Source organism: Cannabis sativa, chromosome X, assembly GCF_029168945.1.
Source record: "Cannabis sativa cultivar Pink pepper isolate KNU-18-1 chromosome X, ASM2916894v1, whole genome shotgun sequence".
NCBI lineage: Eukaryota > Viridiplantae > Streptophyta > Magnoliopsida > Rosales > Cannabaceae > Cannabis > Cannabis sativa.
The window spans coordinates 7,399,696-7,471,784 of NC_083610.1; the positions used below are offsets into that span (position 1 = coordinate 7,399,696).

At 34.5% G+C, this 72,089-nt stretch overlaps 3 protein-coding genes across 4 annotated transcripts; 2 read left to right on the forward strand and 1 right to left on the reverse strand.

The window, feature by feature from the left end:
• The first annotated feature begins 8,686 nt into the window (after positions 1 to 8,686).
• Positions 8,687 to 32,409, forward strand: LOC115703160 (exocyst complex component SEC5A). Its single transcript, XM_030630666.2, has 21 exons — positions 8,687 to 9,236; positions 9,767 to 9,918; positions 10,089 to 10,183; positions 10,417 to 10,611; positions 11,301 to 11,428; positions 11,512 to 11,670; positions 11,786 to 11,890; positions 12,748 to 12,822; positions 13,168 to 13,305; positions 16,412 to 16,594; positions 17,121 to 17,255; positions 18,110 to 18,236; positions 18,326 to 18,536; positions 19,419 to 19,534; positions 19,624 to 19,858; positions 26,447 to 26,540; positions 30,615 to 30,692; positions 30,827 to 30,883; positions 31,502 to 31,651; positions 31,735 to 31,950; positions 32,071 to 32,409. Exons 1-21 carry the CDS (start codon positions 8,808 to 8,810, stop codon positions 32,290 to 32,292), a joined length of 3,300 nt encoding a protein of 1,099 aa, XP_030486526.2. The 5' UTR covers positions 8,687 to 8,807; the 3' UTR covers positions 32,293 to 32,409.
• A 13,630-nt stretch (positions 32,410 to 46,039) lies between these two features.
• Positions 46,040 to 54,020, forward strand: LOC115703161 (cytochrome c biogenesis protein CCS1, chloroplastic). The gene is made up of 8 exons (XM_030630668.2): positions 46,040 to 46,559; positions 46,782 to 47,001; positions 47,082 to 47,193; positions 47,637 to 47,909; positions 48,156 to 48,421; positions 48,761 to 48,917; positions 49,006 to 49,089; positions 53,571 to 54,020. Exons 1-8 carry the CDS (start codon positions 46,145 to 46,147, stop codon positions 53,703 to 53,705), a joined length of 1,662 nt encoding a protein of 553 aa, XP_030486528.1. The 5' UTR covers positions 46,040 to 46,144; the 3' UTR covers positions 53,706 to 54,020.
• A 45-nt stretch (positions 54,021 to 54,065) lies between these two features.
• LOC115703163 (4-hydroxy-3-methylbut-2-enyl diphosphate reductase, chloroplastic) lies at positions 54,066 to 56,986 on the reverse strand. Of its 2 annotated transcripts, XM_030630669.2 has the most exons (10): positions 56,354 to 56,986; positions 56,059 to 56,255; positions 55,789 to 55,968; positions 55,560 to 55,691; positions 55,411 to 55,485; positions 55,206 to 55,311; positions 55,019 to 55,113; positions 54,639 to 54,824; positions 54,404 to 54,490; positions 54,066 to 54,309 (listed from the first exon to the last, which is right to left on the reverse strand). In XM_030630669.2, the coding sequence occupies exons 1-10, from the start codon at positions 56,610 to 56,612 to the stop codon at positions 54,244 to 54,246; spliced, it is 1,383 nt and encodes a 460-aa protein (XP_030486529.1). In that variant the 5' UTR covers positions 56,613 to 56,986; the 3' UTR covers positions 54,066 to 54,243. The 2 variants fall into 2 exon arrangements, with proteins under 2 accessions (XP_030486529.1, XP_060962701.1); XM_061106718.1 differs by having other exon boundaries at positions 54,066 to 54,490; positions 56,354 to 56,795.
• Between the last annotated feature and the right edge of the window lie 15,103 nt (positions 56,987 to 72,089).

The following is a 72,089-nucleotide window of genomic DNA, read 5'->3' on the forward strand; positions in this document are numbered from 1 at the left end:
AACTTGGAGACCAACAGACAAATAAAAAACATGACCTTGAGTACTATTGCCGCTATTTTTGGAGGTTGGGGACTTATCTGTATCAAACTGAACTTTTTGGGGACTTTGGCCGTAATTTCCTTAAATAAAATAAGAGAGAAAAAAAAAAGGGGGCAAGTTTAAGGCTAAGTTTGGAGTGTACCACCCCTAATCAAAGAAAAACGTTGTTATTTCTCTCTCTCTCTCTCTCTCTCTCTCTCTCTTTATCTAGTTGATTTGAAAAAAAATAATACATATATATAGTACATACATATAGCAAGAGAGTGGGAACTAGATTGAGTGAACATTGTGGGTTGAGAATGAAATTTTGGGTGAGCGCTTGAGGAAAAAAAAAGTCCTTGATAAATTGAGGTAATTAGGTCATGAGCCTAAGAAATGTCATCCTTTACCAAACCCGAACCGAAGGCTCACATTTCAAGCCTAATAAAGTCCTTTTGATCTGAGTTGTAAAGCTAAGTTACATTAGTGGAGAGGATTGCACTAGTTCAACTTATGGAAGCAAACTTTTTAAACTTGAGGATCGAGAGTAGTTGTTATAGAAATTCAAGTTGTTGGTGGGAAGTATTTGCACACTTTATTGATTGAATTACTCTTGATAAGTATTAAGGACATAGATAGCATGTAAAACTCGATTGAAACACACAAGTTCAAGGCATATTCACTGCCACCAATTACACTTCCATTCCATCTAATTCTGAGAGCATTTTCGTCGCTAAACCAAGTGTGAAAAAGCAATATTTTCTCTGCTTCAAGCATGTTAGTGTCGTTGTCATTTTCTGTTTTTATTGTTTAGTTCATTTTGTTTTTCATTACTCGAGGACGGGCAATACTCTAAGTTTGGGGTGTGATAACTCTATGGTATACAATTATTTTTTATGCTTTTAAACTAAAAGTATTGTGAGAAGAGTAGTGAAAATGTGTTTGTTTGCTTAACTTTAGTTTTAGTTTCATTTTCTATTTAGTAAGCTAATTTTTAAGTCTTGTAAAAATTGATATTGTTAGGTGTGTTTTTCTAATTAATTGTGCTTGTTTGTTGTTGAAAAAGGAAGAATTAAATTGATAGGAAAAAGAAAAGGAAGGAAGGAAGAAGTGGGAACAAAAGTTAAAATTGGGGCAGATTGCTGAAGCAATGCTGAAGCAATACTGAAGCGAATTCAATATTCTGGCAGTGACGTGGAAACACGAGATTCAGCTGTCTACATCAGCAGGAGTGTATTTGTCACTAAAAATGAGACTAGCTGGAAGCTTTGTAAAGGGGGAACTAAACCTAGTGGGCCAACGTGCAAAAAGGATTGAGCTTCTAATTTTAGGGTGAGATTTTGTACCCTTGGGACCCAACAACTAAAAAAAGAAAATAGCTAAGTACACCATCATCACCTCTATCATGTAAGGAAGGAGTTGCAATTTTTGGAAGGGAATTAAGTCCAGAAAAAGTACAGCAGAGGAGGAAGAAAAGGGGACCAAGCTTTAGTGTTTGATTTTTCTTCTACCATCTCTTAATAGTTTTCTTTCTCTTTCTCTTTTCTTGTTTCTTTTACTTAAATATTAAAACTTGTTGAATTGTAAACAAAGGGCAACAACCATGAATGAATGTTTTTTACTTTGGATTTACTTTCTTACTTGAATATGAGCTAGACTTTTGAGGCTTGAATGGATATGAATTTCTATGTGGGTATGATTAATTTTTAAGCTTACTTTAGCATTTTTTTTTTTTGCCTTTGTTCATTCAAGTGAGTTTCATTTTTATTTGATTGTTGTTCCTTGGCCATGAATAACAATTTACTAAGCTAGATCTTGTGCCGGGAGGCTAGATCTTGTAGTTTAACTTGATTGGAGCAAGTGAAAACCTAGATTTGGATTTTTCTTTGTAAGTGGAATAGGAATATTTCATTTACCTTGCATAACTTAAAAAATTGATGTTTGAATAGTGTTCTGCTTGCTCGTTTGATATAGGAATATATTGAGCTAAGTGGTAGACTTAAATTTGTGAGTGTTGGAAAATTCTCACAAGCCTAGAGGAATTTTTGTTATCTCTGTGCAGAATGCTGGAGTAATGCTTAACTGATGCTGTAACACCTGGGAAAAAACATGACTAGAAGGAATTAGCTATTCAAGCCACTTTTACCATATTACATTTTTTTTGCAAGTACGTCCACAAGCTAACTTTCATCGACCAAATGTCAGGACATTGGAAGGGCCACTTTCCTGCTGTGGTTTCTGCATATGGTGAAGATTTATTCAAAGTTTCATTTGGTTGTGCTGGTGATGAATTTAGATTGATAAACAAAGAACCATGGCACTTTCAAAACCATCTTGTTGTGATGTACACTCCAAGTGCTCTGCAGAATGTCTCAACGAACGATTTGTTATCCACACCATTTTGGGTTCAAATTTATCGATTGCCTTTTTTAAGCAAATCAAAGGCTCTTGCAAGAGCATTGGGTAATCTCATTGGTGAGTTTTTGGATGTTTATGAGGATTCACTTGATGAAGGATGGGATCCTTTTCTTTGGATTCGTGTCAAATTACCGATCAACAAACCCCTTCCTCGTGGCCGAATGACCAGCCTTCTAAAAGTTAGAGACGAGTTTTGGATCGATTTTAGATATGAGCGTCTACCGGAGTTTTGTTTCGAGTGTGGTTTACTCGGACACCCCTTTGAAAAATGTATCAAGTTTATGGAGTGAATGGATAATGGTAATGATGATGATCTCTTATACGAACCTTGGATGAAAGGTGCCAAGCTTCCTTCTACGGGCTATGACAAATAGATTTTTCAAAAGGAAATGCCTGGCCATTATTAACTCGCCTTGCCCGTACCACACTTACTTCAACCATTCCCCGCCTAAACACTACAGCCAGCCCTCAACCGTGTATGTTAGTTGGATCAAAATCTCCATCAACTTTGCCTTTTTCTCAACAAACTACCAGCCTTCCTACTGCTGCCATTTCTGTTCCTAGTACCCAACAAACACCACAAACATCCACCTTTTATTCATCTTTACCACCCACAACAACCAATCTCTCCAACACGGCTAGCCCAACAACCTCTCTATCACATGACAACAACTCCCTCACTGTCACAAACTTATCTGGCATTTTCACACCAGATGTTGGTTCTGCAGCAAGACCATCCTTTCCCATGGCCACTCACCTACCAACATTAACACCAACTAACATGTTTCCTACCCCTCCTAACCACCTTATGTCTCCTTTATCTCAGCCCATATATTCTCCCACACCCTCTGCTACTGCTACTGCCAGTGTCTTCCAACCTTTGTTTGTTGCTGCTGCAACTAACAAAGAGAACATCCCACCTGCTTCTGTCCCAAAGAGACATAGTGATACACTTACCATGAGACAATTCCTTAAACAGTGTTGTAATCAAAGAACAGTTGTTGACCCCTCCCCCTTGTCATTGGGAGAATGTTCAGGCCAAAATGTTTCCTATGATGATATGGAATCGGATGGCTTCATTGACAATTCCGGAGAGATTGCAATTCATTATGAAAATCTTGAGTTGGAATGCACGGGGATTGGGGAACCCGAATGCATTCAGGCATCTTCGATTGCTTGTCAAACAACAATCGCCCCAAATTTTGTTTCTCATGAAAACAAAACTTCCACCGAACTCTATTTCGCGTTTTCGATAGACTTTAAACTTTAATAATGGTTTGGAATCACCACGATCTGGTCTTAATGGTGGTTTGATGCTTCTTTGGCAACAAATTATTGATGTTACTCTACTTAATTTTGGATGTACTTTTTTTGACTGTCATGTCAAGGCTGAGGATGAAGCTAGTTTCCACTTTACTGCTTTTTATGGTGCTCCGGACGCTCAAAACAAGGCTGATTCTTGGGTTCTTTTACAAAGACTGGCTGATGTCTCTCCCACATTATCATGGCTCGCCATTAGTGACTTTAATGAAATCCTCTCCAATGAAAATAAATCTGGTGGTTGTCTCAGAAATGAAAAACAAATGGAAGACTTCCACAAGTCCTTAGATCATTGCAAGTTACATGATACTCCTTTCGAAGGTGACCCTTATACATGGATCAAAAACCGGGCAGGTGTAGACATAATCAAAGAGCGCCTTAATTTGTGAATCAACATTGGGAAAACACTTTCAACACACCTCAAGTTCACCATCTTGACTATTTTAGCTCGGATCACAGAGCTATTTCTGCTGTCTTTATACCAGTAGATACACGGCTTCAGGAGGATAAAAGAAAGAGTAGATTCCGATTTGAAAAAATCTGGCTTTCGGACTCACAAAGCAAAGACATTATCACGGCAAGCTGGAACTCTTCCTCAACCAATGATCCCATAAAGGCTGTGCTTGACAATTTTGAAGATTGTGCTACTAATTTACAAAGATGGCATATTGGTAAGTATGGTCACATGAAGAAAAAAATTTCTGATGCTCAATTACAAGTGGAAAATCTGAATAACGCTCCCCTCAGTACTGCTGAAGCGATGCAAAATCTGAAGCAATCCTGGAGGAATTGTTAGAACAAGAAGAAATCTATTGGTAACAACGTTCACGGATTGATTGGTTAAATTCGGGAGATCGCAACACTAATTTTTTCCATGCCAAAGCTTCGGCAAGGAAATCAAATAACACTATCAAATTTCTACATAATGCAGCGGGCATTCGGGTTACTTCCAAATCTAATATGACAGGTGCAATTCACGATTATTTTACAGCCATTTTCACTGCTTTAGATTTAGATGAGGATGCTCTTGCTGCTACCTTAAATGTCATTCCTACAACGGTCACACCAGAGATGAACTCGGACCTCCTAAAGCCTTTTGTAGCAGCTGAAATTGAATTTGCTTTACACTCTATGGCTCCTGACAAAAGTCCCGGTATTAATGGTATGTCTCCAATGTTCTACCAAGAAAACTAGGCTATTGTTGGCGACTTGGTAACTAAGGCTATTTTAAGTGTTTTAAACGAAGGTGCTGATCCTACTGGTTTAAATAAAACACTTATAACCCTCATTCCCAAGATCAAAAAACCACAACGGCTATAAGACTTTTGCCCAATCAGCCTTTGTAATGTTGTCTCAAAGCTTGTCGCCAAAGTGCTTGTTAACTGTTTTAAACATGTTCTCCCTTATGTTATCTTTGAGACGCAAAGTGCCTTCTTGCCTAACCGTTTAATCACTGACAACATTCTTGTGGCCTTTGAGTTGGTCAATGCTATCAAGAACAAAACTACAGGTCGCATAGGTATTGCATCTCTGAAATTGGACATGAGCAAAGCTTTTGACCGTGTTGAATAGAAATTCCTTGAAGAAGTCATGAGTAAAATGGGGTTTGCTAGTGAATGGATTACTCTCATTATGAACTGCTTGCGTACTAACAATTTCTCCTTTCTCTTAAATGGGGAAGTGTTGGTTTCGCTTATTCCAACAAGGGATCTTCGACAGGGTTGTTCGCTTTCACCATACTTATTCCTAATTTGTTCTAAGGGGCTATCAAGACTGCTTCAACACGAAGAAACCAGTGGTCATCTCAATGGGTTTAAATTAACTCGGCATGCTCCTTCAGTCTCTCACTTGTTTTTTGCTGATGACAGCCTCCTTTTTTGTCAAGCGAATGAGTCTTCCTGCCTTGCAATAAAGAGATCTTTGGATATATACAAAAGGGCCTCGGGACAGGTTCTAAATTCAGATAAATATATTATGTCTTTCTCGCCCAACATAACGCTAGCTGCCCAAGTTTTCTTCCACCGACAACTGTAAATGCCAATCTGTGAGTGTCATGAACGATATCTGGGTTTGCCATCCTACTCTGGAAGAGATAAAAAAAGAATGTTCAGTGACATTAAGGAGAAAATTTGGCGACTAATGCACACTTGGAGTGAAAAAAATTTCTCAGCAGGAGGGCGCGAAGTTCTTCTCAAAGCCGTGATCCAATCCATCCCAACTTATGCAATGAGTTGCTTCCGTTTACTTGTTTATTTCTGCAATCAACTTGAGTCTATGATGGCCAACTTCTGGTGGGGTTTAAATGAGAGTGGCAACAAGATTCATTGGCGCTCTTAGAAACTTTTGTGTTAAAGGAAGGATAGTGGTGGTATGGGATTTCGTTCTTTTGTACATTTTAACCAAGCAATGCTCGCTAATTAAGCTTGGAGACTTCTGCTACAACCCGACTCTTTACTTGCAAAGCTATTAAAAAGTCGATACTATCCAAACTCCTTCCTTGAAGCTAATCTAGGACACTCCCCTTCTTTAACATGGCAAGGAATCCATTGGGGTAAAGGTTTACTCACTGCTGGTCTACAGTGGAAAATTGGTGAACGATGCAGAGTTAATTGTGCTAGGGACCCTTGGATTCCAGGACATTCAAGCTTCAGTCCATATTATTTTTTTGGACCTCCTGATGTAGTTGTTTCGAATCTGATCACAGATGAGAGACAATGGGACATGGCTCTGCTCAATCAATGGTTTTCTCCACCTGATAATGATCGAATCTTAACTATTCCACTGAGTTTTTTTTTGCAAAGATGACACCCTTATTTGGCATCCCAACTCCTTAGGTATCTACACTGTCCAAATAGGTTACCATTTGGCAGCTTTTCTTGAGGATACTGATAGCAGTTCATGTTCATCATCAACTGCCTCATGGTGGAAGTTCCTTTGGTCGCTGAAATTGCCTCAAAAACTTAAGATCTTTTTTTGGCGTGTCTATAATGATGCTCTCCCTGTTGCAACAACTCTTGTTAAGAGAAAAGTAATCACAGACTCCACTTGTTCCATATGTCATCAAGCTTGGGAAACCATAAGACATGCCCTTTTTGTTTGCAAGTATGCTCGATCAGTTTGGAGACACTCTAACTTTGTGCTTGACTGGAACAACTCTATGACGATGCGCAAAGGCGACTACTTGGTACATTTGGCTGCAATATACACGAAACTAAAGATGGAACAAATCTTTCATATTATGTGGACAATTTGGACTGAGAGAAACAAAGTTGTTCATGGTAATAGAGCTAAGACAGCCAAGGAGCTTGCTTTTTTTGCTATGAATTACTGGCACAATTTCAACCACGCACAATAGAAATACTGCCCAGATCTATCACACTTGAATCATGTGCCTGAAACACCAACTCCTGCATTGCTATCTCCTGCTGCAAATACACTAATTCTGTGGACTCCTCGAGCACCTGGATCACTCAAGCTGAACGTCGATGCTGCAGTTGACAACACCAAAAAAGTTACAGGAATTGGTGCTCTAAATCGGGACTCCAATGGCACTGTTGCAGCAGCCTTCTCCAAACCACTTGTAAGTTGCTTTGAATCCCATGAAATGGAGGCAATTACACTGTTTCATAGTTTAAATTGGACACTACAACTCCAAATGCCGATTTCTCAAATTGAAACAGATGCTCTTCGACTTTCTAATGCTTTATACAAACCTTCATCTGTAATCTCATCTTTTCAAGATTTGATTGTTGATATTTCTAGTTTTTTTTGTCCTTTTTCTCTAATGTAAATGTTTCTCACGTCAAACGTTCCGCTAATATGGCGGCTGATAGCTTGGCTAAGTTTACTTTAGGGATAAATGAAACTTGTTTTTGGTTGGATTGTTTACCTCCGCCTATAAAACGTGTTTTTGGTTGGATTGTTTACCTCCGCCTATAAGCTCTGTTATTGTAAATAACCTTCCCATTTAATTTAGGGAAATTTGGAAAACTATACTTTAAAAACTCTAATATTTTATACCTAAACCAATACATTTCAAAATAAAAAAAATATGACACTTTTATGAAAAACCCAGAAATAACCCTCACATAACTAACACCCCAACTCTCTCTCTTCCTCTATCTCTCTAGCTTTTCTCTCAACCTAACACCCCAACACACCACCGCGCCGTCACCCCCTCGCCACCGCCTACGACCCGACCCAACCCCCCTCTCCACCTCGTAGGACCCTCTTCCGTCACCCCCTCACCATCGTGTATCGGACCAAAACCCAAAAAAAAATCCCAGCCGAATGAGCATCGAACCCAGAGCCAAAAATTAAAAGAAAAAAAGCATCCACCCAAGACCATCGGACCCAGAGCCAAAAATTAAAAAAAAAAAAAAAGCATCCAGCCAAGACCATCGGACCCCATAGCATCGGACCATCGGACTGGACCCATCGGACCAAACCCATCGGGACCATCGGACCGACCCCATCGGACTGTCTTCTTCTCCAAAAAAATTTGCAGATTCGAATCCACCCATTCCACCCAAAATTTCTTAGATCTAACAAATAATAGGTTTCACAAACAATCCCAAACAAAATCACAAACACAATAAATCTAAACTTTTTAAAAAAACAAAAAAATAAAAAATAAAGAACATGGTTTCGGTTCGGCGTGGGTGGGCTCATCGTCGATTGGCTGGGTCACCATGGGTGGACGAAGTTGCCTGCGCCGTGCACCGTCACCATGAGCACAACTTCGAGTTTTTGTGGGTTGAGGAGGCTCACCGAGAGAGAGGAAGAGAGAGGCTGAGATTAAGATTTGAAATGTGAGGAGTAGTTTTGAGAAATTAGTAAAGTGATCATATATGACCAATTTTAATAATTATGCATTTAAAGAAAAAATTATAAAGTATTGTACGTATCAAATTTCCCTTTAATTTATAATAACAAGTTTGTTTTCTAAAAAAAAAAAAGAAAGTAGTCAAGAGTCAGACTGTCAGAGTCAATCTACGGAAGAAGGGCTTTCCAGCAACTCAGACCACCATTAACGACGTATACGAGAGAGAATGTCGAGCGACGGTGAGGAGCTGGACGAGGATGAGCTTCTCCAAATGGCGCTGAAAGAGCAATCTCAGCGAGATCTCGTTTACCGGAGACCATTCTCCGGCAACAACAGTAAGCCCGTCGCCAATTACGTTCAACCACCACCTCAGCCTCACCCGAAGAAAGCCTCCGTCCCTCAGATACCCAAGGCCGGTGGCGGGGGAGGAGGAGGAGCAAAGGCGAGACGTATGGTGGACGACGATGAAGATTCCGAGGTCGAAATGCTCAGCATTTCCAGCGGCGATGATGAATCCACTGACAGAGATAGTCTCCGACCTGGTGCTCTGGGCTCCAGGTCTCGACCTGTGGCTGGCAGAGCTTCTGGGAAGGACGACGATGGCGGCTGGGATGGAGATGAGCCCGATCGTTGGAAGCGCGTTGACGAGACTGAGGTACTCTTTGCTAATTGAATAAATATTTAATTATTTCAAATATAATTTTGTTTTTTGTTCTATTTGTTTAGTTAGAATTGTCACTGGTGAGAATCTGTATTTCTTTGAATGAAGAAAATAAATGAACTTGAGCTAGTGATTGAGTATAAAATTGTGAGGGAGTGTAAATATCATCTATGTAGAATACTGAATACCAATTTAAGAAAGTAGCGGATTTTCATATCTCGTTTGGATGAAAGAATGTCAGAAGAGCGTAAGCTAGTTGAACCAGTACCAGAAATATCACTTTCTTGTACTGGACTATTAGCATTAGAAGAATCCTTATTATAAGTCATTAGTAAAAAATGTATGTGTTTTTGGTTATGGTGCATTTGTTGATTTTTGTTGCGTGTTGATTCTTTTATTTATGTGAATGGGTTTCTGTATTAATAGCATATGATGCTTCCCAATACTGATATGACATTTTATTTTGTTGTATAAAAGGTTTGGTGGGGATATTTAGATCTAATGTTATGATGCTTCTCTTACAGCTTACTCGCAGGGTTCGAGGTATGCGAGAGACAAGAACAGCACCCGTAGCTCAAAAATTCGAGAAGAAAGTATCAGCAGTGGGGCGAAAGGGACTTACTACTTTACAATCTTTCCCTCGTGGCATGGAATGTGTTGATCCACTTGGGTTGGGGTAAGCCATAATTAAATTCCAGATTTTATTCTTCCTTATCATGATAAGACTATTTTACATCATGCTCCATAGCTGGCTATGGAAGCACAATTAATATGTTTTCAGTTCATTGTTCTAATTTTTCTTTAAAAATTTTTTCGTACTTACTTGTGCTCATATTGTTCTTGTAGTATAATAGACAACAAGTCACTCAGGCTGATAACTGAGACATCAGAAAGTTCTCCATCTAAGCATGAAAGAGAGCATGTAGATCACGTCCTTCGTGGTAATGCATTTATGTATCAGATTTTGAACTAATTGCTTGCAATCTTGTCCCTCAAATACTTTTAGACATACTGAAACATTAAGCACTTCTTTTTGATACTAGTTTCCATGACATATTAGATTGTAGACATATGAGCCCTAAAGTTTGTAGACAAATTTGTTAGTGCATCGTGTAAATTGAATATTTGTTTAATTGTCTGTGGCTAACATCTCCCTTTATGTTAATGGCTGCAGAAAAGTTGTTGTATTTTTCTGAGAAATTTGATGCAAAACTGTTTCTATCTCGGATACATCAAGATACTAGTGCAGCTGACCTAGAGGGTGGTGCTGTGGCTTTAAAGAGTGATCTTAAGGGGCGTACTCAGCAAAGGAAACAGTTGGTTAAAGACAACTTTGATTGTTTTGTCTCATGCAAAACCACAATTGATGGTAAGAAGTCTTGGTATATCACATAAGATAAGACCTTTCATAGATGGGCTAGTGTCAAGGACTTTGTTTTAAACTCTGGTTTCAAAGAAGCTGCTCCTAATTGTGAAATCGTAAGAAATTAGCGTTTTATATTTGAAAGAAGATAAATTAGAGTTATATATGTGGGTTTTCTAGTCAATTAGATACATTCATGGCTATAAGAATATTGATGAATTTGTTCCCTTAGAAAGCCGATATATGTGGGAAAAAGAACTAAAAATCAATTTTGTCGGTGCCAATAATTTAATTGTGCATCCTCATCCTCAATTGTTATTATTTATTGTTTTAGAGACTTGTATAATCAAATTTTAGGGAGAGAAAAAACATAAGCCAAATTTTGGAGACTATTTATTTTCTAAATAAGTAGCTTCTAGCTTTTCTACAAGTTTTACTAAATTGAGCTTTAGTCCCAAAGTGACGTAGGCAGTAAGGAGGTTGATTGTGGTGCACAATTTCTTGGAATGTTATAATCGATTGGATTTATAAGAAAGAATAGGAGAAAATGAGAAGAGAGGGAAAAATTGAAAAAAGAAAGTAGGAAGATTAATTTTCTCTAATTTTCCGATGTGACAAAAAAAACATTAGATTTTCTGCAGACTTTCTGGGTTGTTTCTTAATTAATGATGTGGGTAATATCTCCATTGAAATAGATATTGAATCAAAGCTAAGACGGATTGAAGAAGACCCTGAAGGATCAGGGACTTCACATTTGTTTAGTTGTATTGAAGGAGTGAGTTCCTTGGCTAATCGTGCTTTTCAGCCTTTGTTTGAGAGGCAGGTTTGTGATACCTATTTCTTGTTTGGTTTGGAAGTTCTTCTCAGCTTGTTTATAAACATATATTTCATGAATGACTGCTGTAGGCTCAAGCTGAGAAAATCAGGTCAGTTCAAGGAATGTTGCAGAGGTTCCGGACATTATTCAATCTGCCAAGTACAATACGTGGGAGCATTAGTAAGGGAGAATTTGACTTAGCAGTTAGGGAATACAAGAAGGCGAAATCCATTGCTCTGCCATCTCATGTAGGACAATATATTTCTATTGTTTGCAGTTAACTGTCTGAAAATTGTTACTATAATAAAAAAACTCCAGAAAACTTTCTAGAGAGGAAATTAGAGAGACTGTTATTTTATGCAGGTGGGAATACTGAAACGTGTTCTTGAAGAGGTTGAGAAAGTGATGCATGAATTCAAAGGCATGCTGTATAAGTCTATGGAAGATCCACAAATAGATTTAACAAATGTAAGCCTATAATACACCTGCTGATTTTTTGTTTTTCTTTTCTTGACACTTGAGCAAGAGTAATTTAATTGGTACCTTTATCCCTTATGGGGTTATGTGCTGAGTGCTGACTAGAGTTTCATCTCATATAAGTATGACAAATGTTTACTCGTCTTTCTTTTTGGTTTTATAAAACTTGTAATCAACTGCTCTGGGGATAGTAGGTTGCATTGAACATCCTTCAAATACGAGAGAACAATACAATGGGCCAGAATATTATGATTATGTAGTTAGTTTTATTATTATTATTTAAATTTGATTTAGCTTCCTGAATGGTTTTGTAGTGACATGTTTTTCTTGGTTTACAAGAAGAAAAATTGTATAATTGTGTATATGCTTAAGATTTGGGCTAGGTTTCTTGATTTATGTTAAAAGAAGTTTACAGATGGGAGGTAAGGACTAGGTTTTATCGAAACATGACGGCACAAACGTTTTCCCTTTATTCTAGGATTTTTTGTGTAAAAGCTAGACATTGGATCTGCAGTTCAGTGATATGAATGAGAATTATTTTTTATTCCTTTTAGGATTCAGTGCATTTCCTAAACAACTTTACTTGGTTTGAGGCTCTAATGGGGTGTTACTGTCTGGCATGTTTTGGACAATACAAAAGACCTTAGAGTCCTGCATGGAAGACTCTTTCAATTCTCGCATTCAAAAATAAATAAATAAATAAATAATAACCAAATCTTTGTTCAAAAAAATATAGTCAACACCTTTTCTTTTTAGCCTTGCAGTTGCAGTATGTATCCCAGGTTTCCATTATGTTGCTGTCTTACCTTCTTCGTTTGCTATTCCTGCTCTCTTTTTGCTTCATGTAGCTCGAAAACACTGTGAGGCTGTTGATAGAGCTGGAACCTGATTCAGATCCTGTTTGGCACCACTTAAATATACAGGCAAGGCAAAGTTTCCTATCATTTCACGTTGCTAAATTGCATTGCAAACTAACTTTTATACTTTGCACTAAATTCTTTAGGAATTCTTCATCAATGTTGCTAGGTTATGTAGATGAAGTTGGTTAGCTGGTGCACACAATCAATCATGAACCTTTTGAATTTGAATTTAAATTTATTTTCTAGTAGATCTGTTTATACATTCCAAATTTGTAAATTAACATCAGCTACATGGTCACCAGGGAACACAATGTCGGCATACATTAGATGATTTTGTGTCCTTTAGTTTTCTTTAATGCAATACAGTAAATTGTTAGATTACTTAAATTGTAGTATGTTTCGTTGCAGAACCAAAGAATTCGTGGTTTGCTAGAGAAGTGCACCTTGGATCATGAAAGTAGAATGGAAAATTTGCACAATGAGATACGAGAGAAAGCCCTATCTGATGCAAAATGGAAGCAGATTCAACAAGAACCAAACCAATCTGTAAGTCTAGCCATTAACTTTTAAACTACAAAACATATATGAGAATTATATTCACAACAATCAAACAATAAACAATAATGCTCATGAAAAAAAATCCAAAATCCAAACATTTATTTAGAGCATTAATTATTGAGAAAACATACCTCCTAAAGGGATATTGTCCATGTGAGCCATTTGACATTAAGAGTCTCTAATGTGACCATCACAAACACAAGATTAGTGGTAAATCTAAGAGAGAAGCAAATGTGAAGCTATCCCCTTCTCCTACCCACATTACCATTAATTAAACCATCTTACACTTTATATATATCACACCCTCCTAACCCTTATGGTTTAATTAATGTTAGACTATAATTTAATAGGTCAATTATAGTCATAAGGGTGTTCTCACGTGCCTCTAATATATTTAGTAGCTATTAACCATCCCATTATGGTTATTCACATTATTAGACACATAGTTAATGGTTGTGTTTATGGAATTATGTCTATGATTATATCAGTCCTCAATAATAATTCTAACATTCTCCCACTTGGATACTATTATCAACCACCATACCATTGTCCAACTCATAAAGCTATCAACTAAATCATACACAATATCATATCAATAGGATAAATATTACATATGACTTGGCTTTGAAGACTTTCAATACAATAACAATCATTAATAATCAAACCAAATATGCATGTGGTACAACAAATTGAGACATGTGCATTCATTTCCTTTTGTACCCGTCACTTCAGTAAACAACACACACATATAAATATGACAGTTGCAACAAGAAGTGACTACAACATCATTATGCATGTTCAAGAACACAAGTTATAAGCATTCCATACAAAATACTAGCATGTTTAATACATAATAACAAAACTCCCACTGAGCTCAACAATTTAGGCTCCTAACAATCCCATTCGAGCAACATGCTCTAAAAATATACATATGGGTAAGCCTTTCGTTAGTGGGTTCACCAACATGCCAGTGGTAGGTGTGTACTCATTGGAAATGAAAGACTCGACAACTTTCTCTTTAACAAAATAGTACTTTATGTCAATGTGTTTGGAGCGGGAAGTACTTCTAGCATTCTTAGAGAAAGCTACTGTTGCGGAATTGTCACAATACAATTTCAACGGCCTCTAGATAGAGTCTTTAACACCCAATGCTGAAATGAAGTTTCGCAACCATATAGCTTGACATGTAGCCTCATAACACGTCATATACAAATTTTGAAGATAGATAAATTGTGATTCATAATATTTAATAAATTTTCTTTACCATATTAAGCATCCTTAGCAAGCTATTATTATCGATAGGATAATTAATTATTTGTATGGATCTTAATAATGCAAATTTTGAAAAAGATACAAAATTTAAATAAATTAATATTTAAATATTTCTCATTACCAAACAATTTTCCATACTTAATCTTACGACAAGTAAGAAATATAAGCACTAATTGTTGAAATAAATTCACAAATAAACATGAAATTATGCCACAATAAAATTAGTTTACCAAAATTATGAATAAAATTCATAAAATTAATATTGTGCATAAGAGAAAATACATAGAAATGGTAGAAAATTAAAAATGAAATAAAATGGTGAAAAATGGCCTAAAAAAGAGCCATGAATGCGCCCCCACGTGCCTTAATCTTTTTCTCAGATTTTTTTTTTGTGTTTGTACGACATGTCGTTTTTGGGAATTGACATGTTCGGGGAGAACGACGCGTAGCAAGGGTTTGAAAATGACATGTCGTTTGGTGTTGCTAAGGAGCTGGCCTTGGAGCAAAGACGACATGTTGTTTTTGCCGTCCTTGTCACCCAAAATTCACCCCGCAGGTCTGCAACTCGAATCGGCGCGACCCGCTTCGGGACCCGGTCGGATAGGCCATCTCCGACCACCAAATCTGACACCATTTGGGGGGTTTTGTTCATTTTTCAATTTTCTATCAATTTCCAATATCCATTTAATTTAACTCAAAAATACAAAATAATAGCCAAAATATTATGAACCCAAAATGGGTTTTCCTCCGTTGATGAACTTCAAGAAAACTCAGTGTTTAACAATAACAATCATCCCAAAACAGAGATAAACCCATCCAAAAAACTATAAATCTCATATTATCCTTTATAAACACATTAATTCGAAAATTACAAAAAAAAAAAAAAGAATCAGATTTGAAAAATGGGTTTAGTTCAAAGAAATTAAGCTCTAAAATTAATAACTTTGGCTCTAAATACTAATTATTAAATACAAAACATATATAAGTATTATAATCACAACAATCAAACAATCGAACAATAACAACAATAATGATCATAAAAAACAATCCAAGATCCAAGCATTTATTTTTCCTTATCAAAAAAAAAAAAAAGATCCAAGCATTTATTTAGAGCATTAATGATTGAGAAAACATACCTCCTAAAGAAATATTGTCCATCTTAGCCATTTGACACTAAGAATCTCTAATGTGAACAACACAAACACAAGATTAGTGGTAAATCTAAGAGAGAAGCAAATGTGGAGCTATCCCCTTATACTACCCACATTACTATTAATTAAACCCTCTTGCACTTTATATATATCACACCTTGATAAACCCTGAGGGGTTATGGGCCGATTGGGTTAATGTGGTTTAGTTAATGGTAGACTATAATTTAATGGGTAATTATAGTTATATGGGTGCTCTTATGTTCCTCTAATATATTTAGTAGTTATTAACCATCCCATTATGGATATTCACATTATTAATGATTGTGTTTATGGAATTATGTCTATGATTTTATTAGTCTACAATAATAATTTTAACATTAACGTGATAATCTTATATTACTTGTATAGGAGTTTTATATAATTTTCCAGTGGTTATGGCTATGTCTATAATTATTTTAGTCTACAATAATAATTCTAACATCAACATGATAATCTTGTGATAATCTTATATTACTTGTATAGGAGTTACTTAGTTTATATAATTTTCCAGTGGTTGTGGTCAGGACATGGCTATTGCTGCTTGACAAGGAATTTATACTTGTGGTGTTCTGTTTTAATAGTCATTTTGTATTAAAAATAAATCACATGTTCTTTTGTTCTACCTTTGCCAGACAGATGTCAACAATTCATTGGACAATCACCTTCCATTGGACTATCAGCCAGTAGACTTGACATGCGAAGAAGTTGATAAATTTAGAGGGAGATATATCCGAAGATTAACTGCTGTACTTATTCATCATATACCAGCCTTCTGGAAAATAGCACTTTCTGTTTTCAGTGGAAAATTTGCTAAGGTATTTTGAGTTATTCATATTGAAGCTTTCACATTAATTATATACTTTAGTCAACACAGTTCCTAGACAGGCTACAAGTAATCAAATTTGAGGGGCAATGGTATGGACAATAATGAGAGGAACAGGGGTATTAGCAATTAAGGCCAAATAGCATCAAAGAGAAAGAGTTTAGTTGTCTCTCAGACCATGTGAACAGAAACAGTTGATGGATTTAATTGAAATTTAGGTTACAAATTTTGTGCAGTAAATTGTAGACATTCAAAGGACAGAAATAAATCTCTATATTTGTTTCCATTACTAAATTAAAAATTGAGTATTTTGCATAAACAGAAAAGAATGTAACTAAAAAAAAAAGAACTGTGCTAAATCTATTCATATAATCACTTAAATGGGCATGTTAATGAAATCTTTCAACAATCGTCTTTATATTGTTCCTTCCAACTTGTAGGTGAATCTTTTTAATAGTTGGTTTTTCCTTCATTTTTTTGTTCTTTTTTTTTTTATCTCATTATGTCAGTTGTCTCAGGTTTCCTTGGAATCAATTGCTAATACTTCTGCAAATAAAATCGAGGATAAATTTGGGGATGGAAAGTACTCATCGCATTCTCTCGATGAAGTTGCTGGAATGATTCGCAGTACTATATCTGCTTATGAGGCGAAAGTAAGTATGCTGGCTGTGTCATTCTGTCGTCCATTAAATAAACAAAGTACTCTGGTTGTCGTTATTGGTTTCTAACTCAATCTATTAATGCCATTTTGATCTTTATAGTCAAATCTACTTCCAATCTACTATTTGTGTGCAAGTAATCAAAGTGACCATCTAATTTCTTATCTTGTTAATATATTACTATTGCTTTTTTTTTTCCTTTTCCTTTTTCTGTGTGTTTTTTTTTTTTTCTTTGAAAGAATGTGTGTTTTCTATTATTATATTTTATCCAGCATATAACGCTGTTTACTTCAAAATTAGAGAAAATTATAAGGTACGTGTAAGTTTTCACATTTATTTATTTGGCTTGAGTTGGCATTTAAGGGAACTTTAAGTTGATCTTAAATACTTATGTATAAGATTTGTGTAGCCAGACAAGACAGTCAAGATATTGGTTCACTGATAAGGTTCCATTTCTTGATGTGTTATTGTTATGAAATCTGACATGCATTTTTATTCTTGCATAAGAGAATATAGTATAGAACTGATTTTATTTTATTTATTTATTTTGAAAAAAAAGAAAAAAAGGGTAGGAGATTTACTAGTTTCTGACAGTGGTAGTTTCAAAATAATTATGCTAGTAATGTATGTAAGCTTTGACATTATATATTTCTATTGGGTCTATATTTTTCAAACGAAAAACAATGTTGCGTCCCTGTTTTCACTGTTCATCTTCTCTAGTTCTCTTTCCCTGTACATATTTTACGGCTATTGTTATACCTGCTTCAGATTTGAGTTAAGCATTCTTCTATGTCAAACTGAATTACCTGCATCCATGTGGTTGATGATAAATTTATGCTGCTGCCCAGGTACATAGCACATTTCGTGATCTGGAAGAGTCAAATATTCTCCATTCATTTATGAGTGATGCTATAAAGGAAATTACTAAAGCCTGCCAGGCTTTTGAAGTGAAGGAATCAGCTCCCCTAGTTGCTGGTATATAAGCTATCACCAAGTAGCTGCAAGCATGCAAGTTATTCATTTACAGACAGTAATCTAAATTGTTTGAGTTTCTTATGCCACAGTTACTGCTCTGCAGACACTTCGATCAGAGATAACAAAGATTTACATTTTGAAGCTTTGCTCATGGATGCGTGCATCAACTGAGGAAATTTCAAAAGAAGAAATATGGGTTCCAGTATCAATTATTGAGAGGAACAAATCTCCTTACACAATATCCTTTCTGCCTCTAGCTTTCCGTTCTCTTATGGCCTCAGTGATGGATCAGATCAGTTTGTAAGTCCCTTGAGATTATGATATGAGGTTCTTAGAGAATAAAGTATCTATCCAAATTGGTACAAAGAATTATAAAATCCCTCAAAGAAAATCTCTTTATTAATGATGAATTAAAAAAATATTCTAACTTTCGAGATGCTAGTATCTCCAATTACAACCTTTCGAGAGGGCTGCTCTCTCCTAGAGTCTAATCTCTTCTATTTCCCACCTGCTTTACACAATGAATCAGCCCCCTATTTATATGTATTGGACAGAATAATTTAATTGCCAGCTAAGATCTAAAAAGAATTAATAAAACACAACCCTCTAAGACAAAATAGCCAGCTAGATAAAATAATTGCCAACTAGATAAAAAACAAAACAATTATAGCTGGAATAGAAAATAACAGCCCTATCTTTAAATGTCTCGTGGCCTCCTAGCGTATACTAACTTGACTGGAGGCTTATCAGATTATTGTTACCTTTGATGGAGTTACTGATAGTTAGACAAACTTGAATTTTGTGGGTGTCCTACTGTACATTTCGTACCATGGGAATGCAAGTTCAACGCACATCCTAAGCAGAAGGTTATCATATTAATTTCACGGGAGTTGGGTTGGAAAAGGAATGGGAGAACCCTCTGAAAGTTAAATCACTTGGAAATATGAAGGTTTCATGCCCTTAACCTGGAACGAAGAAAATTGACTTTAAGTTCAAGAATAAACTGATTTTCCTTCCTTGACCAGATTAAATGGAAACATATATGGATTTTATCCTTCTGTTTTGTGCTCTTTTGACAGATATTCAGCATGCCTGGATAAAGTTTTGATTGGTGAAATGAAATTGTCTCTATTTTTGTGCTATTTGTTTGTAGCCATTAAGTTATTGTTTCTTATTTTTCAGGATGGTTCAGTCTCTTAGGAATGAAGCCGCAAAATCGGAAGATATGTTTTCTCAATTTCAAGATATTCAGGAATCTGTTAGACTAGCATTTTTGAACTGTTACCTGGATTTCGCTGGTATGATATTGATAAGATTCCAACCTAAGTAATACTTGGAAGTATTCAATGTATCCAGCATTTTTACTTGTCTTCCTTACATTAATTAGGTCATCTGGAGCGAATTGGGAATGAGCTTTCACAATATAAAACAAGGAAAGACGTTTCACATTTTCACGATGGACATTCTCATGAATCAGAAGACAAGTCATTGACTGATCTCCCAGGAAGTGTACAGGATCCACATCAAAGACTCTTGATAGTTTTGAGTAATATTGGCTATTGCAAAGACGGACTTTTGTTTGAGCTGTACAACAAATACAAGCACATCTGGCTGCAGTCTAGGTATATAACCCAAACTCCATTGCTTCACCTCCTCTTTTAAACAAACTAATAATAATAATAATAATAATAATAATAATAATAATAATAATAATAATAATAATAATAATAATAATAATAATAAACTAAAGACGACCCTTTTACTCGACACCAAAGCATTGAACTGGATGACTAAAATTTATTTTGAGAAGAAATGAAACCAACATATTTATTACCAGAACAAAAACAAATGCATTTCCAAAACCCTACATGTTTATAACAAGACCTCAGCCACCTCTCGCATTATTGAAAACTCACTAATGACCAAACATTCTTAATTTTATGTCAACAAAAGAGAAGTGACAACATTTTCACATTTGATCTTCTCTGTCTCAAAATAACATCCATTATCTGGAACTATTCTATCATTTCTTTCAATCAATCTGTCCTAGTAACAACCAACTCCGCACAATTCCAAAGAAGTTGAATACGAATTTGAGTGATCTGTTTCTGGGCAAACAATGACGTCTGAGCTCATAAGCTCTATTCAGAAAGTCGCGAGGTTGGGATCCAATTATGGCTCTAGTAGCCTAACCAAAATCTACTTGTCATTATTTATTTATTTATTTATTGTTATCTGTAGATTATGGTGAATTGAATTGTATGTTATATTCCATAGAATAGTATATATTTATATACAAAATAAGGAGACTAAGGTGGCGTTTGGTTAGGAATGAGAATGAGAATAGGATTAGGAATGAAATGGAATAAAATTTAAAATGCATAAAAAAATTGATAAAAAAATTATTAAATTTTTCAAATCTTGCATTGGAATGGTCTTTCCTTCTATTTTAAAATGGAATAGTCATTCCACCAAAATGATAGAAAGGTCATTCCATTGGAATTATTCCAATGGTTTTAAATGTAACTAAACAAAGGAATGGAATGAAAATTGTTTTCTTTCTATTTCATTCCATTTTATTACCTCCAACCAAACACCACCTAAATGAGAAACTACTAGATACAAATAGGAAACTACTAAATATAATTTACCCTAATTCTTGCAACTATTATTCTAACACCCCCATCAAGTTGGAGCATAGATGTTAATCATGCCCAATTACAAAGATAATCAACCCTCACCCCATTTAAAGCTTTTGTAAAAATATCTCATAATTATTCTCCGGTCTTCATATATCTTGTGGAGATCAGACCTTGTTGAATTTTCTCACGAACAAAATGACAATCAATATCAATGTGCTTAGTTTGCTCGTGGAACACGAGATTTGAGGCAATATGAGAGCAGCTTGATTATCACACCACAATTTTTCTAGAATAGAAGTCTTAAACTTGAATTCAGTCAAAAGTTGATAAATCCATATTACCTTACACATAGACTGTGCCATAGCTAGGGATGCACATTTTCATTGGGATGGGGCCCTGCAGGGCCGCCCTTAATAGGGCGAGGATTCCCCGTCTAAAAAGGGAACGGGACGGGGACGAGAATTATTTTTTGTTCTTGAATGTTAAACAGGGCGGGGACGGGAATGACACTCCCTGCTCCGACGGGGACCCGTTTAGTATTTTATTTTATATTTCTAATAATATTTTATATTTTATAATTTATGTTTGTATTTTTTTAGTATATTAGTATTTTTTTTTTATGAGTTTTAAGTTGTGTTTTGGATAATAATTAGTTTATTGTATAATAATTAATATGTAATATTTTAATTTTTATGAAATTTAATATTTTATATATTTAAATTTTTATTATAAACTTTATTTTTTTATTAGGGGATTCCCTGCCTCGTCCTCGCTCCCATTAGGGGATTCTTTGCCCTATCCCTGATGGGAAATAAGCGGGGGTGGGGATGAAAATGCTTAATGGGAATGGGGACGGGGGAGTACTCCCCGCCAATTTCCAGCCCCGTGTGTATCCCTAGCCATAGCTCTATATTCTGATTCAGCATTGGATCTAGATATAACATTTTGCTTCTTATTCTTTCAAGAGATCAGATTGCCCCCAACAAATACACAATGTCCTAAAGTGGATCGTCTATTTATCTTGGAGCCTACCCAATTTGCATCAGAGAAACACTCAATTTGGGTATGTCCATGATCTTCGTAAACTATACCTTGTCCTGATGCTCCTTTCAAGTAACATAGAATTTGCTCTAATGCTGCCCAATGATGAATTGTTGGAGAAGACATAAACTGACCAATGACACTAACTGGGAATGCAATATCTAGGCGAGTCACGAGTAGATAATTCAACTTTCCAACCAATCTGCGATATTTCTCAGGATCTTCAAATGGTTCCCCATCACGTGTAAGATGTACAGTCGGATTCATTGGAGCATTACAAGATTTTGCTCCTAATTTTTTTTGTGTCAGTTTACAAATCAAGTACATACTTCCTTTGGGACAAAACAATATCTTGTTTACTTCGAGTAATTCAATACCCAAGAAATACTTGAGCACTCTTAAATCTTTCGCGTGAAATTTGGTATGAATGAAAGACTTAAGGGGTGAGATGCATTCAATATCATTTTCAATGATAATGATGTCATCAACATACACCACTAACAAAATGATATCGGCAATTGATCTTTTATTGAACACAGAATGATCTGACTTACTTTTTAATAGATCAAATTTCTCAACAGTTTGATTAAATTTACCAAACTAAGTACAAGGACTTTGTTGCGATCCATATAAAGATTTGCAAAAACGACAAATTTGCCCTAACTCCCCTTGAGCAACAAACCCAGGAGGTTGCTCCATATACACTTCTTCCTTAATATCTCCATGAAGAAAAATATTTTAAATATCAAGTTGATGCTAAGGCCAATGATGAGTAGCTGTCATGGAAATGAAAAATTAAATAGATGTGAGTTTAGTAACAGGAGAAAAAGTATTACAATAGTCCACTCCATAGGTTTGAGCATAACCCTTGGCAACAAGACATGCCTTTAAGCGATTAATTATTCCATCTTGATTAAATTTAACCGTAAACACCCATTTGCACCCTATGACTCGTTTTCCTAAAGGTAAATTAACCAGTCTCAAGTATCATTTGCAACTAAAGCATTCATCTCTGTTATCATTGCAACAAGCCAATCAGGACAAGACATTGCTTCACGAACAGTTTTAGGAATAGTGATAGAATCAAGAGAAGCAATAAGCAAAAAAAGAGGAGAGATGATTATAAAAAACAAAAGGAGAAATAAAAAAAAGTACATTGACGTTTACCTTTACGTAGTGCAATGGAAAGATCATTTTTGAGTTCCGGATTTGATGACGAAGATGCATGTGCAGGACATGAAACGGGACGTGGACGCATGATGTACACTGTAGGAGGCCTAGAAAATGGAGGTGGTGGAGGAGTAGGCATTGTGGGAGTTATGACCGAGGCAGGTGAAGAAACAAGAGACTCGTCAGAACATGTATCAGGCACAGATGATGTAATAGAATATTCCATCAAATCATCATCCTCCCCCGACGAGTAGGAGTAGGTGAAAATGAAAAATAAGGTGTATTTTCCACAAATGTAACATCAATAGAAATAAGATATTTTTTGAGATTAGGACAATAACACATATTCCCTTTCTGTAGACGAGAATAACCAAGAGAGACTCACTTTAAGGCCTTAGGGTCTAATTTGGTGACATGTGGACGGACATCGCGAGCAAAATAAATACTGCCAAATACCCGATGAGCAACTGGAAACAATGACTTACTAGGAAAATGAATTTTTAATAAGATCTAACCATCAAGTATAGAGGATGACATGAGATTAGTAAGAAAACATGCTGTGGAAACTGCATCGGCTTAAAAAGGTTTGGGAATTTTCATTTGAAACAAGAGGGCACATGCAGTTTCATGAAGATGTCTGTTTTTACGTTCCGCTACACCATTTTTAGGTGCAGTATTAACACAAGAAGTTTCATGAAGCATGTTATTAGAAGTCATGTAAAATTGAAATTGTGCAGATGTGTACTCTTTGGCATTATCACTTCGCAAAGTACGAACAGACATATTAAACTGCTTTTAAATCTTAGCACAAAAAGCACAAAATATAGAAAACAACTCAGAACATTTTTTCAGTAAATATAACCAAGTTACACGAGAATAATCATCTACAAAAGTGACAAAACACCTGAATTCAGGTTGAGACAAAATAGGAGAACGCCAAACATCAAAATGAACTAACTTAAAAGGAACACTAGCATGTTTATTAACTCGAAGACTCAAACTAATACGATGATGTTTTGCAAACTGACATGACTCACAATCTAATGAAGATACATTAGTATACTGGACAGAGTTTCTTAAGCAGATGAAGGGATGGATGGCCCAAACGACAATAAGCCTCAAAAGCGAAAGCAACACTCAGACAAGCAATAGAGGCTGGTGGAAGTGGATCAAGAACATACAGGCTGCCAGATTCATGTCCTTTACCAATATTCTTCTTCGTTGTAAGATCCTGAAACAAACAATGATCAGGAAAGAATGAGATTAAACAATTTAGATTACGAGTGAGTTGACTAACAGGAAACAAATTAAAAGACAAATTACGTAAATGTAAGACTGATGACAAAGTGAACAAATGTGTGAGAGCAACAGTGCCAGATCCAAGCACAGAAGATGGTGATCCATCAGCTAAAGTAACAGTAGAAGTAAGACTATGAGATTGAAAAGTGGAAAAGAGACTGGAATTACCTGTCATATGATTTGTGGCATCAGAATCAATGACCCATTTTGAGGATGTGAAAAAAAGGCATGCATTAGAGTTACTTGAATTAGCTATCACAGTGACAAAAAGAGACGAAGACTTAAGTGATTCCTGATACCTTGAGAACTTGGCAAATTCATTAGCAAAAATAAGGACCGATTTGTCATATGAATTACTAGTGCTAGCAATATTAGCAGATTGTTTTTGTTGATTTTTGAACTGTAACTTCCTACACTCAAACTTGGTGTGGCCTAGTTTCTTACAATAGTTGCACATGATGCTCCCGAAATTCGGTGTTCGATTATTAGGTCCTTGTGAAATACTTCCTTTGTATCCACTTGGAGTAGAATTTTTTCATGGTGCAAAATTGTTACGACTCACCAAAGCGCTATTAAGATGAGCTGAAGAGTTAGTTTTTTTTTTGCAAAGAACACGAGTAAACACATCTTGTAAAGAGGAGACATCAGAACCAGAGAGAATTTGTGACTTTGCAGAGTTAAATTCATATGAGAGTTTTGCAAGAAAACTCATAATAGCCATTTGTTGTCGTTAGTGCCGTTAAGCCTTCACATTAGGACTAAAATGACAATAACACTATAAGCTCTTCATATGTTTTTTTAAATTCTGTAAAGTAACTCATAAAATACTGATCTTGTTTCTCCGTACGATAAAAGGCTTTGCAAACATCATATATGCGAGATATGTTGTCTTTGCCAGAATACAAAAACTCCAAGTAATTTATTAATTCTTTAACCAATTCACAATGATTAATCAAACTAATTACCTAACCATCAATAGAATTTCGAATTTGAAAGAACAAGCGAGCATCCTCATGGAGTCATATTTTTCTTGAATCGTCTTAATCTTTGGGATGATCGCAGTCAAGTGATCATCTTTGTCAATACTCCTCAGATACAGTTGAATCGTCTTACTACATTCTAAATAATTCAAACCAATCAATTTATGGTCTGTGATTTTAGACATCATGGGAACTACACAACTACTGATTTAGAATATGATTTTATCTCTGCCATAATCTTGAAAGCAAAAACAATTGAAAGAGAAAAGGAAGAAAGCGATCACCAAAAAATGAACACCCAAACACGAAGAAGGTAATAATATCAAACCACAAAATGATAAGAACCACCGGAAACCGATGCAAGGAGGATAGGGAAAGGCCGGGAGCGTGATAGACGTTGACCGTCACCAAAAAGGAGGCTGGATGCGCCCTCATGCGTCGACGCGCAAGAGTCAGGGCGACGACGATTGGCGGCGTGTGGGGCCCACATGCAATGATTTTGGCTGCCGGACTTCGGGGTTTTGTAGATCGACGGTTGGGAATCCGTCTATGTAGGCTGTGAGAAAGAACTCGCACTCTAATTAAGGTTCCGAAAAAGGAACCATAAACTCGAACCCTAATTTTTTTTTTATGAACTTTATTTTTGAATTTCGAATTACAATTCTAAGTATTGTTCTGATACCATGTAGAAAATGGTGAATTGAATTGTTTGTTGTATTCCATAGAATAATATATATTTATATACAAAACTAGAAGACTAAATGGGAAACTAAATACAAATAGAAAATTACTAAATACAATTTACTATTTTCTACAACTAATATACAATTATACTGTATATATAAAAATATTATTTGCTTTTATAATTGTTATTTACCATTATAGTGTCCTTTGATTTGGAGAGTATTCTGTAGCAAGGATTGAGCTAAATTCCTTGTTCGGAGAGTATTTTGTACCAGATTATATGTGATGAATCTCCTTAGCTACTGATTGGCTACGTTAAGTTGTATTATGTATCTTGAAATATTCTTTTGTTTATTTACTGATGCCATTGATCGTGCCATGTCTTTTGTTTTAGGGAAAAGGATGAAGAGGAAAGTGACCTACAAGATCTAATGATGTCTTTTTCTAAGCTTGAAGAGAAAGTCCTCGAGCAATATACTTTTGCCAAGGTAAGGTATAGCTAAACTTTATTTTCCTCTTAAAGTTTAATGTAAATTGCACAGGTCACCCCCCCTTGTGTTTCCCAGTTGAATTGTAAATGGAACATGTAGTTATGTTTCTATCTCTAGATTGTTTGTGCTAAAGCTTGATTCTTGTTAGAGTATATATTAGTTGTATATTAGTTGTAGAATTGTAATTACTTAGTTTTCAAGTTTTTCTTAGTTTCCTATTTTAGTCTCCCTAGTTTTGTATATAAGTACTTGCTATTCTATTGAATAAACTACACTTTTGATCCACCATTTATAACATGGTATCAGAGCACAATTTGAAATTAGGGTTTTTCACCAAATTGAGATTTGCAATTAGGGTTCGTTCTTCCTTTTCCTTAAAGTTCATTTCTGGAAAACATACTTAGAGAGCACGTGAACTCTCATTTTCGGTACCCGCATACTGCCCAATCGCCGATCTGCAGATCCCTAAAGTTTGATGGCCAGAATCCTCGGAAGTGAACCACACACGACGCCTGAAGATTCTACAACAAACCCCATGCGCCGGCGCTTGAGTGTGCGTGAGGAGCTTTTTCTCAGTCGTTTCTCCCTCAGTTGACTTTTTCTGTCTTTTTGATCTTGTGGTGCATTCGTTCTGACCATTATTTTCTTCTTTTGTGATCGTTGAAATTTGTTCGTCATCTTTTGGTGTGAATCTTCGTTTCTTTGTTCTTGCTTCGCTATTTGAGGATTATGGCAGAAAATAAGTCAACCATTGTGATGAATATGATGTCGGTAATGTCTAAAATTACTGACCATAATTTCAGTGGTTCAAACTATTTGGATTGGAGCAAGGCTATTCACCTCTATCTACGGAGTATTGACAAAGATGATCACTTGACTAATGATCCTCCAAAGTCATTCAAAGGAGAAAACTGATTTGACATGACTTGGGGAGGATGCTTGCTTATTCCTTCAGATTTAAAATTCTATTGAAAATGAGGTAAATTATTTAATCAATCACCTTGAATTTGTTTAAAAACTAATAGAGTATTTGAAAGTTTTGTACTCTAGCAAAGGAAATCTCACTTGCATGTATGATGTGTGCAAAGCATTTTATCGGGTAGAAAAACAAGATCAATCCCTCATAAACTATTTTATGACATTTAAGAAGACATATGAGGAACTCAATACGTTGTTGCCTTTTATTCCTGATGTGAAGGTTCAACAACGTCAACAAGAGCAGATGGCTATCATGAGCTTTCTAGTGGGACTCTCCTCTGAATTTGATTTTGCGAAAACACAAGTTCTTTCTGGATCCCACATCTTATCTTTGCAAGATGTTTTTAGTCGTGTTTTTCATACTGAAACTACTCCATTTGCTTTGTTTACCAGTGGTTTGGTAAGTTGCAATAATAGTAATTCACCTGGAAGCTCTTCTACCTCAAGTGGACAGAAAGGGGTTATCCACAAGGGTTTGACAATTGAACATCGGATCCTGGAGGCATTTTTTGCAACTATTGTAAAAAGCCTGATCACACCAAATTTGAGTGTAGAAAGTTGCAGTTAAAAAATCAACAAAGACAGTTTGCTAATGTTGCAAGCACTAGCGATACATTTGACAAATCGGTTGTTATTTCTGCGGTTGAATTTGCCAAATTTTCAAGGTACCATGAACACTCAAGTCTTCATCTCCTTTTGTCATTGCAATTGCTGATTATGGTAAATCTAATGCATGCTTTCTTTCCACATCCTCCAAGTGGGTCACTAATTCTGGTGCCACAAATCACATGACAGGTAATTCTAGTCTATTCTATTCTTGGGTTTGACACTGTTACATCTACACCTTATGGATCACCATCTTCTATTCTCGGGTCTGGCGTTGTTACACCTACACTTTTGCTTACTTTGTCGTCTGTCTTACATTTACTTAATTTATCCTTTAATTTGCTTTCTTTTACTTAATTTATCCTTTAATTTGCTTTCTATTAATGTTACGTTTTTAGAAAATGCACCTTATTTTTCATCTTCATCTTCACCTACTCCTACTCGTCTATGAGATGATTATTTGTTGGTATATTCTGTCACATCCTTTGCTCCTGATACATGTTTTGATAAGTCTCTTGTTCCTTCACTTGCTTTGGTCATAGTTCTTGCACCTTTACCACCTCCCCCGCCTCCTATCATAGTGTACTCTAGACGTCCACCTCTGTTTCATGTCCTGCACCTGCATCTTCGTCATCAGATTCAGAACTCAACGATGATCTTCCCATTGCACTACGTAAAAGTAAACGTAAGTGTACATATCCATTTTCTTATTTTGTTTGTTATAATCATTTGTCTTCTTCTTCTTGTTCTTTTGTTGCTTCTCTCAATTCTATCACTATTCCTAAAACTGTTCGTGAAGTCATGTCTCATCCTAGTTGGCTTGCTGCAATGCTAAAAGAGATGAATGCTTTAGTTGCGAATGATACTTGGGACTTGGTTAATCTGCCTTTAGGAAAACGGGTCACATGGTGCAATTGGGTGTTTACGGTTAAAGTCAATCTAGATGGAACAATTGCTCGCTTAAAGGCCCGTCTTGTTGCTAAGGGTTATGCTCAAACCTATGGAGTGGATTATTATTGTGATATTTTTTTCTCCTGTTGCTAAACTGACATCTGTTCGACTGTTCATTTCTATAGCAATTACTCATTATTGGCCTTTGCATCAGCTTGATATTAGAAATGTTTTTCTTCATGGAGATCTTGAGGAAGTTGTGTATATAGCAATCTCCCGGGTTTGTTCCTCAGGGAGAGTTAGGGCGAGTTTATCGTCTTTGCAAGTCTTTATATGGTTTGAGACAAAATCTTCGTGCTTGGTTTGGTAAATTTAGTCAGGTTGTTGAGAAATTTGGTTTGTTGAAAAGTAAGTTAGATCATATGGTATTTTATAAAAGATCAAGTGCTGGTATAATTTTGTTAGATGTGTATGTGGATGATATCGTTATTACTAGACATAACACTAGAAGCATCTCAACCTTTAAATCTTTCATTCATACTTAGTTTCATACGAATGATTTTCGGGTGCTAAGTATTGCCTTGGAGTCGAAATCACTTGGAGTAAACAAGGTATTTTTCTATCTCAAAGGAAGTATGTACTTGATTTGTTAAGTGAGATAGAAAAATTGAGAGCCGAACCTTGCTGTACTCCAATGAATCTAGTTGTGCATCTTACAAGTGATGGGGTGCCTTTTGAAGATCTGGAGAAATATTGCAGATTGGTTGGAAAGTTGAATTATCTAATTGTGACTCCTCCAGACATTGCATTCTCAGTTAGTGTTAGTCAGTTTATGTCGTCTCCAATAATTTATCATTGAACAACACTAGAGCAAATTTTGTGTTACTTGAAAGGAGCTTCAGGATAAGGTATTGTTTACAAGGATCATGGACACACCCAGATTAAGTGTTTCTTGGATGCAGGATGGGCAAGTTCCAAGGTGGATAGAAGATCCACTTTAGATTATTGTGTTTTTTTGGGGGGCAGTTTGATCTCTTGGAAGAGTAAGAAGTAAAATATTGTATCTAGATCCAGTGCAGAATCAGAATATAAAGCTATGAGATAGTGTGGATTTATTAACTTTTGACTGAAGTCGGGTTTAAGACTTCAACTCTAGCAAAATTGTAGTGTGATAATCAAGTTGCCCTTCATATTGCCTCAAATCTCGTATTCTATGAGCGAATTAAGGACATTGAGATTGATTGTCATTTTGTTCGTGAGAAAATTCAACAAGACTTAATCTCCACATGATATGTGAATACTGAAGAACAATTTGGGGATATTTTCACGAAGACTGTAAATAGAGTGCGGGTTGATTATTTTTGTAACAAGTTGGACATGATTAATATTTATGCTTCAACTTGAGGAGGAGTGTTAGAATATATATTAGCTGTATATTAGTTGTAGATTTATAATTAGGTTTCCAATTTCTTCCTAGCTCCCTATTTTAGTCTTCTTAGTTTTGTACATAAATACTTGCTATCTATTAAATAAAATACATTTTTGATCCACCATTTAAAACAATTCTTAACTAAGAAAGATGTCTCTTCTTATCAGGCGAACTTGATCAGAACTGCCGCGGCAAACTATTTGTTGGATTCTGGGGTTCAGTGGGGTGGTGCACCTGCAGTCAAAGTAAGATGTAGTGATTTTCATGTCATATTAGTGCTTTTTTCTTACGTCCCCTGTCACTTTACTATTACATTTTCTTTTTCTTTTTCCTTTACCTCTTTCCCTTAGAAGTTGTTAGAAGAATTGGTTTTGTGCAGGGTGTCCGAGATGCAGCTGTGGAGTTACTGCACAATTTAGTAGCTGTTCATGCAGAGGTACTTAATGCATTCCTTCTCTATGATACTTGTTTAGTTTAGTTTATAATTATCTTAATCCCAAGAACTAATTTTCTCTAGTTAGGCTTGTTTGGTAGAATGATAAAAGTATTTGATTTGCCAACATCTGTTCTTACAAATAAGAATTTAAGCTGTCTTTCATGCTCCAGTTATTTTTTATGCCATAAGATTATTAATCTCTAGCGGACTTTTAGATTGAGGTTATACTATGTTTAGTTGAGTTTAGATTCTCTAAGGAATGACATCTACTTAACATAGGGAGCGACTCCGAGACAATTATCAAGGCTTTGCAAAAGAAAGTTTCTGTTTGGAGCATTGATAATTATGTTTTGAATTGTATTAGACTCTCTAAACAGGTTTTGAGTTGTAATTTTGCCTTTATCCTTAAACTTGGCAATTTTGCGGCTCATAATGTTGCTAGGTGAGTTTTTTCTCAAAACTTAACTGGAATGGTAGCCGTGCCATTTATTTCAGCTGATGTTATTTGTAATGACCATGAGGTTTAACTTTTATTTTAGTAATGAATGTTTATTTCAGAAAAAAAGACATCTACTCTACATAGCCAACTTATATGAGAAACCTATTTCTTTCTTTTAGGTTTTTTCTGGTGCCAAGCCCCTTCTGGATAAGACACTCGGCATTCTTTTGGAAGGTCTGATTGATATCTTTCTCAGTCTTTTTCATGAAAACAAGGACAAACATCTTAGGTTGCTTGACATGAACGGATTTTGCCAGCTCATGCTTGAGGTAAAGTTATCATCTAGAAGTTTGTTTATGTCTAAATATAATAGCATTGAGATGCCTCAAAGGTTAATTCCCTCACCTTGCAGCTTGAATATTTCGAGAATATATTGAACCCTTATTTTACCCCTGATGCGAGAGAGTCTTTGAAGTCTCTACAAGGTGTGATTTTGGAGAAAGCCACTGAGAGTGCAACTGAAGCTGTGGAGAATCCAGTGCATCACCGACGACCTACCCGTGGAAGTGAAGATGCACTTGCCGATGATAGACAGCAAGGAATGAGTGTTTCACCAGATGATCTAATTGTAATAACTCTCTCTGATTTCTTAGTGTAGTTAATTATTATTGATATTGGGTCTTATTGGCGACTTCTAAATTGTCTTTGCCTTTATAACAGTGTTTATTTATTTGTTATGTTTTCTTAGGTTCTTGCTCAGCAGTATAGTTCCGAGTTGCTTCAGTTAGAACTTGAAAGGACCCGCATCAACACAGCATGCTTTGCCGATTCAATTCCGATGGAGTTGTTATCGGAATCTGTTAAATCTGCTTATGCTTCCTTCAGGGGTCCAATGGACTCACCCAGCAGAAACTTTAGAGGAATACCTGCAACTGGATCCCCAAGCTTTTCTCGCCAAAGACGACGATGATTTTCCCATGACAGATTTTTCTAGTGTATTCTAAAAGTTGTGGTTTGGATGATTGAGTGACACCCAAGTTGTTTTTTCATTTTTAAGTGGTAGATTCTATATGAGTTGCTTTCTTCATTTATGTGTTCCTTTGCCTCCTTTCTACAGATTTATTGTTTGTATGTTTTTTTTTTTTGGGCTTGGTTTATTAGTATATATTATAGGAAAAAATTTCCATAATAGATTCTGTGAATAGTTGTTTTGGTAGATATTTTATCTGTTTTGATATTTAGAAAAAAAAAAAAAAATTAGTCTATTTGTTTTTTTTCATGATTGCTTACGTTGTAACTATTTAGGCTATTTGTAAATTTTCATAAAATTCTGAAATTGTTTAAATAGATTTACGTAGTTACCACATGATAAGAAAAAATAGTCGTTTGTGCAGCAAAATATGTGAATCTTATTTTTGGCACTGTAAACTATTCAAAAAATTTTGAAAATTTACAAGTAGTCCTAAATAACTATAAAATATACGATCATGAAATAATTTAATCAATTTTTTTTTTATATGCCGAAATAAATAGGGAATGTACCAAAATATCTTTTTAAAAAGTGTACTATAGACTTATTCTATACTATATAAGCTAAAAAAAATACTATAATAACACCCAATATTTATATTACATTAATTTATATATGTGATTGGATACTAACCTTTCTTTTATTAGTTCTTTATATATATTAAAAAAATACATTGAATGGACAATATTAACTATTACACCATTGATCTCTTGTTTCAACCTTAACAAATCAAAATCATCCCTTAAATGACACTGAAAAATGCAATCTTCAACTTGAAACAATTGAAAATAAATATAAAAGTATACAACATTGATATTAAGCACCAATAATTAGTGTTGTTTATTGGATTAATGTATTTGAACTAATCCAATCTATTATTTATTGGAAGTTGGATTTTGCATTCGATCAAATTCAATTGAATTCAGTTAACCATTTTAATTCAATAGATGAATTAAATTAGATCGGCTCTAACCACTGGATGCATGGTTTTCAATTGGATTAGATCCATCTAATCTTTTTTAGTCATCATTAGGTTAAATTTCATTAAAAAAAATATAAAAATCATAATTTAAAACCTAATTCTTATACTCATAGTAATAAAATACAAATTCAACATACATAATAATCATTAGTTAATTAAGTACAACTTAATTCTTATGATGCCATAACTAAAATATTACAACACAATCAAAACCTAATAAGCATAAGTCTTAACTCTTAATAGACAAGTTCAACACAACAGATGTAAATATTAAATATTAAATATTAAGTACAATAAATTATTTATTTTTTTAAAAAATATAAATAAATAGGTAACTTGTTAGTGACTTGTTGTATGGATAGTAATTTTTATTGAATTATATATTTGATTCCAATAATGATTCTTGCTTTTTTTCTAATCCATTAATGATTTTAAAATTAATTATTAAATGTTATAGTGTCTTTCTTATAATTTTTAGAAAATTACTATATATTTATTCCACACAAATTGATCATCACATCCTATTGTGTGCATATAAATAAGCATGCATGATAAAAATATTAATCTTCATCATGAATCACATCCTATCAAAAAAAAAAAATATCAATGTGATATCAAATCCACAAATAATATAAAAATCCAAAAAATAATTTATATTCAAAAGAATAAAGATCACAAATAATCTAATTTAATTGATATCAATCCTACTCTTAGATATGTGTTTACATATATTTTATAGAGAGAAAATATTTATTAATCATCATATATTTTTTTAAAGCGTTTGGATATGTGGTTTTTAGCTCCAGGAAGGAAGCTTGAAACTAAAATTTTAGAAACTGTTTCCAGTATGTAGATCAACTGGTAGTTTAAAATATTTTAAGAGAATGAATACAAAACAAAGATTATATAAATTAAAGGTGTCCACCATAGTAATATTTCAATGGGGTTTGCCCCAAAAAAAATTATAATTTTTTTAGTAGTCAATATGGATAATAGAGAGATTATGGATAAATTTATGTGAATATATGGATTAAAATTTTTTGACATGTTGAATAACACATCATAGAATATTATATTGTCTATTAGTAATACTTTAAAAAATTTAGGTTATTATGAATTTTTTTTAAAAAAAAAAATTAAGCAATTATTGTAATAAAGTAGTTTTGATTCACATTCTTTATTCTTTAAAAAAAAAATTACCAACAATAGTACGTCAATCTTAATTCTTACTTTTTATTTTTTTCTTAATAAAATAATATATGGGTATATATACTTTCCTAAAATATACTTTTACCTATAAGTAGTGATTAAAATTTTTTTTCTTACATATTATTATAAACATAGATTTAAGTTAGACATACTTTGAGACATTAAAGGTGCGTTTAGTAATACTTTTTTTAATTATTTTTTATTTTTTAATTAGAAAAGTAAAAATATTTTTCAAAATTGTGTTATATAAAATTATTTTTACTTTTCAATATTTTAATTGAGAATCAAAATTTTAAAAACAAAAAAAAAAATTGCTTTTAAAATTTTTTTAATCAATATTTTGGACTCCAACCCTTGGAATCTAGACCCCGACCTTGACCCAAACCTGGACCCTGATCTTGGATCCAAACCATGACTCGAACCTCAACCCCTCAGATTCGGACCCCGACCTCGACCTAAACTCAAACCCAGATCTCAACTCAGACCCCGAACCCTGGCCCCAGACCCAACTTAAATAATAGAATTATTACATAGAAAATATAAATTGACACTTTATTTACAAAAATACCTCCATAAGGTAAGGACAACATTTATACCTTTTATATAATTTTAATTACCAAAATACCACTTACACTATCACTTACAGTACAATCAGACAATGGTTGCAGGGTGGTTGCGCGGTGGTTGCATCTGACGAATATTTTAATCAGATGATGGTTGCAGAGTGGTTGCTGGGTAGTTGGCCGAAGGTTGCATCAGACGAAGGTTTCAATCAGACGAAAGTTTCTGTGTGGTTGGCCAAAGGTTGCATCAGACGAAGGTTTCAATCAGACGAAATAACTGTTAGCAAAATGTTTATGCAACTGTAATGCAACTGTTGTGAAACATTAAAAATCAGAACAGTGTTTCCACGTACGTAACTCTATCTACATGTCTCTTTATGATTTAATATGAACAAATTCACCATTAGAAATTTGGAAAATAACAAAAATACATCAGGATAAACATTTCACTATAGTATTGATGTAATTTTTTTTTGGATTATACTTGAGTTGCATTGTTTGGGAACTCCAGTTCAACTTTTTGAGATCTGCCTTTTATGGATCTAAAAATTGAAATCAGGACATTACTTTTATGCAAATTAAACTAGATTTCTGGTTGAATTTTAGTTTCGTAGTAGTTTTTCTACATTTTTTTTTATGAATTCAAAACAACCCTTGTTTTGATTGATTCTGGTCGTCTTCTTAGGTGAAGTTGCCAAAATTAATGGTAGTTATCTTTCTGGTTGAATTTTTGTTTCGGTTGCGTGGGGTTGATGCGTGGTTGTACGATAGTTGCCCAGGAAGCATGGATCCTAGGTTGAAGCTGTGTATAAGTGGTATTTGTGTAATTTTTTTATTTGGGTTGTATATTTGTTTATTTGGTCAGCTAAAAGTATTTTTGTAATATTGTTACTTTTTTTTTGTTAAAACTGAAAAAAAAAACCCTTAAATAATTCAACAAATGAGACTAAAATAAAATTTACAAACACACTTTGTTTTTTGTTTTTCAAAAATAAAATTTTAAAAACAAAAATTTTATTTTTATTTTTGTCATAAAAAATTTAAATCAAAAGTGTTACCAAAAATAAGAGATTAAGCAAAATAATAATAATAATAATAATAATAATAACGCTAATTATCGATTTTCCCCCGAACTTTGACATATATCAAATCATGCCCCCTCAACTTTTTTGGTTATTAAAAATTCCCCTGAACTATTGAGATTGTTAGATTTAAGGACTTTTGTCTAATTTCATTCAATTTTACTGTTTAAGAGATTGTTTCAGGGAGCATGATTTAGTACATATCAAAATTTAGGTGGAAAAATTGCTAATTAGCCTAATAATTATAATAATAATAAGGGGCTTTTCATTTTTACACTTTAAACTAGTTTATTTGCATTTTTACGAAATTCTACATAGAAACCCTTATTGCAACCAGCGCTGCAACCTAAATTGCAACAAAAAATCGTATAGAAACTGAAAAACCGTGTTTTTGCAAATGTCAGTTATATATAAGAAAATATAAAACTGTAAGCGTTTGCAGAAGCAGAAAGTAATTCTGCTACAGCAAAACAAAACAGGCAGAATATAAAATATTTGCAGAAAAATAAATAACTTGACACAAGAGATTTATACGTGGTATCAGTGTTCTCACGAACATTCCTAGTCCACGGGGCCACGCCCAGGGAATGAAATCAATTAATAAAGTATCAAAATTACAAAGACAATTGACTTAAACAAGTTTAGACTCCCTCTAAAGTATTGCCGCAATCCTTTGTAAGAGTTGATTCGAATGGTTGCTCTCTAGGCTCTATTTATAGAACATAGAAACCTTATAGACAACCACAAGTTCGAATCTTCAGCTGTACAAAAACTTTCCTTAGAAAACACGATCTGCTACATCAGATTCGGATGCTGACGCAGCAGATCAGACCAGAAACGGGAAACTTGCTATAATCGGGTCCGATCCTCTATTAAAGCTTGATTCCTGCCAAAAACAGATTAAATATTCTGATTGTATTAAGATACAATCGAAATCAATAAGGAAAAGGTAATAATCAAAGTTTCCCTAAAAAAGATAACTTTCCAAAAGAGAATTCCTTCTCTTTTAAGAAATTTTCAACAAAGGAAAGTTCAGCTGAAAGTGCAACTTTCCAAACAAGGAAAAGAGCAACTACAATCCGAATTTATAAGGCCAGAAATAGAATATGAATGCACAACAATCTTACCATAAAAAGAAAAAATATTTTGTCAACTAACTTGCCAAAAAAAGGACTTTACAATCTCCCCCTTTGGCACTTTAGATGAACAAAATATTTTCTAACACAAAGTACCTGCAAATTAAAGTTAACAAGAACAAATAACAACTCCCCCTGAGTAACACACTCGAAATTGTAAAACACCAAAACAACATGCTAACTTTTAATCCAAATAAGTTCACAAGTACCAAACACAACTCCCCAAGGAAAAAGGATCCAGAGTTGATAAAAACAAATTGAATGCTCAATAAAATGCACATTAATTAAAAAATATTTTGACAACTAAATTGCCAAAAAAGGACCTAACAATCTCCTCCTTTGGCACTTTAGATAATCAAAATATTATTAATTAACAAACACCTACAAAACAAAGTTAGCGAAACAAACATAAAAACTCCCCCTAAGAAGCACAACATTAAACCAAAATAAAACGCTAACTTTGACCAAAGACAAACACAAACACAAACACAAACCTCAATTCCCCCTAGACAGTTGAGTATACAATTAAAAACCAATTAAAAACTCAATTACTCCCCCTTTTTGTTTATCTATAAGGACCAAAGACAAAAAGAAATGAAAATATAGAAATATGTCCAACAAAAAGAAAGAAAACTTATGCCCCATAAAGCTTGATCAATGAGGACAGCTGCTTGGACATCTCTTGCTGAACCTCCTCCATGACAGCAAAACGATTGGAGCAGCAAGAGGAGCATTTGAGGGGGCTTGTTCGGATTCCACCATTTTCCTTGGATGCTCTAGGTTCTTAGTTTTAGCCATGAATTTCTGAAAGTAAGAATGAGAAACAAAGAAGCAAGAACACAAAGAAATAGGGATCGGGTAGCTAGGTTAAGAAAATAAAAGACAAAGGAAGTTGGTTTATATAATCATGTGAGAGAGGATTAAAAGAGGAAACCAACTTAAAAATAGAAACTACCAGCCCAAGAGCACAAAAGGAAACCGCCCCACTATCTTGCAAATTTTTTTTTTCTCCTTTCCCTTTTTTTTTAAAAAAAAAAAACAATAAAAGAAAACTAGAATTACCAACCATATTTCCAAAAATAAGTCAATCTTTCAAGATTAAAGACACATTACCATATAAAAGATTAATCTTTAAATGGAAACACATCAAAATAAATCAAATAAGAATAAATGTTCACACTTACCATTTAAGCACAAAATTTCCTTAGCCCATGAATCAAGTCACACGCCTCCCTCTCCTTTTTATTATTTTTTTTTTATTTTTAAGAAACCGAAAATAAAATAAAATGTGTACAATAAATATATGAGATTCTACACAAGCAATGAAATCAAAAATCATTGAAAATTGACAAAATAAAATACATGTTATGATTTTTAAAGAAAATAACTAATTAGTATCTCAGGAACAAATCGTATTTAATTGATATTGAGGAAAAAGATATGCATGTTACTAAAAATTGTGAATCAGGATTATGAATTTAATTCAGTAGAGGAGACTTACAAATTTGAACACACTTGTCAGACATAAGTGTGTGCAGTGAAAATAGGATCATTGTCCTTGGCAAGATTTTTCATTTTCGCCTTTTTCAAATTGATCCTGCAACTGGATGCTATCACACCATACTGAAGGTAGCCCTTTTCTATGGTAGTGCATCCTCATCATAATTGCTAATTATAATGTTCCAACTTACTCAACAGATGGCTTTCACACCTCAGTATGGGTAGCTCTATTCCAGCAAGGGGCCTGACAAGTCTGAAACAAAAATTGCTCAACTCTGTATAAGGACATTATTTAATCCTAGACACAAATAAAGAGTAACATGAACCTTTTAACACAAAATCACAAAGTATGATAAGAATGAGATCCTAACTAATTATAATCCAAAAGCATAAACAAGATTTGTCAAATTACAATGAAAGAAGATTAAATGCTAAAGAAGAATCACATAACAATATTGTACAAAAATATGAACAAGAGAGATTTAAACAATACAAATTCCCAAAGACTTTCTAAGGGAGTCAAAGCGACTTGAATCTAGGGCCTTTGTGAAAATATCAGCTAATTGTTTTTCAGTATCAACATATTCTAATTGCAAAGATTTATTTTCAACAAGTTCCCTGATAAAGTGATGCCTTATATCAATGTGCTTTGTTCTAGAATGTTGAACATGATTTTTGAAAATATTTATGGCACTAGTGTTATCACAAAAGATAGTCAAAACACCCAATTCAAATCCATAATCAATCAACATTTGTTTCAACCATAACAGTTGAGTACAACAACTCCCAGCAGCTATGTACTCAGCTTCGGCAGTGGTCAAAGAAATGGAATTTTGTTTCTTGCTATGCCAAGATACTAGATTATTCCCAAGAAAGAAACACCCTCCACTTGTGCTCTTTCAATCATCAGCATTGCCTTCCCAATCTGCATCACTAAAACAAGAAAGATTAGAATTAGTATCTTTCGAGTACCAAATTCCATAATCAAGAGTGCTATTAACATATCGAATAATCCTTTTTACAGCTGATACATGAGATTCCATAGGATTACTTTGATATCTAGCACAAACTCCCACACTGTAGCAAATATCAGGACGACTAGCAGTTAAATACAAGAGACTTCCAATCATGCTACGATAAAGTGTAGTGTCTACCTTTACTCCATTCTCATCTTTTGTCAATTTCAATGTGGTGCTCATTGGAGTACTTACCTGCTTAGCCGATTCAAGACCAAATTTCTTGACAAGGTTCTTAGCATACTTACTTTGAGATACAATTGTATCTCCTTCCATTTGTCTCACTTGAAGACCCAAAAAGAAAGTAAGCTCACCAACCATGCTCATTTCAAATTCATTCTTCATTTGATCAACAAAAACCTGCACTTCATGGTTAGATGTAGAACCAAAAACTATATCATCAACATAAATTTGAGCAGTGATAAAATCAGATTTTATGTGCTTGATGAAAAGAGTTTTATCAACACTAACAAATATATATCGTTTACCATTCAAACTTTCAACTTGGATTGGACCCATAACATCCATGTGAAGCAATTCCAATACTTTTGAGGTATTGATATCAGACACAGGCTTGTGAGTGATTTTTAATTGCTTCCCAAGTTGACACGGTTCACACTTACCAACACATTCTTTACCAAGATTGGGAAGTCCTCGAACAATACCTGCATTTGACAATTTTTTCAGGTTTTTATAGTTAATATGCACAAGCTTGGCATGCCATAAATCTGTGGTGTTGTTGATAGCTGAATGACAAGTAAACACAGGGGTTAGAGTATAACAGTTATCATTGGATCAAAATCCTTGCAAGATACATTCATTATCATCATTAAGAACATAACAATGATCACTATCAAATGAAACAGTATACCCTTGGTCACAAATTTGACTAATGCTAAGTAAATTAGCCCTTAGTCCTTCAACTAACATCACATTTTTCAGTCTAGGTAACCCTTCAAAATTTAGAGTTCCCATACCAACAACTTTTCCAGATAAGCCATTACCAAAAGTGACTTCTCCACATTGCATAGGCCGAATGTTAGTCAAAAAGTCCCTGTCACCTGTCATATGTCTAGAACAACCACTGTCAATATACCACATTTGAGATGCAGCAGTTTTATCAGAAAAGCCAGCTAGACAATTTTTTTTCACCCATATTTGTTTCAAACCTTTATGTTTCTTTTGAGATTTTTCCAAATTACCAAAATAATTTGTTTTAAACAGATTTTTCAACGTGAAACATTTAGGTCTGATATGTCCTTTTCTACCACAAAAATGACAAGTGGGAACAAAACTTTTTACATGAGACCTTACTCTTTTCGAAAATCCTGGAGATTTTGCGACATCAGAAACAGCTCTTGCTACAACAGGCTGTGAAACTGTTGCAGCAGACTTTGTAGCCTCAGAATGGTTCGTTGGAACACTAGATTTTACAAACTTCGTGACTCCAGAACTTTCCATCCCATTTGATCCAATGCCTGCGAAACCTCTTTGACCTGCATTCTGAGCCTTTTCAAAAATAGAAGATCCAGGGTTAAGCATTTGAACATTTTTCTTAAAATTTTCAAGTTCCTTTTTTAAGAGAGTGATTTTTTCATCTTTATCACAAACACTTGTCTCATACTCTTTTATTTTCAATTCACACATTTCAATTTGGTGAGACAATTTTTTATTCAATTATACAACTCTCTATTTTCAGAAGCAACCTGAATCCATTTTTCATACATGACTTTGTATGATTCAGCAAGAGACTCTTCACAGATTTCAGACTCATTTGAATCTGATTCCTCTTGTTCGGTGGTATTATTCAAACATACCAATCTAGCTTTCACCTGTGAATCACACAACACATTAGTCATAACAGAAGTTAGGGCAACATTTTCAGAATTATCTTCATCACTTTCAGTTTCATCATCACTCCAAGTGACATTGAAACTTTTCTTATTCTTTTTCAAAGTGTTTGCACACTCAGCTTGAATATGCCCAAAACCTTCACATTCCCTGCACTGAATTCCCTTTTTGTTAGAGACAGATGGTTTAATAAAAGTATTACCTTTTGAACCTTTCGAAATATTCTTTTTATTTCCCATCTTTTTCATATATATTTTTGAAAATTCTTTGTTAATACAACAATCTCATCATCACATTCACTATCAGAATTTTCATTATCAGCAACTTTCAAAGCGATACTTTTACCTTTATCAGCAATGGATTTGGGTTTTTCCTTTTGTTTATTCTGTTGATTTAATTCAAAAGTACATAAAGAACCCATCAATTCTTCCACCTTCATCGTGCTAAAATCTTTAGCTTCCTCCATTGCCAAAAGTTTAGTATCGAACCTCTCTGGAAGAACTCTAACAATTTTTCTCACAAGAACAGAATCATCAAGCTTTTCGCCAAGAGCAAAATACTCATTAGCAATATCAGATAATTTTTCATAGAATTCAGTTAAGGTTTCATTATTCGACATTCTAAGCTCATCAAATTTAGTTTAAAGCATGATAAATCTAGATCGCTTAACATCAGAAGTTCCCTCAAACTGAGTTTGAAGGATCTCCCTGTTGGAAATATATTTTACCAAGAACTTAGATCTAATCACAAGTATGTTGATTTAACAACCTAAAATTAAACTTCTAAAACGATGAATTAAACACATAAAAGTTAAGAATAACTTACAGTGATGGCAGCGGAATTAAGTGTCTCCTTCCACTCAGATATCTAACCCTTGATTCCTGTCTGTAGCAGAGTATAATCAAGATCTGAGCCCGAAAATTCTTCAGTTGGATGTGATCCTTCACAGTCTTCCAAACTATGATTGAGGCACTAAGTGATGTGTGTGGGCACTTCTCTCTCACTAGGATTTTCGAAATTCTCTCTTGTTTTCTCTCTTGAATTCGTGTGATACAATGCATGCAAAGACTTTGCAAAAGCATACCAAGAGCAGAGAGAGGGGGCGGCTATAAATAGGAAAAGGGAAGAGCACAACTTTCCAAATAAACAGTTTCCTCTTTTACTGTGTAATTGAATAACTGCCTTATTTAGTGTGATCCACCACTTTTCTATTTAGGCTAGGCTTTGATTAGCAATTATATGACAATTTAAATTGAAAATAATAATTGGGAAACATGCAAAGGGTGGCCGGCCATGGTGTGTATGGGCCTCACTGGAATTTTGCAGTTTCCTCAATTTTATTTCTATTTCTCCAAAAAAGCCATTTTTCCAATTTCAATCTTTTAAATGCCAAAACTAATTATTTAATAACTAAAATAGATTATTAAATAATATTGCCATTTAAAATAATTATTAATTAGACATGCAAAGTCTCTTAATTAATAATTAAACCTAAAAACCCTTTTATTTACAATTTCATCCTTAAACTGTGAGAATTCACAAATTAGACATAGTCTAACTTTTAGAATTATAATTGATTAATCATAAATCAATTATAGAGTCTTACGAACAGTATAATCTCAACTAGAATGGGGACCATGGATCTATATGCTGAGCTTCCAATAAGTTGAACCGATTTACCAAGTAAATCCCTAACTTATTAATTCCTTGTTGAATCCACTCTTAGAACTTGGAATTGCACTCTCAGACTTATATAGAGCATATCATATGTTTCACGATATCAATATGCTATCTCATTTAACCATTGTTATAATCTTAATGTGATTTAGAGATCCTCTATATAGATGATTTACATCGAGATGGGACCACTTTACCGTTTACACCCCTCAATGTATTTTGCCCCCTTTGAACACTTAGTTACCTGTAAATGATGTTTTAGTGATCTAATATATAGTCACTGAAACAAGAGCTCATCCATTTACTTCTATTTAACTAAGCTCAAAAGGAATCATCACTTTACTTCTATACACCAGTAGAAGCTATAGATTTCCATATTTATGTTCAGCACTCCCACTCAGTTATGCTATCATGTTCCCAAAATATATGTATTACCCTGACCCAAAAGTAGGCTTAACTAATAAATCAAAGAACATGAATGGCACTCCTGAGATTGAGCCTAAGCATATCAGGATTTAGATTCTCTTAATCTAAGATCAACTTCTGACATTGACTTGGAAAGATACAACAATAAGTTTACAATATCTTTGACCAAGTTCAATATCGGTCCAGTCCAATGTATACTCCATACATTCGAAACTAGTATACTTTGCCAATATTCTGGAAAGAACATAACACTTACTCCAAGTGTAAGTATACTTCATCGCTGATTATCACATCAGTGTAAATCCAAAACACTGATGAACAGGGACCAAATCTTTTGAATCATATAATCACAATCACATTCCACTGTATTGACAATACTGTAATTGTGAATAACTATATGTTCTGGATTTAACTGATTTTGTGCATATATCAAGTATATATATTAAACCATAAACATGTAACATACATGTAATCATAAATCACTTCAAAATTTTAAATTGATAACTAATCAGATTGTAATGGGTTTTATTTAGGACACAAAACCCAACACTCCCAAGCTTCCTTGGCAGAAACACAAGATGATATAAGTTTGATATAACCTTCACCTACACCATTAAAGATAGCATGCAAAGCTTTGCTATTGTAGGCTGAAAGTTTATCATCTTCAACAGACCATTCCAGTTCAGATTTTATAGTAGTATTACCTGAAGAATCTGTCTCAACTAGTAGAGACCAACCTGATAGAACCATCCTCCAAGCTCTCTCATCTTGAGATTTGATGAAGGCCCTCATTCTAACTTTCCAATAAGGGTAGTTAGAATCATTAAGCAACGGTGGTCTAGAAATAGAACTTCCTTCTGCAAAAAATGACATTTTAACACAAAAACGTTATAGGACCACACTAAGAGTTTAGTGTCCCGCTCTGATACCAATTGAAAAACCGTGTTTTTGCAAATATCAGTTATATATAAGAAAATATAAAACTGTAAGCGTTTGCAGAAGCAGAAAGTAATTCTGCTACAGCAAAATAAAATAGGCAGAATATAAAATATTTGCAGAAAAATAAATAACTTGACACAAGAGATTTATACGTGGTATCAGTGTTCTCACGAACACTCCTAGTCCACGGGGTCACGCCCAGAGAATGAAATCAATTAATAAAGTATCAAAATTACAAAGACAATTGACTTAAACAAGTTTAGACTCCCTCTAAAGTATTGCCGCAATCCTTTGTAATCCACTTTATGAATCTGACTTCTTGAAACACCTTCAAGCCCGAACTCCCTTCGTCTTTGAAGTGTGAGTGCTTACTTCCTCCCGAAGTAAGGCTTCAACAAGTCTTCTCCCAAAGACCAAGTGCTTACTTCCTCCCAAAGTAAGGCTTTATCAAGTCTTCTCTCGAAGACCAATCTCTTGTTCAGTCAAGTAGTTCTTCACAACCTCTAGGATAGAGTAAGAACAGAAATAAACAACTAGAACCTAGATGAACAACTAGGCTCTCACAAAATAAAGAAAAACTCTCTTCTCTCAAATAATATAAGTGCAAAAAATGAATATTGCAAGAGTTGATTCGAATGGTTGCTCTCTAGGCTCTATTTATAGAACATAGAAACCTTAGAGACAACCACAAGTTCGAATCTTCAGCTGTACAAAAACTTTCCTTAGAAAACACGATCTGCTACATCAGATTCGGATGCTGACGCAGCAGATCAGACCAGAAACGGGAAACTTGCTATAATCGAGTCCGATCCTCTATCAAAGCTTGATTCCTGCCAAAAACAGATTAGATATTCTGATTGTATTAAGATACAATCGAAATCAATATGGAAAAGACAATAATCAAAGTTTCCCTAAAAAAGACAACTTTCCAAAAGAGAATTCCTTCTCTTTTAAGAAGTTTTCAACAAAGGAAAGTTCAGCTGAAAGTGCAACTTTCCAAACAAGGAAAATAGCAACTACAATCCGAATTTATAAGGCAAGAAATAGAATATGAATGCACAACAATCTTACCATAAAAAGAAAAAATATTTTGTCAACTAACTTGCCAAAAAAAGGACTTTACAGAAACTTCTATTGCAACTAGCGCTGCAACCACTCTAGAAACTCAAACCGTAAATTTGAAAAGAAAAAAAAAATTAAAAAATAGTATATGGAGTAATTCCGCTACTACTACTAATAATAATAATAATAATAATAATAATAATAATAATAATAATAATAATAATAATAATAATAATAATGAGAGAGTTGGGGGAGATAAACTAACTTATACGGTCGTTACATTTTATCCTCTTCACTCTCAGTTCCCCCGACTAAGATTCTCCCTTCCTTAGCTTCAAAATCTCCACTAATGGAGGTTCTCAACCACTGCTTAACCACCAAACCATATTTTCATAAACCCTTTTCTCGTAAGCCTCCATTTTTAGACTCCAACCTCAAAATCACCTTCTTTCTCCCTACTTCTCGTTTTCATTGTAACTCCAAGAAGAGACCTTTTTCCTTCACCGTTATCTCTTGCAGGCATAGAAGTTCTCAAGATAACAAGAAGAACCAGAACCCTATAACCAAGAAGATTATACTTTCCGAAGTAGCACCGCCACCGCTGGCAACCGAGAATGAGGAAGTTCCGGGAAATCCTGGCCCCGGTAATAAGAATGGGGTCTTGAGCTTTGCCAAGAGAATTCCCAGGAAGGTTTTGGCTGTTTTGTCTAATCTTCCTCTTGCTATTGGCGAGATGTTCACTGTCGCTATTCTCATGGCTATTGGTAATGCACTGCTGTCTCAAAATTCTAGTACATTGTTTTGTCGCTTTACATTTTTGTGTTCTTGTTTGGAACTTATGAGCTGATCAAATGATGTTAGTTTGGTTGATGTTTATTTGAAATTTTCATTTACAATTAAGAGAATTCTTTTAAACATGAAATTTGTGTATATACCATTGTCTGCAATACCTTTTTATTCTGTTTGTTTATACAATGGTTTTGCAGGAACTGTCATTGATCAAGGTGAGGCCCCAGATTTCTATTTCCAGAAATACCCAGAAGACAACCCTGTGCTGGGATTCTTCACATGGAGATGGGTTCTTACTCTTGGGTTTGATCACATGTTCTCCTCTCCTGTTTTTCTTGGTACACTAACTCTCCTTGGGGCATCACTAATGGCATGTACTTACACAACGCAGATTCCCCTTGTCAAAGTTGCTAGAAGGTTTGATATTCTTTACATAGTTTCTTCACAATTTAGTTGGGTAAGTTGAGAACTAAACCAGGAATTTAATGGTAAAATAGATGGAAATTTATGGATTCTGCTGAGGCTGTTCGTAAGCAGGAGTTTTCTGACACTCTTCCAAGAGCATCAGTTCAAGATTTAGGTGTCATTCTGATGGGAGCTGGATATGAGGTTGTACTTTGCATACTATTGCTTTTCTTTTTATTTCATTTCCTCCCAATTAAACCCTTTTGATTTCTGATTGGTTTCTTCCGTTAGTGGCTGAATTTTTCATTCCTTTGAAGTTTATGTTTAATTATTATCATAATACCTATCTTATGTATTATCAAATCTCGAACCCTTGTTCAAATATGAATAAACTTTACCAGCACAAGGAACTCCATTCCCATCTAGTTAGATTTCATTTAGTCAACTTGGATGGCCAAGAGTGTGTATTTGTATGGAGTTAGAAGATTATGCATTAAGTGTATTGAACTTAAATAGCTGACTGGTTTTCAATCTATATAATCAACATAGAACTCTCACTATCATGCGGGGATCTCTGATCACTGCTTATGATTTATACTCTCAGATGTTTTAATCCATTATTGACTTAAATGGGTTTTTGGATATAGGTATTCTTGAAGGGCCCATCCTTGTATGCCTTTAGGGGCCTGGCTGGCCGGTTTGCTCCTATTGGAGTTCATATAGCAATGCTACTAATAATGGCAGGTGGAACTCTAAGTGCAGCTGGGAGCTTCAAAGGAACAGTCACAGTGCCGCAGGGGCTGAATTTTGTGGTCGGAGATGTACTAGGCCCAACTGGGTTTCTCTCTACTCCAACTGAGGCTTTTAATACAGAAGTTCATGTCAATAGATTCTACATGGATTTCTATGACAGTGGGGAGGTATATGTTAATTTCACTCACTGTTAGATTTTCTTTTATGAAATGGAATGTAAACTGTTGATTTATAAATAGTCTACAGTCTTTTCCTTTAATGTGTCACGTTCCTTATTATAGTTTATCTTTAGCATATATCATTTAGAATCTCTGTGGACTGTGATACCATCTACCGTTCCATATGCTTGTTTGATTGTTTCTGTTATTTAGTGTATGTAATGTTGTTTCATTTTCCTCTGGTTTATGTAATAGGTATCACAGTTTCACACTGACCTTTCACTATATAGTCTTGATGGAAAGGAAGTCCTGAGGAAAACGATTAGTGTAAATGACCCTTTAAGGTACGAAGGGATCACTATATACCAGACCGATTGGAGTTTTTCAGCACTGCAAATAATTAAGGATGATGAAGGGCCCTTTAATTTGGCTATGGCACCTCTTCAGATAAATGGAGACAAAAAACTATATGGAACCTTCTTACCAGTAGGAGATGCTAATTCTCCTAATGTCAAGGGAATGTATGCCCTTCTCTCACTCCAACTTTGATTTCTTGTTGTTTTCTATTGCTGATATCTTTTATTAATGTCTCCTCTTAATTTTTTAAGAGGAGGATGTAATGATGTTATTCCTGCATTGAAATGTTTCTTTTAATCTCTATTAGAGTTAGTCCCACATTGTTAATGTGTAGAAATAAATTATCATATAAAAGATAAATGGGTTACTCTTCCCATTGTCAATTAATTTTGGAATGAAACTTCATGCATCTTATGCCAAATTCTAAACCTTTGTACGGCCTGGATTACTTTGTTTAACTTAGATAAAACTAATGTTCTTTTCTCATATTATTTGTATTTTAGATCAATGCTTGCTCGTGATCTACAATCCATTGTCTTGTATGATCAAGAAGGAAAATTTGTTGGAGTTCGAAGACCAAACTCGAAACTTCCAATCGATATTAATGGAACTAAGATTCTTATAGTTGATGCAATAGGGAGTAGTGGCCTCAACTTGAAGGTAAAATGATACAAATTTATTTTAGTATGCTATTTGCCACGATTTTAACTCTTATTTCACTATTGATTGAAACACGGTTCTTTGCTAGACTGATCCTGGGGTGCCAATTGTGTATGCCGGATTTGGTGCTTTGATGCTCACTACTTGCATTAGTTATTTGTCTCATGCACAGGTAAAATCTCAATTTTCATAGTTTAGGTGAGTTGAATATTGGATATACTTATCACTTAGTGGACTTCTTCTAGGGCTGTCACAAAGTATTCGATCCAATTCAATTCACAATATGCAGATATTATCCTCACTTATGTGGATTGAATTAGATTGAATTGAAAAATCTAAAATCTGCAATTGTGTGAATTAGATATTATTTGATCTCAAAAAGTAATTGATCAAACCCAATCTGCATTTTTTATATAGATATATATACATATATATATTTAAAAATTATATTGATGAACATTACAAATCTAACACATCTGAGTATACAAATTGTTGACTTAGAAATCTGGACAAAGACTTTCAACTTCCAAGCCACACCCACTCACTAGATTGGCGAGAATAAAATATTTGTTAAGTAAAATTAAAGAGAGACACAATAATTTATAGTTCACTCCTTATATAGCAACAGTAATGAAGCTACGTCTACTTTGAGTTTTTATTTCTTACAAGATGGTATTAAAAAAAATAGACTAAGTGTCAAAGCTCCAATTTTTAGAGAGAGATTCCAGATAGAGAAGTTCTGACTTTGTGGGTAGTTTTCTAGATCTAAAAAATAAACTAAGGGAGCTCTCCTTTTATAGGTGGAGGCCCTTGAAAATAGGAGAAAAATACAAGTTGGCTATTTTTGATCGTAAACGATGATCTAATGGTGAAAATTAACTTTTGAGGCTGATCGTCAATTTTCGGAGCCTAGGTCGCGACAATGGGACCCGCTCTGGGTAAGCTAGAGCTTATTTTCGTAACTCCCTTGGGGTAAAATTTGGGGTCGATAGTTTCAGAATTGTGTTTAAAGTGTGAAACCTGACCTGATAGAGCATTAAAATAGCTTTAAAACGCAAGTTGGATCACGTAAATCGTATGAATATTGAATGAGTTATGACCGTTTTACTGAAGGCTATTCATGACCCAACGCCCAAGTTGACATCTAGGGCTCAATTTGACATCCTAGCGCTCAGGTTGACATCCCAGTGCCCAGGTTGATATATGACGTCAACCTGGAGGCTGGGTAAGTGGAAAAACGTCCAGGGGATGTATTTTATGATGCCTAAGTTATATTTTGACATCACTTAGTCAGTTTCTGTGCTTTGGCGAAGCTGGTCACCAGTTTTCAGAGATGTTGTTCTGCGGAAATGAGAGACTCAAAACTCTTCATTTTCGAGTGAGTTTCCCATGTTGGAAATGAGAAATGCGAAGTTGTAAATTTGACTTCTCTGACTTCATGGATCTTAGTTATTTTAACAAATTAGACGAACGGTTGAAACGAAATCAGAATCAGATAAGTCTCTTGCGCCTGATACATTTTCTGATGAGTCTCTTGTCCCTTCACCTGCCTCGATCATAGCTCCCGCAATGCCTACACCTCCACCATCTCCTAAGCCTCCTATAGTGTACTTCAGGCGTCCATTTTCTCCACTTCATGTTTCATGTCCGGTACTTACATCTTCATCATTAGATCTTGAACTCAGCGATGATCTTCCTATTGCACTACATAAAGGTAAATGCCAATGTACATATCCTATTTCTTCTTTTGTTTCTTTTAATCATTTGTTCTCTTCTTTTGCTCTTTTATTGCTTCTCTTGATTCTATCACTATTCTTAAAATTGTTCGTGAAGCCACGTCTCATCCTGGTTGGCATGCTGCAATGATAGGAGAGATGAATGCTTTAGTAGCAAATGGTACTTGGGACTTAGTTAATTTACCTTTAAGAAAATAAGCTATGGGGTGCAAATGGTTGTTTATGGTTAAAGTCAATCCAGATGGAACAACTGCTTGCTGAAAGGTCTTTCCTGTTGCCAAGGGTTATGCTTAAACCTATGGAGTGGACTATTATGATACTTTTCAACCTGTTGCTAAACTCACATCTGTTTGATTATTCATTTCCATGGCATCTATTCATCATTGCCTTTGCATCAACTTAATATTATAAATGTTTTTCTTCATGGAGATCTTGAGGAAGAAGTGTATATAGAGCAACCTTTTAGGTTTGTTGCTCAAGGAGAAGTAGGGCAAGTTTGTCGTCTTCGCAAATCTTTGTATGGATTGAAACACAGTCCTTGCGCTTGGTTTGGTAAATTTAGTCAGGCTGTTGAGAAATTTAGTTTGTTGAAAAGTAAGTCAGATCATTCTGTGTTATATAAAAGATCAACTGCTGGTATCATTTTGTTAGTTGTGTATGTGGATGATATCGTTATTACTGAAAATGATACTGGAGGCATCTCTTAAGTCTTTCATTCATACTCAATTTCCCACAAAGGATTTAGGGGTGCTCAAGTATTTCTTAGGAGTTGAAGTTACTTAGAGTAAACAAGGTATTTTTTTTGTCTCAAAGAAAGTATGTACTTTATTTGTTAACTGAGATAAGAAAATTGGGAGCAAAACCTTGTAACACTCCAATGAATCCAGTTGTGCATCTTAGACGTGATGGGAAACCATTTGAAGATTTTGAGAAATATCACAGATTGGTTGGAAAGTTGAATTATCTAACTGTGGCTCGTCCAAATATTGCATTCTCCGTTAATGTTGTTAGTTAGTTTATGTCTTCTCCAACAATTTATCATTGGGCAACATTAGAGCAAATTTTGTGTTAGTTGAAAGGAGCACCAGGAACAGGTATTGTTTACAAGGATCATGGATACACTTAGATTGAGTATTTCTCTGATACAGATTGGGCAGGCTTTAAGGTAGATAGACGATCCACTTCAGGTTATTGTGTATTTATTTGGGGCAATCTGATCTCTTGGAAGAGTAAGAAGAAAAATGTTGTGTCTAGATCCAGTCTGTGTGTGTGTGAGAGAGAGATAGTATGGATTTATCAACTTTTGACTAAGTTTGGATTTAAAACTTCAGTTTTAACAAAATTGTGGTGTGATAATCAAGTTGTTCTTTTTATTGCCTCAAATCCTGTGTTTCACGAGCGAGCTAAGCACATTGAGATTGATTGCCATTTTGTTCGTGAGAAAATTCAACTAGGACTAATCTCCACAAGACATGTGAAGACTGGACAACAATTATGAGATGTTTTTACAAATGTTATGAATGAGGTGCGGGTTAATTATTTTCGTAACAAGCTAGACATGATTAACATTTATGTTTCAATTAGAGGGAGAGTATTAGAATATATTAGCTAGTTAGTTAGTTTCCTATTTAATCTCTTTAATTTAGGTAGTTTCCTATTTTCTTTCTAATTTTGTATATAAATACATACTATTCTATGGAATAAAATATATAATTTATTCACTATTTTTTACTTTAATATTAAATTATTTAATATATTATTAAAATAATAAAAGACAAAAAAAAACACACACAAAACATGCACAAATAAAATTTAACAAACATTACCTTGATAATCTGTGAAAAAAATTATATAATATTAAATTAGTAATTTTGCAATTAACTTATAATCTATACCCAAAAAAAACTACACTGAAACAAAATACACATATATATCGGAAAGTTAGTTGAAATTTTTCTTTGCAGAGTTTTATTACTCTTTTATCATTTAATTTATTTAAAATTTATTGATAAAAACATATATATATAAATATATAAATTAAGTATTAGTAAGATGCAATTTGCTTGTTTGCTATTAGAATTGCTATTATCTAATTATTAATTTAAATAATAATAATAAAATTAAATTTGATACAATTCAATTATATTTTTGAAATATATAAAATTTAATTTAATTTTAAATTTATTTATAAAAAAAATACATCTAACTAATTTTATTAAACTAAAAATAAGTAAATAAGTTTAAATATTTTAAATAATATAAGTAATAAATTTATTATAAATTATGATTAATTAATTGAATAATATAACTAATAAATTTATTATAAAGTATGATTAATTAATTGGTTTAACATCTAATTCAAATTTAAGTTAAGACCTTCAAATTTTGGCAGTAAAACTTTCAAAACTACTGAATTGTTAGCAAATTTAAGGTGTCATTTAGTTAACTGCCATTATAGATTGTTTATGTGTACACTCTTGTACACGTGGTACATTTATATTGGTACACCTAATATTATTATTTTAAAATTCATTTATATACAAAATCAAAGAGTAAATAGAAAACTACTTAAATTAGAGAGACTAAATAGGAAACTAACTAATAAGCTAATATATTCTAACAATTGAAAAGTAACACATCCATTTGCACTATTGTGTATTGGATTTGATTTAAACTATTGTGTAGATTGAATCAGATTTAAAATATAAAATTCACACTTAGTGCTGATTAGATCATTGGATTAGAAAAACAGCTCTAACTTGTTTTGTTCATTCATGTTGCCTAAATCTTTGTTTGTTATTTAAAATACTAATGCCTAAGAGTGGGATCATATACAAACTGCATTTTGATTTTCTGCAAAATTTAAATCCTTGATATGTTGCTGTGTTTAATGATTTCTCTTGGGATGAATTGAAAGATATGGGCATTGCAAGATGGAACATCTGTGGTTGTGGGAGCAAAGACCAACAGAGCAAAAGCTGAATTTCCAGACGACATGAATCGGTTGCTTGATCAGCTTCCAGAATTAGTTGAATCATCTCCGGCCAAGTAATTTGGTCTTGTCTCTTATACTACTGATAAAGAACAAAAACTACTTGGCGGAGGATGCTAGCTAGCTTTCATTTGGAATTTTGTTTGAGGTAAAAGGGATCCAAATATAGTCACAAATCAATTTGATTGCTTAGATAATCGACAAGTAAACAGTTACTGTTCTGAAATTTTGTATTATTGTAACCAGGAGTATTCTCCTAGTATTAGGACGATGATATTTATTACCAGCTACATATGCAACTCACCGTTGTAAGTTGTAATTACCATACAAAGTGAATACTTGAAAAGCATAATATACCAGTATATTTTTGGTAAATTAAACGTTTCTCTATATAGATTCAAAGAACTTGGATCACTCACAGCAGTAACAACGTCACTTCTATTATTTCTATACGATGATTAATATTCTTTAGGTAATTGGGGCTCATGCATAACAAGGAGCCAACATTTCATCCTAATAATAATAATACAATAATAACAATGCTCCATAATTAAGACAGCGCTGTCTGTTGATGTATAAACACTGAGTCTAACTTAAACTAAGCAACTTGCAAAGCTTCTTCGCTCTTAAGGTCAAACACCTTGATGAGAACATCTTCCACAACCTGATAAAGAAAATTCCTTGTGAGTAGAATGGAGATGATTTTTTATGATTTCATTGAAGCGGTTTGCTATTTTTGATTGGTATAAAGAACTCACCTTATCTGGAGTAGAAGCACCTGATGTTACACCAACCGTGATGGGACCCTCTGGTAACCAATTCTCTTTCTCAACCAACTCTCCATGCTACCAGAAAATTCACAATAAGGAATTTACAACAATCAGGACAACAGATTAGAAGGAACCATTGCTTAGGAGTTCTGCTAAACTAGTACATAAGCAGAAAACAAGAAATAATTAGATTGCAATGGTAGTCTTATCTGTCCAAACTTACATTTAGCTTGTAGGCTATCTTGTTTCCAGGACCTATTCTCTGTTCACTGTCAATCCAATACGAGGGAATACCTCGTTCCTCTGCAATCTCTTGTAGATGAGAAGTGTTACTAGAGTTCCATCCTCCAACAACTAACATAAGGTCAATACGTTCCTCCACCATCTTGTACATTGCATCTTGACGCTCCTAAAGAAAAACATAAAAAAATTAACTCAGACTACATGACACAAGAGGAATGCCGTCAATTAATCAGAAGAACAAACAAACAAAGAAAACAAAATGGTCATTTGACAGTAAAATGTTTTGCTCGAGGAAGATGAAATCTCAGAAGTAACAAACCGGACAAGAATACATGAACTGAAGAGAAAGGAACTTATTACTTGGGTTGCATCGCAAATTGTGTTAAAGCTTTGGAAGTGTTCATTAATGTTTTCAACTCCGTACTTTTGCATCATAGTCCTCTCAACCAGTTTCCCTGAAATTAAAGAATATAAGTTAAAAAAGACATTGCAAACAAGTAGCGGCAATTCTTCAAGATCTATAGCATAACCAGCTGCAAAAACTAACCAATCTCTTCGGTTTCCCCCTTGAGCATTGTAGTCTGATTCGCAATACCAGCCTTCACAAGATGTTTGTCAGGATCAAATCCCTTAGAAACTGCATTCTTAAATTTCTGCAGACAAAGCCCAAGAACGAATGTTATAAAACTATTGAAAAAATTGTGTCAAGAAAATTATCAACTAAGTAATCAAAGTGAATAGGCAAAACACACCTCCATAAACTCCTCTCTTGTTGAGCTGGATCCATCAAGTTGACCGCCAAGAATATAATCACAGACATACATTGCCTGAATTTAAGACCATAAAGGTTTCATTTAAAATCTAAAGCATAAAACTTGTTTGTCATAAGAGAGTTGTTTACCTCTTTCATGTTCTTTACAATAATGTAAGTTCCAGCAAAAGATGCAGTAGCTATAGTCTCCTCGTGAGCATATTTACCATGAATAATGGAAGTGTATTCACCTTTCTTATGTTTCTCGACTGTATTCCAAACCTTAAAAACAGAAGATTTGTAACCAAACCCATTAATAACATAAAATTTAAACAGAATCCCATAATTCAAAAATCCTTTTATTAAACAAAAAGGTTACCTTGGAAACCCATGGGCATGTGGTATCAACAATTTGAACATTCCTATCACTCAAAGCCAACATCTCATCCACTCCAGCACCGAAAGCAGGCAATATCACAACATCACCCTTGTTTACAATCTCAAATTGTTTCCTCCCTTCATCAATTGGAATATTTTCCACTTTCATTTCCTCTAGTCTCTATCCAAATAATAACAATAAATAAACATATAAATTGAGCCATTACGAAGACGAAGCACAAATTCTAATTAAAAAAAAAAAAAATCAAACCTTGTTGACTGTCGGATTATGAATAATTTCGTTTGTAATCCAAATCTTTTCTTCGGGGAACTGTTTCCTTGCTTCGTAAGCAATTTGGACAGCTCGCTCCACACCCCAGCAAAACCCATATGCTTCGGCCAATTTTACCGTCACGTTCCCCCACCTGTACTCATTCCCATTATCCTTCAAAGTCTTTATAATATCACCTGAATTTTGTTTCAAGTAAATTAATTATTCATTCAAGCAAACAAAAAAAAATCCTTTAATCATAAACAAATCGAGGAATCGAAGCACAACAACATACTGGTGTACTCGCTGTCCATGAGTTGAAGGGTCTCTTCCTTATGGCCAAAACCTTTCCGATTGTAGTTCTTGCTTCTGACCAAGTTCTTACGGAACACTTTCGCATCGAAATCAGAATCTGCTGCCGTTGAAGATGACTCGCCGGCGCATCGGATGACGAAAGGTTTCCGGCAGCGGAGGGTTCCGGTTACGGAGAGAGGCTCCGCCAAGGCGAGGTCGGTACGGATTGGAATCCGGCAGAGCTGGAAAGTGATCGACATGGGAGCAGGAAGGAGAGGGCACAGTAAGCAAGGATTGTGGAGAGAATTTAGTCAAGGGATCTTGTTAATGGTTGTGTGCATTTTATCCCCAACGAGTACGAGATTTTGTTGGTTTGTGTACTCGTTTTTTCAATGTAATAATAAATAGCCTAATACTAATACGTAGGTACTCTAGTCTAATTATTGGAAGATTTTACTTTGGTGTTAGTTTTGGGTTACATGAAAGGTGGGCAAGGGAATGGGGCTATCTCAAATTAAAGTGTACACAAATATATATTTTACCCCTCTAAATGTTTGTGGGATCCACTATATTACCACCTAAAAAAAATGAAACTTACAAAAATACTGTGTTTTTTTCTTAATCTTTATTCTTTACATTAATATTGAGACACGACATTTCTTTCTTTTATACTGTTCAAGCCCATTTTTTTTTTTTTTAGAAAATTGCATTCTATACCAACTTTATTTTATTTATTTTAATTTTTACCTTTATTTCCATATTCTTTGATATATACCTACTTTTATAGATGATGTTCCTATTATACCCCTTATATAAATGTAAATCATGTGCTACACTTAAGTAGATGGTAAGGATCTATTAGACAACTCACTCATAAAAGTGGGTAAATTTTAATAAAATAAAATATGAAGGTATTTTTGGTTAATAGATAGAAAAAAGAGGTATTCCTAAACTTATCCCTTTTTTTTTCTTTCATACTATCAAGGCCCATTATATTTACTTTTATACTGTGAACAGTAACAAGGCACAAAATGGCGCCTCCTTCCTAGTTGAGGACGGACAAATCTGTTAGGTTTTATGCCCTAAATAAAACTCCATTTCAATATAATCTATTTTATTCAACATCAATAAAGAAACAGAAGTATTTTTCATTCATTTGTGTATGTTTTGGTTCACTTTATCAATTGCTTGTCAATTTGATTTATAAATTCATCTTAAACCCTTTTCACATACTTGATCATGTTTATTGTGCTGTCATCACATTGGAAAGTAAACATGACTATATGAATAAAGTTTCCTAGATTTATCAGACACATGGTTTTACTGATATGATAATCTACAACAAGAGTTTACTTGTATTTGGAGAAATACTATGTTCTTTCCAGAACATTGGTTAAAGTAAAGCTCAGGTTGGATGCATGGAGTATGCATCGGAAGGGACCGATATTGAACTTTGACTTAGATTTAATTAAACTTACCGTAGAATCTATTCAAGTCAATATCGCCAAGTTGATCCTAGATCAAATGATCTTAATCCTGTTATGATTAGGCTCAATCTTGAAAGGCTATTCGTGTTCTTTGATTTGTTAGTTAAGCCTACTTTTAGGTCAGGGTGATACGTACATTTTGGGAACACGGTAGTGCAATTGAGTGGGAGCATAAACATAAACATGGAATCTATAGCTTCTATCTGGCGAATAGTAAGCAAAGGATGATCTCCTTCGAGCTTGACCAAACGAAAATAAATGGTGGAGATCTCATTTCACATAAGCTGAAATATCATTTATACGGGGTCAAGTGTTTTAAGGATAAAATACATAGTAGGGTGTTACGGTAATCTAATCCCTTTACTGTGTAGATCATTCATATAGAGGATCATTGATCACATTAGGATTATAACAATGGATAACTAATAATGTGTCTATATGATGGAACATATAGAGCATTCTATATACTGAGAGTGCAATTCTAAGTTCTATGCGTGGATTCAACGAAGAATTAATAAGTTAGTGAATTTTAGTGCTAAATTCTTGATCTACTTATTGGAAGCTCGGTTATATAGACCCATGGTCCCCCCACTAGTTGAGATAATATTGTTTGTAAGACTCATGTAATTGGTTTTGATTAATCAATTATAATTCACGAATTAGACTATGTCTATTTGTGAAATTTTCACTAAGTAAGGGCGAAATTGTAAAGAAAGAGTTAATAGGGGCATATTTGTTAATTATGATACTTTGTATGGTTCAATTAATAAATATGATAAATGACAATATTATTTAATAATTATTTATAGTTATTAAATAGTTAGAATTGGCATTTAAATGGTTGAATTAGGAAATTGGCATTTTTGAGAAAATCAGATACAAAAGGTGTTAAAATTGCAAAAAGCAAGGCCCAGTCCACTAAGCCATGGCTGGCCACCTTTGTAGGCTTTTTAAGTTGATATTTTCATTATTTTAATGCCATATAATTCAAATCTAACCCTAGTGGAATGCTATAAATAGATAGTGAAGGCTTCAGGAAAATTACACTTCTGAATCAGAAAACCTGAGCCTCTCTCTCTACCTTGGCCGCCACCCTCTCTCTCTCTTCTTCCTTGATAATTTCGAATTACCTTAGTGATTAGAGTAGTGCCCACACACATCAAGCAATACCTCAATCATAGTGAGGAAGATCGTGAAGAAAGATCATCAACAAAGGAGATTCAGCATCAAGGATTCAGAGAAAGAGATCCAGGTTCAGATCTTGATAATACTCTGCTACAGAAAGGATTCAAGGGTTAGAGATCTGAACGGAAGGAGTCATTTAATTCCGCTGCACCCAATGTAAGGTTTCTTAAACTTTATATGTGTTTAATTTATCGTTTTTAGAAAGTTCTTATTTAGGATGTTAATAAACATACTTGTGAGTAGATCTAAGATCCTGGTAAAATAATTTCCAAAAACTCACTTAAGTAGATGGTAAGGATCTATTAGACAACTCACTCATAAAAGTGGGTAAATTTTAATAAAATAAAATATGAAGGTATTTTTGGTTAATAGATAGAAAAAAGAGGTATTCCTAAACTTATCCCTTTTTTTTTTCTTTCATACTATCAAGGCCCATTATATTTACTTTTATACTGTGAACAGTAACAAGGCACAAAATGGCGCCTCCTTCCTAGTTGAGGACGGACAAATCAACATCAAAATCATAGAAACACCAGGAAAAAACCATAAAATCCGGCGAAGAAAAAAAAACTACTAAATCAAAGACAAATTAAAAACGAACAACAACATTTATAGTAGATCTTTTTCCAACAACAGAAGTAAACACACCTAAACCCACAGTATTTTAATTTTTAAAAAACTAGAAAAAAAATACACCCAAATTTAGATCTAAAAATTTAAAAAACTTAAAACAGTTAATCTGAAATTGTTTAATTATACATGGTATTTTATAAGAAAAATATTCATATAGATCATCCCTGAGAAACGATTAAAAATGTACAATACAAAAATTAAGGTTGTTCTAAAGTTGTTTATGCGTTATTAACACAAATCCATTGCTAATTATAGGGATCACCACAATAATAAATAAGAACACCAGAAAATGACATGTGTGCATTATTTTGTAGTGTTATTTTACTGTTGTTTTAATATAAAAAAAAAGGTCACGTAAATGAAATATTGTGAACAATGACAAGTCATGGAATCTATACCAGTTCTGATAACGAGCAATGGACAAGGGGAAGAAGAAAATAATTATGTCAAGTATGAGGCTAGTGGAGAATTTATACCAAAAGATTGCAAGTATGAAGAGCTATTACGAATACTACTTACTTCATTGGGGTGCGAAAGCACTAGAACAACACTACAAATACAGTACCAAGCGAAAGAAGGAATACCACCGATAAAAATATTCAACGATGCCAACCTCTACTTTTACTTGCAATTGAAGATCAAAGAAACATATTTCCCCACATATCCATTATGTGTCAACCAACAGAACAACAACACAACACCTGCTGCAATCCCAAATATCACAACCACAACAACGCACTATCAAGAGAATGTGACAATGCTCGAAAACAACACAACAACAATAGAATCATACACAGTGGAACACCAATCAGAAGAAGGAGGTAGGGGTGTTCATAAAAACCGATAAACCGAAATCGACCATCAAACTGACCAGACCGTAACTGAATTTTCGGTTCCACGTCATCACCGAATTTGGCAGTCGGTTTCGGTTTCAGTTTTTTTGACATAGCGGTCGATTTCAATTTTTGAAATAAAAAAATGGTTAAACCAAAAAAACTGCCAAAAACCGTAATAAACTGCCAAAAACTGTCAAAAATTGCCAAAAACCGTCCAAAACTGCCAAACTAAAAAACCGCCAAAAACCGTATGGTCGGTTTTATACGGTTATAATTTTTAAACGGTCGGTTATGGTTTTCGTAAAATAAAAATTGTAAAAACCGACCTTAACCGACCGATTTTCACCCCTAGAAGGAGGAGAGTCAGAAACAAGAGAATTTGAAAAACAACAAATTCGACATAGTTGACTATGTGAATCTGGTTGCTGAAGAAATGGTAGAAAAACTTGAAAACAAAAGTAAAAAACTAGATCCAGAAATCGGCATCAACAACGCGAAGCTAATAACAAACAAACATCACCCAAAAGTAGAAAAAGGTCAGGCATACGAGGACAAGGAAACTCTGAAGAATGTCCTCAGCTACTACGCAATTAAAAACAACTTCTTGTACAAAGTGTGGAAGTCGTTCTCTTAAGAGTATAGTCTGAAATGTGTTTACGAAAGTTGTAATTGGTCTCTACGAGCATCCAAAAATGGCCCAGGAGGTTCTCAAAAATTCACACCTGCCCCCATAAATATTAGATATGAAGACCAAAGGCAAGCAACATCAAAACTGAGGAGAATGCATAAAACTGAAGTTAATGAACATAAAGACAAAAGCAACACCGCTGGATATAAAATGAGAATTGAAATACAGGTATGGCATCAAGATGAACTACATGAAAGCTTGGAGAAGTAAGGAACATGCACTAAATGACTTAAGAGGAAATGCTAGTGACTCATACAGTCTAATACCGAGTTTCTTACACATGGTGGAAAAATAAACCCAAGATCAGTTGTCGATCTGAAAACAGTTGTCGATCATTAGCTTGTTGAGTACTTGCTCCTCTTCGGGTTGATCGAATATGGGTTCTGGATTCCCTTGAAGTCACACTTGCTTCTTCACGCTCTGTTCTTTCCTCTCGAGACCGGTTTGTCGTATTTCCCCTATCAGGGTATGTACGAATCCTCGCTCTATGGGTTTGGGAAAGACGTTGGTGATTTCTAGCAGGTGATCTCTGTTCTCCCAGTTGAGTCCCAAGATCCTCATTTTCATGAGGGATTTATCGTTCATCAGTTTCCGATTGTCTCCAATTTGGCTGTTCAACCTAATTTTTAGGGGGTGTCTCATTTTCCCCGGGTTGTTCTTCCCGGGCCTTTTCCTGTCTCCTGGTTCGTGAGCCACGAGGTCTGCCTCGTGGTCTTCTCACTCCAGGTTCAGGTTGATTTTGGGTATTTGTTGTTGGGTTTTATGCCCTAAATAAAACTCATTTCAATATAATCAGATTTACTTATTAATATAGATCAGAAATAACATTTAATGTTGCATGGTTCACATGATTTATTTCATGATTATTTACATAATGTATGAATTATATTTAAGTCCAGAACATATGAATTTGTTAATGATTATAGTGTTGTCAACACAGTGGAATATAATCTTAATTATATGTTCGAAAGTTTATTCCCCGATTTGTCAGTTCACTAGATTTAGACTGACATGATAATCAGCGATAGGTATTCTTACACCTTGGATAAGTGTTATGTCCTTTCCAAAACATTGGCAAAGTTTACCAGCATCGAATGTATGGAGTATACATCGGAAGGGACCGATATTGAACTTTGATTAGATATATTAAAATTTATCGTAATATCTATTCAATTCAATATCACATGTTGATCGTAGATCAAATGATCTTAATCCTGATATGTTTAGGTTCGATCTCAAGAGTATTATACATGTTCTTTGATTTGTTAGTTAAGCCTACTTTCGGGTCAGGATGATACGTACATTTTGGGAACATGATGGTATAATTGAGTGGGAGCGCTAACATAAATATGGAATCTATAACATCTATAGGAATTTATAAGTGAAACGATGATATCCTTCGAGCTTGGCTAAACAGAGATAAATGGTGGAGATCTCATTTCACTTCGCTGAAATATCATTTATACGGAGCTAAGTGTTTTAAGGATAAAATACATTGAAGGTGTAACGGTAACTTAGTGCCTTTTCAATGTAGATCATCCATTAGAGGGTCATTGATCAAATTAGGATTATAACAATGGATAACTAATGACGTATCTATATCGTGGAACATATAGAGCGTGCTATATACTAAGAGTGCAATTCTAAGTTCTATGCGTGGATTCAACGAAGAATTAATAAGTCAGTGAATTTAAGATATAAATTCTTGATCTGCTTATTGGAAGCTCGGATATATAGACCCATGGTCCCCATACTAGTTGAGACCATACTGCTTGTAAGACTCAATTAATTGGTTTTGATTAATTAATTATAATTCTAAAGTTAGACTATGTTTAGTTTATGAATTTTCACTAAGCAAGGGCGAAATTGTAAAGAAAATAGATTCTAGGTTTATTTATTATTAAGAGACTTTATATGTCTAATTAATAAATATATTAAATGAAAATATTATTTAATAATTAATTTTTAGTTATTAAATAATTAGAATTGGCATTTAAATGGTTAAATTGGAAAATTGGCGTTTTTGAGAAAATGGGATGAAAAAATGACAAAATGGCAAAATTGCAAAGTGAGCCCAATCCACAATCCATGGCCGGCCACACTTAGTGTATTTTACCATTTATTTTTTTATTATTTTAATGCCAAATAATTCTAACCTAAACCTAGGTGGTTACCTATAAATAGATAGTGGTAGCTCTCATTCACACTTAACTTTTGTGAATTCTATCAGATGAAATTTGAGCCTCCTATCCTTTTCTCTAGCTGAAACCACTTCCCTCTTCTTTTCTTCTTAATTTTCGAAATCCTTGAGTGAATGAGTGAGTGCTCACACACATCAAGTGGTATCTCAATCATAGTGTGTAAGACTGTGAAAAATCAACCAACAAGATGGAGATTCAGCATCAAAGGAAGGAGAGAAAGAGACCTAGGTTCAGATCTTGGTGATGCTCTGCTACAGAAAGGAATCGAGGGCTAAAGATCTGAACGGAAGGAGTCATTATATTCCACTGCACCCAATGTAAGGTTTCTTAAACTCTTATGTGTTTATTTCATTGTTTTAGAATTCATATTAGGGTGTTAATGAAATATACTTGTTAGTAAATCTAGATCCTGGTAAAATATATCCAACATTTGTCCCCTGTGCCGCCTTGGCTGAGGACACCTCACGTTCTAACTTAGCATTCCTACGCTGCGCCTCTTCCAGACGGTGTCTCAGGCGACGACTTTTCGTTTCATAAGTTCTTTCTCTCACAGATTGGACACCACCACGATTGAGCTCTTCATCCCTCGTTCCGGGTTTCTGACCATTCCCACATTGAGTTTGCCTTGACCATGTTGTCTGCATACTAGGACCAACGTCGGGTTGAGTTCTCTCGGAACGTGTGGTCCGCGCACTGGGGCCACCCTCAGGTTGAGCCCTCCTAGAACGGGTGGTCCTTCTGGACTGTTGATTGGTAGATCTTCTGGAGCTCATGGGATCTTTTCTAGAACGATGGTTGGCTTCCTCATGTGGGGTGTTTAACATTTTCTGGATTTTCAGCCATGAAGAAGGTTGTTTTTCTTCAAGAGAAGGGAGGGTTTTTTCTGAGCTTTTTCACAGAGGCTCTCAATGAAATCACCAAATTGTTAACGCATATTTTCGTTCACCAAATTTGAGCCTCACAATATTGATTTCACACAGAAAAAATTAAATCTATCAAAATAAAGAATATGAACACAGGGTTGTTACGTGGTTTTGCAGTTAAAATTCTACATAGTCCACGAGTCAATCTTATACAGATTTCTGAGTATTTCTCAAGGCATCTTTCATATGAGTTTTTTCATCCCTTTTTTGAACTTGTCTGCCACTATTTATAATTATATAGTGGGCAGTTAATTACAAAGTTGACCGAAATAATTTTACAGCAATCATCCCTAAACTCGTGGGATTTGATTACATATTATGTAGTGTAAATGCGGTTTATGATTTGAAAACTGTATAGCTGTGATTTTTACGCTTCTACTGGGTCAACACTATCGTGTATTAAACATGTCTTTAACTGTTGAATCTGGAGATGTCTCGATATAAACTTAATTATAGTGATCTCAATAGCGAGTTGGGGCCATTCTTCCTTCCGAGGTCGACAATGTATGTCTTGTGTCGATCGCGACTATTTATAAAGAAGTCTTCTGACTCGCTTACTTGTTCTTCGAGCCGATCTGACTTTTACACTTAGTTTGTTCATTGCAAGCTAAGGACTTTTATAGTTGGTAAGTGTCACTTTCTCCAGTGTCTCGCTATTTATATTTAGCAACATATGGTTTCTCACTAATACACTATGTCAGTTTGTACATTGATTCCTCCCTTAAGATCTTACAGTCAGCGGGTTAAAAATATACTCTGATAATTACGTAATTAATGAGTTATTCCATAAAAAGATATTGCACCGATTCTCATTCCCTTAATCTTGACACGTGTCCTCCAGCCGAATTTCGAATATAACAGATGTAATCATTGAAACTTCTTCTATATATATATTTAGTGGCAGACCCAAGATTTAAATTGAGGAGGGACGTACTTTATTTTTTTTGTAAGTTAGGGGGGCTAACTTTTTTTTTTCTTTTTTTTTTTTGATAATGAAATAGCTACTTCATTGAATTATAAGTATTCAGAGTACAAAAGAGATTCAAGATCAGACCATACATTATACTCAAAAATACTACGACCAGAGAGAAAACGAGAGTGCCGTGCAACAACATGGGCAACTCGATTTGCTGATCGTCTAATAAAACATAAACTCACGGAAGGCAAAGAGGAAAGTAAAATTTGGCAATCATGTAAGATTAACCCGAAAAGAGAGCTTATCACTTGATTTCCACGGATGCCTTGGACAGAGATCATACTATCAGATTCGATCTCAACATTTTGCCAATTCTTGCTTTTAATCCAGCTGAGAGCCTCTTTGATGCTTAATGCCTCAACCGTCGAAGCTTCAAGATTGCCTTCAAAATACCCAGTTTTAGCTTCTATGAGGTGTCCAGTGCTATCACGGGCAACAATACCATAACCATAAGAGTGTTCTTGCGGGAAAAGAGCAGCATCGACATTAATCTTGATGTGATTATTATCTGGTTTAGTCCATAGCTCAGCACCGTCTCCTTTGTTATCAAAGAACATAGAAGACAAGCAGATGTTATCTTGAGCTTTTTTCCAATGATCAAGAGTTGTTTTTGCCGATGCAAGAACTGCGCTTACCGTAGAACTTTTATCCTTCCAAACTGTATTGTTACGGGCATTCCATAATGCCCAACACACCATAGCAACATAACTCACTTGGTCGTCTTCTAGAGTACGGAACAGTTTGTCAAGCCAACTACCAAAGGAAGACAACACATCCGGAACATAACGTGGACCAAGCTTTATCCAACAAGAGTGAGCAAACGGGCAAGAGATGAGAGCATGAACAATCGTTTCAGCGTATGACTTACACACAGGGCACCGTGAGTCAATGTTCACATGTTTGATAACTAGATTTAGGCACGTTGGAAGACAATCATTAGAAGCACGCCAAAGGAAATTTTTAACCTTTGGCGGGATCTTTAATTGCCACAGCTTACGCCAAAACCCAGAATTATTAGGCCCCGAATGTAGGTGCTTATCATCTTGAAGGAGATTGTAGGCACTTTTGACCGTAAAGCATCCTTTGCTATCATTCGACCATGACCAAAAGTCATCAGATGCATGAGGACTCAAAGGCAGTCCCAATATAATGTTGGCCTCCTGGGTGGGAAAGAGGTCTCGAATGATATCAACATCCCAAGTACGGGAATCCATAGAAAATAGAGAGCTCACAGTGTTTGAGATTAGACCCGGGTGGGTTGAGGAAACATACCTATTTTCTGTGCTTGGTAACCAGGGATGAGTGAGTATATTAGTAGAAGCCCCATTCCCAATAGTACGAATGGCTCCCTTCTTCACCAAGTGTTGAGCACCCCAGATGCTACGCCAAACAAAGCTGGGGTTATTGCCAAGTTCCGCTGAAAGGAAGTCAGAATGTGGGAAATACTTGGCTTTGAAGATTCGGCTAACCAAAGTATCAGGGTTACAAAGCATCCGCCAGCCTTGTTTTGCTAACATGGCAAGATTGAAATCGTGAAGGTGACGGAATCCCATACCACCATCATCTTTGGAAGCCCCCAACCGATTCCAAGACATCCATATGATTCCATTGCCTTTACTAGAAGAAGTCTTCCACCAAAAGCTAGCCATTTGTTTCTCAATCTCCTCACAAATGCCAATAGGAATGAGACATACGCTCATAGCATAAGTAGGAAGCGACTGGATAATCGTTTTAAGAAGAATTTCTTTTCCAGCTCTAGAAAGAAATTTACCTTCCCAAGTGTTCATACGAGCCATGACCTTGTTCTTTAAGAAGCCAAAAATAGCAGATTTGTTCCTTCCAATAATGTTAGGCAAGCCTAAGTAAAGACTACCTTCATCAGCTTCAGACATTTGAAGAGTGGAGCAAATAAGTGTTCGGCTTTGGTTATCAATGTTGGGGCTGAAGAAGACAGAAGACTTTGCGACATTGACTTGTTGCCCGGAAGCTTGCTCAAAAGAATGGAGAAGAGACATAACCCCTTCGGCTGCACCATTTGTTGCTTGGCAAAAAAGGTAGCTATCATCAGCAAATAGCATGTGAGTGATGGGAGGAGCCCCTCGAGCAACACAACAGCCGTGAATGATGCGATTTGCTTCATATTGTTGGATAAGAGTTGAAAGTCCCTCCGCACAGATTATAAATAGATAAGTTGAAAGTGGATCGCCTTGGCGAATACCTCTAGTGGGATGGATGGGACCAATAACATGACCGTCATGAATAACATTGTAGCAAACCGTGGTAACACAATGCATGACTAAATCGATCCAATGAGAGTGAAACCCCATACGAGACATGACTTCCCGAAGATAATCCCATTCAACGCGATCATAGGCTTTGCTCATGTCTAGTTTAATGGCCATATAACCTTTTTTTCCTTTTGTCTTCCTCTTGAGATAGTGCATGACTTCGAAAGCTACCATGACATTGTCGGATATAAGTCTATCGGGGATGAAAGCACTTTGGGTAGTGGAAATAATCTGATCAATGATGTTACGCATCCTATTGGCAAGAACTTTTGAGACCACTTTATATATGACATTGCAAAGAGCAATGGGACGGAGATCACTCATAGCCATAAAGTTCTTCTTTTTGGGTATCAAGACAAGATTAGTGATGTTTAGATCAGTGGGGAGGCTCCCTGTTGCAAAGAAATCAGTAACCAAAGAAACAATGTCGGCCCCAACAATGTCCCAATGTTTTTGGAAAAACCCCGGGTTCATTCCGTCAGGTCCGGGGGCTTTGTCAGGGTGCATTTGAAACAAGGCGGTACGGACTTCATCAGTTGTAACTGGCTTTAAAAGTTCCTCATTTTGATCACTGCTTATCGAAGAAGGAATACCATTAGTGATGGAGTGTTGGACATGTCCTTGAGCTTCGTACAGAGTAGTGAAATAGTCAGCTACTACCCTTTCCAATCCCGAATCCCAGGTTTGCCAATAACCATTACTATCTTTTAATTGCCGATTCTGATTGTTCCTTTTCCGAGAACTAGCAATACTATGAAAGTACTTACTGTTTGTATCTCCTGAATTCAGCCAGTGTTGTTTGGAACGTTGCTTCCAATAAACTTCCTTTTGAGCCAAAATTTCAAAGTAATTAACCTTTTCGGTCTCAAAGCAAGATACTGAGTTTGCATCATCAGCCATTTTCAAGGTTGCCATCTTTTTTTTGCTAGCATTCAATCTTGCTGTGAAATTTCCAGTAAGAGTTTTACCCCAATTGGACAAGTTAACACTACAAAGTTTGATTTTTTCAGATAAACTAAGAGTGCCATTGGTGATCCAGCAGTCACGGACTATTTCTGCACACATTGGCTCACGGGACCATACATTCTCAAAACGAAATTGATAAACAGGGCCACGGGAACAAGCAGGTGTGGGATCCAATCCAAAACTTGTATTATGTATAATGTTATCACTTTTTATTACAAATATATATTTTAACTAGGGATGGAAATTGAGTAGGTAATAAGCAAGTGATGCACCTCCCAACCCTATCCCCATCCCCATTTTATATTTATGCCCCCTATTTCTACCTCTGTTCCACTTAATTCCTGATAGATTCGGGGTAAGGGAATCCCTACTAGGTACGGGGACCCATTGGGTACCCATTAAAAGTAAAACAACAATAATGATTAGAAAATAATATAATGTAATTCAAAATAAAATTAAAAAAAACATAACTTATTGACTTTAAAATAAATAAACATTCTACCTATTAAAAAGTCTTTATTACACAGTAAATTAAGGAAGATTAATTGTCAACTTTGTAAGTATAACCAATAAGTTAAATACGTAATAATTTGAAAATTATATAAAATTTTGAAAACTATGTATTTGGGTCGAATATGGGGTGGGTAGTATCACTTCCGATCCCGTTCCAAACCCGCTTCGGGTATATAAAATTGCATCCCACTCTGCTCCATTACCCATTAAGGCGGGTAATCCTTGTCTCATTCGGGGTAAGTACTCATGGGTACCCATCCCCGAGTCAAATTTCTATCGCTAGTTGTAACTAATTAAAATACATATACATTAGTTCCCTCACCTTTATATAGGTGTGCCTTTGTATATATTGTTTTGCGAATGGTTATCGCTTTTTTAATATAATTATTAAATTAAAATATATAAAACTTAATATTTTTATATATATATAAAATATGATTTAATATATTTTTTTAACGTGAATATAATTTAATATGTAATTATACTAATAATATATAATATTTACTTGTGACTAGTGTGAGACACATTGTCCTCAACAATTTCTCATTATTAATGCCACATTTTTGGGTAGTAATGCCAAAGTCTATTGGCTACTTTTTTTTATTTATTTTTTTTTTTGTCGGGAGTCTATGACTATATATAAAGAGTTCCTAATTATTATTATTATTATTATTATTATTATTATTATTATTATTATTATTATTATTATTATTATTATTATTATTATTACAGGTGGAAATGAGGCCTACTTTTCAAATACCTAACTTTTATTAATTTTTTAATTATTTTTTCTTTTTTTCACCAAAAGCTTCTAGGTATTTGCAAGAAAAATTTGTAATCATCCATTCCCATCAAAATAAATTGTAGTGAAGAGCAGGACAAGAATAGGGATGAAATGGAAGGGCATAGACCCTAGAGACTAATAGAATGAGTTGGACACAATCCAATGGTCAATTTTACATATGAAATGGAGGAGAAAACAATGTAGCTGCCAAATCACCTATGATTCTTATTTGATTGATATAATCAAAAGATTAGGATGAGTAAGCAGTCTTTATCATTGGTGGTTTTTTTTTTTTTTTGTTATTTTCTATTTGGGGACCACTTTTTGTAATTTAGGTAAAACTCAATAAAAATTAACCAACACTAGTGTGCTTCAACTTAACTACTCAATCGCAATTTGAATTCATAAAATTTAGAATGCTACGACTCATAATCCCAACATAACAAAATGACCAAGGAGGATTAAATATCCCATGGCGAGCAAATAAAGTCAACCCTATAGTTGGAAGGAAACCAAACCACATTCCTTACCATTCATTTTAAGTGGTTTGTTCTATTATTCTTCTTACAAAAGCATTAGGGTTTTCGTTCCTTATTTATCTTAATACTTTTATTTTAGGCAGGAAAAAGAAACTCACAACCTGTATAGTACTACTTGAACTGAGTTTAAAAGAAAATATCCGTTTTGACTATTGTGGCCTGGAATTATTAGTTCCGTAGTGAGAACTCAACCCATGGCCAAAAGTAACCTCAGAATTACTTAGTTTGGTAGTGAGTGTTCTTCATAAGAGCTATCCTATGACCTCAAGCATCCATAATAATGAAAAGTAACTTGTTACCAAATTTATTCCAAGTATATAAGTTATGCAATGTCTTATTTTGGACTAGGTCCACGAACAAGCCTTATGGGTTTGATTTGTAAAAATGTCATTTGATTACTCTTTTAAAAAAGTTACAAACTATGAAAATATACTTGGTAGGAAGGACCATCTACCCGCATTCTCGAACTCAAAATCTCAATAATTACTTAGTTGCAAAAATGCTACTTTTTGTAATTTGTACCATTAACTCATACCAATTTAGAAAATAAGTAAAAATTTATTAAAAAAATTTACGCAATACACCTAACAATAGATTTTTTTTTTTTACAGGACTTTTTTATTTACATTTTTACATATGTTTTTTTTTTCAGAGAATAATGTTGCTTTTTTGTAGCAGCAACATCAAAACAACATTGTTGCTTCTCGTAGCAGCAACGTAAAAAAACGATTTTTTAGAAAACAACGGATAAACAACTCTTTACTTTATTTTGTAAAGATGTAAAAATACAGTAAATTTGTAAAAATGTAAAAATTTTGCAATTTGTGTATATTTATGAAATAATCCAAATTTATTATTATAGTATTATGGGCCTAACATCCAAGATTTTTTTTTTAGAAATTATAACTTATGTATTAATTATAGTAAAATTGGGAAACTTACAAAAATACTGGAATTTTGGTTAACTTTTACAAAAATACTGTCACACGGAAATTTTTTTAAAAATACTGTGTTTTTATAAAACACCAGTAAAACACAAAGCAGTATAACTCAAAACAACAGTAGAACACTAGTAAAACACCAGTAGAACACCAGTGTAACTTAACACAGTATACTGCAGTATGAAACTTATAAAAAAACACAGTAAAAAAGTAAAAAATACCGCCTGACAGTATTTTTGTAAAAAAAATGGCAAAAGTTAGTATACCATGAAAATTTCCCGTAAAATTTCCAACTTTTTATTTATTAACTTCCTAGCCCCAAAAAAGTTACAAAAGTTAACTCCTTTTCTTATGAAAGTTATAATTAAATATCTTCTGGGCAAAACAATCTAAAATTATTACTTAGATGAGATTATGATATTCTCAAAAGGTCTCAAAATTATCTTACTACAACTTTTTAAGTTTGTTGACTTGAAATTTAACCAACTGATAATGGAACTATATTAATTGTTGATAATCACAACGTGTAAATAAAAATAATAAATAATCAAAATAACACACGAATTTATAGATGTTCGGCTTCCTTGATGAATGGATAATGACCTACTCCATGTTTACTTGTATTTGACTCTTGAAATAATACCATGCAAATTACAGGTTAAGACTTTGTAATTTCTAATAATGGTTCTCTTCAATATTACAATCGTGAAAAATAAGTGCTATAGATGAAGAATTGGTAAGAACTTATGAAGAAAGTAGACTTAGAGTCTAGGAAGC

Coding starts and splice junctions, on each gene's coding strand:
- LOC115703160 (XM_030630666.2), top strand. CDS start 8,808: ATGTCGAGCGACGGTGAGGAGCTGGACGAGGATGAGCTTCTCCAAATG. Junction 12,823..13,167: donor GGCACCACTTAAATATACAG/GCAAGGCAAAGT, acceptor GTTTCGTTGCAG/AACCAAAGAATTCGTGGTTT. Junction 13,306..16,411: donor AACAAGAACCAAACCAATCT/GTAAGTCTAGCC, acceptor TACCTTTGCCAG/ACAGATGTCAACAATTCATT.
- LOC115703161 (XM_030630668.2), top strand. CDS start 46,145: ATGGAGGTTCTCAACCACTGCTTAACCACCAAACCATATTTTCATAAA. Junction 47,194..47,636: donor TGATGGGAGCTGGATATGAG/GTTGTACTTTGC, acceptor TTTTGGATATAG/GTATTCTTGAAGGGCCCATC. Junction 47,910..48,155: donor ATTTCTATGACAGTGGGGAG/GTATATGTTAAT, acceptor TTTATGTAATAG/GTATCACAGTTTCACACTGA.
- LOC115703163 (XM_061106718.1), bottom strand. CDS start 56,612: ATGTCGATCACTTTCCAGCTCTGCCGGATTCCAATCCGTACCGACCTC. Junction 54,825..55,018: donor CAATTTGCGATGCAACCCAA/GTAATAAGTTCC, acceptor GTTTTTCTTTAG/GAGCGTCAAGATGCAATGTA. Junction 54,491..54,638: donor AGATAGCCTACAAGCTAAAT/GTAAGTTTGGAC, acceptor ATTTTCTGGTAG/CATGGAGAGTTGGTTGAGAA.